Source organism: Oncorhynchus masou, chromosome 31 (assembly GCF_036934945.1).
Source record: "Oncorhynchus masou masou isolate Uvic2021 chromosome 31, UVic_Omas_1.1, whole genome shotgun sequence".
Classification (NCBI taxonomy): domain Eukaryota; kingdom Metazoa; phylum Chordata; class Actinopteri; order Salmoniformes; family Salmonidae; genus Oncorhynchus; species Oncorhynchus masou.
In genome coordinates, this window is record NC_088242.1 from 44169871 (window position 1) to 44241959 (window position 72089).

General features: G+C 43.2%; 1 protein-coding gene across 2 annotated transcripts; it reads right to left on the reverse strand.

Moving 5' to 3' along the window:
- Nucleotides 1–888: 888 nt before the first annotated feature.
- On the reverse strand, nt 889–16285 carry LOC135523987 (uncharacterized). 2 transcript variants are annotated; one of them, XM_064951060.1, is made up of 12 exons: nt 15763–16285; nt 14315–15211; nt 13905–14085; nt 13655–13794; nt 12821–13383; nt 6933–7206; nt 6495–6690; nt 5850–6034; nt 5553–5648; nt 5047–5196; nt 3237–3330; nt 889–2766 (listed from the first exon to the last, which is right to left on the reverse strand). In XM_064951060.1, exons 2-12 carry the CDS (start codon nt 15153–15155, stop codon nt 2703–2705), a joined length of 2784 nt encoding a protein of 927 aa, XP_064807132.1. In that variant the 5' UTR covers nt 15156–15211; nt 15763–16285; the 3' UTR covers nt 889–2702. The 2 variants fall into 2 exon arrangements, with proteins under 2 accessions (XP_064807132.1, XP_064807131.1); XM_064951059.1 differs by having other exon boundaries at nt 12821–13386.
- Between the last annotated feature and the right edge of the window lie 55804 nt (nt 16286–72089).

The following is a 72089-nucleotide window of genomic DNA, read 5'->3' on the forward strand; positions in this document are numbered from 1 at the left end:
GTGTGCCATTCAGAGGGTGAATGGGCATGACAAAAGTTAAGGGAATTGAGTATGGTAGGTTTTATGCTGGGGTTTTTCACACTCAACAGTTTCCCATGTGTATCAAGAATGATCCACCACCCCATGGACATCCAGCAGACTTAACTATAGGAAGCATTGGAGTCACGGAAGGTGTTCCTAATGTGTGGTATACTCAGTGTATGTACAAGTGCCTTCAAAGTATTCACAGCACTTGACTATTCCCATATTTTGTTTTCCAGCTAGAATTTTAAATGGATTCAATTGAGATTTCGTCACTGGCCTACACACAATACCACATAATGTTAAAATTGAACTTTTTTCAACTTTTCATTAATTTAAAATGTAAAATTCTAAAAGAAAATGTAAAGCTGAAATGAATCAATAAGCACCCCTTTATGTCAAGCTTAAATACATTCAGGAGTAAACATTTTCTTGGTCTCTGTGCAATAAGTGTTTAACATGACTTCTGAATGACTACCTCATCTTTGTACCACACACACACACAAAGATAATTGTAAGGTCCTTGATTCGAGCAGTGAATTTCAAACACAGATTCAACCAAAAACCAGGGAGGTTTTCCAATGCCTCTCAAAGGGCACTTAATGGTAGATGGGTAAAAAAAGCTGACATTCAATGCCATTGAGTATGGTGAAGTAATTAATTACACTTTGGATGGTGTATCAAGACACCCAGTCACTACAAAGATACAGGCCTGCTCCCTAACGCAGTTGCCGGAGAGGAAGGACATTGATCAGAGATTTAACCATGAGGCCTATGGTGACATAAACAGGTTGAGTGGTGTTTTCCTATGTCCGCTCACCACTTAACAGGGGGGTTACTATATAGAATTGGAAATACAAAACCATGTTCTGAACAAATATACATTTATTCGAATACAAGTTTAGCTACATGGGATGAAAAAAATATAGCTACCAAAGTGCATTCAATTGACATGTACATTTGTTTTCTGAGCATTAAGACAATTAAGTTGTTTAAGAATAGCAAGCAATAAAAAGGACACATTCTTCAAAATGTTTCTTTACGTAGATTTTTTTTCCGTTTTTATGGTCAAATTAATCTAGATACAATGAGACATTTAAAAGCAGTTTAACAATATTTTTTTTTACAGCAAAGCCACAAACGGTTCTATTACTTTACAAAGAGCTAATCTAGAGCAACAACAAGGCTGTGTTCTGAACAGGGGTTGGAACGAAAATTATTTTCCAATTGTTCCAAAACAGAACCCCAATTTATTTTCATTCCGACCATAAAATAAAGTTCTGAACCAGTTTGAACCACCCCAAAAAGTCACGGTTCATAATGCTCCTTTTTACCAAATAGCTCATTAAAATTTAATTATCCAATTAGCACCGATAGAGAAGCTAGCTACGGAACCCGTAAGCTTGTTGTTTACATGTTTAATTGGTCATTTAAGTGCAGGCGCAAGATCTGACTGAAATTTCACAGGTGGGAAGAGAGCAAGGTGTAGACATTGGAGGTTTGACTTGAAGCGCTAAAATACCTTGACATGTGAACTGTAATGTGTTCAGGACACTACTAGCATTAACTTTACAGAATTATATACAAGACATGAGGAAACATTTTCGAAAAAGAAAAAAAAACATTAACCGGTTCTTAAGATTTGAAAATGAACTTTGATTGTTTTGTGTAGGGCAGTGATTGAAATCATCAAAGACCACTTTGTCTTATTCTATTTCAAGAAGCTGATTAAAGTCAATGCACTTCCATCAGATGGAAAAGAGAACCATATAGAAAAAGGACAGCCTGGTTTTTGCTCAGAATTTCAACACTAACATTTCTGCAAACCTATAATAACTTTCATTGGTGTCTTCACATTAAACATTGTGTTTACTGTTGATTGATTGTTTTCATTGTTGCTTCTGCATACAGGTTCCCCCAGAGAACATTTAACACATTTACACGCAAGGCTTCCACAGACATTGTTATAGTTCCTCTACAAAATCAGATCATGCCTAATTTGACCTCATACAAGTAGAAAGGCACACTAGTGGTTCGCAAGCCAGCTAGCACACAAACCATTATAAAACAGTTTCAAATTGATACTGATCGATCATCTCAATTACAAAAATACTATTCTTATCAAATTATTATTTGTAAACTTTTTTGGGGGTTGGAAATTACCATAAAATAGCTTTGTGCTTATAAAGGACTCCATAGCTAGAGGAGAGAGGCTCCATATGCATATTGTCTTTCACATTTCCTCATCTAATAGAATGTAAACACAAATTCTGACCAACACTCATCACTGGTTAATCACAAGCATTCACATTTTAACTAAATAAAACAGCATTTTTAGTACTGGTAACTCATGATTACTTTTGAAATTGGTAGTCTTGTTACTTTATGCACTTTCAGATCTGTTTAAGAGAGAACATTTTACATTTGAAGGAAAATGCAGGCACTGGACTGTATTACCATGATTACATAGCAATAAATATAGTGCAACATTGACTGAATTATGATGGAGGGAATGTAAAAAGATGGGAATTCATACAGATGAACAAAAATGGTGCTGGTCTCTTATCTAGCAGGATATCCCTATTCCAAATCAGACAGAAGAATACAATGTTTTAAACAAACAGGCAGGAGTTCCCTTCACACACCAGAGCTAAGAAATGGTCCCTCATATGCACACGCACTTAAAGTTCTGAAGGTACCTCTTCAGGTTCATTCAGCTCCATGGAGTGATAGTCCAATGGTCGCCTAAGGATAAAAGCACACACACAACAATCATTACAGTATCATTCTCTAAATTAGTTCATAATAGAACGCCACTGAATAATTCAAATAAATTATTTTGAATGAATATCAAAAGGACACATTTCTCATTGCTGGAGCAGTCTGGATCACCTTGAAGAGCTCACATTTAAGCTTTTCTGAGAACTGCAACAATGGCACCACATGATTATGTGTTAGAAGGGTGAGGTTGAGGCAGGAAAAGTTGAGCTAATCATGTTTCTATCCACTTGGGAGTAAAAGGCCTAACTGTGTGACTCCATTATGTACAGTTGCATAAAGTGAAATGATGCCTCTTCACTTAACCACTGAGCCAAACTGAAAACTTGAGCATTTGTGCATACATATTCTATGCATGTCCGAGTATGCATGCACATTTGGGACATTATGTGTGCGTGCAAATGCATGCATGCATGTGTGTGTGTGTGTGGTCTCACCTCTTTTTGTAGAGGTAGGTAAAGAGGGCTGCTCCCAGTCCCAGTAGCAGTAGAGCTCCCAGCACCAGGCCAATCTGCAGGCCCAGGGCAGACTCTGAGAAGAAACACCATCAGTCAGTTAAGCTTAGCCCTGGACTAAAAAGCACTTCAAAAATGGAGCTTCTCTAGGCTTACAGAGAAGGCTTAATCTGTGTCTTGGAAACCGGCTCATAGGAAATAAATCTGTGCATTGAACTACACTCCCAAAATGAGCATGTTTGACTCAAACGTTATTAGCCAACGTTCACTTTATAAAAACATCAGGAGAGCACCGCGCCTGCGAGGGTTAATGACTCATATATATATATATATATAAAAACACACAAAAGTATGTGGACACCCATTCAAAATTAGTGGATTTGTCTATTTCAGCCACACCAGTTGCTGACTGGTGTATAAAATTGAGCACACAGCCATGCAATCTCCATAGACAAACATTGACAATAGAATGGCCCGTACTGAAGAGCTCAGTGACTTTCAACGTGGCGCCGTCATAGGATGCCACATTTCCAACAAGTTAGTTGGTCAAATTTCTGCCCTGCTAGAGCTGCCCCAGTCAACTATGTGCTGTTATTGTGAAGTGGAAACTTCTAGGAGCAACAACGGCTCAGCCGTGAAGTGGCAGGTCACACAAGCTCACAGAAAGGGACCACCGAGTGCTGATAAAAATAGTCTGTCCTCGGTTGCAACACTCACTACCGAGTTCCATGACAATGCGCCCATGCACAAAGCGAGGTCCATACAGAAATGGTTTGTCGAGATTGGTGTGGAAGAACTTGACTGGCCTGCGCCGAGCCCTGCCCTCAACCCCATCGAACACCTTTGGGTTGAATTGGAACACCAACTGCAAGGCAGGCCTAATTGCCCAACATCAGTGCCTGAACTCACTAATGCTCTTGTGGCTGGATGGAAGCAAGTCCCCGCAGAAATGTTCCAACATCTAGTGGAAAGCAGTCCTAGAAAAGTGACTCCATATTATTGCCCATGATTTTGAAATTAGATGTTTGATGAGCAGGTGTCCACATACACTACATGACCAAAAGTATCTGAGGAGTTTCCATGACTATTGACTGTCTAAATCTGAACAAAGATTGCCACCTTCTGGAGAATACAGAGAAAATGTGTTACAAATACTGTATCAGTCCTACATTGGAAAACTTTGCACAGATTTCCAATGCTGAATAACAGAAATTCTAAATCTTGAGGCAGCTGCAGCAGCTATAGCGAGTCTATCCCACTGGAATAACAGAAGGGTACAGTTGGGTGCTACATTTTTTAGAATTTATTATGCAGGATTCAACTCCATGCCTCCAGGGCTGTTCTGTGGGTTGATTTGTTTTCATTCCAACCAATATCCTTGGCTTTGATTGGCTGGTAGCCCAGTTTAGCAGTTTTTCATTGCTTCATATCTGATAGGGCTCATACTATTCAACACTAGTGGTGTTAAGTGGTGTGTGTCCTGAGTTAAAGCAATGAGATATCCTTCAATCGTGTTGGGGTAATATTCAGCCGTGTTTGCTCACACATATCAAGAGCGCTATGTCCAGGTATTCAATCAAGGTTTAGTGGTAGTGTTGTGTTCAGGCTGCAAGTGTTGGGCTCAGACCAGGGTTGTGTTCGTTAGGACACACTGTAGAAAAACATTTCAAAAAGCTGTGCAGCAGAAAATGAAAACCTACCCATTTCGGACAGTTTTCTTCCGTTTCGTGCCCAGTGAGCACAACCTAGGTTAGTGAATGTTGTTCAGGTGTGAGTGGGGGGGGGGGCTCACCAGTGCTCATGCGTCGGTCAGTAGCCGGGTCGGTACAGGTGTCCCCCTGGGTGAGGGAGGTCTGGAGGATGAGGGCCCTCTGATGGTGCGACAGGGCCTGGATGTTCCCCAGTACACGGAGCCACCCGGCCACACAGGAGAAGTTGGCCACTGAAACACACACACACACACACACACACACACACACACACACACACACACACACACACACACACACACACACACACACACACACACACACACACACACACACACACAAAAGGTGGGTTCTCCAGTTTAAACAGAGATGAAAACACATTGGTAATGTTACAATGTGAAATGACTATGGCAGGAAACATAAAACCAAAACCCATATTCTCAACACTGGATGACAAAAAAAAAACGGAGTATTGCACATTTCAGTATTGTTATGCGCATGAATATCAATGACCAAATATGTTATATGTGTGCTCGTGTTTGCAACTGTGTGTGTGTGTCGTCTCTGTAATGCTAGTGTTGTGTCTCACCCTGCAGGTAGAGGGCAGAGATCCCACAGTGACATCTTTCCTCTAGATAGCCAGCCACATCCATCTCACTGTGACCCTGAGCCAGTCCACTGCAGTCTGGCAGAGAAAGTAAAAGATTGATAGAGAGAAAGAAGGAAAGATATAAAGAGTGTAAGAGTTTGCATGATTAAGGAAGGTACATATAAGCCAGTATAAATACTAATGAGTTGAGACCACTTGATCGAACAGCATTATGTATCACGCACTTAACATCACGAAAAGCCCTATATCCCAAGAAATACGGATGACATGGCTTACTTCCTGGGTGCTCCTGCCAATCACTGGAGAGGGGAGCCAGGCATAGGTTAAGGTCGCTGGAGAAAGCGGGGCTGGGGCAGATGTTGGTCAGGCGTGGGGTGGGGGAGGAGCTGGTCCAGGAGGAGGAGCTTCTCGCCTCGCAACAGGAGCAACGGCTGAGAGACACGGGACCGTCGTCCACTGACCTGTGGTGTACAAACAGAGGCACACACAGACAAAACAATCTTTAGTGACACTAACAAAAGACTGACTAGCTTGACTTAACCTATAACAGGAGTGGCCAAACTTTCTGGCCCGAGGGACAAAATCAGGATTATGAAATTCAACAGAGGGCCGCACAGATTTTTTAGAGACCGATTTCCTCGTAAAAATCAATTTGCAAGCCAGAAAAAGGGCAGTTATTTCAAAATATAAGTCCATTATCATGTTTACATACTTCATAATAATTGTGCAGATAACAGCACCAGAATTGCAATTTTGCTGTATTGTGTGTATCACAATACAATAGCTAATATAATAGCTAATAGCTCTTACTGTTCAAAAGCTAGAAACCGCTCTGTTTTTGGCCAGCCTTGCCTATACCTTGACCAAATAGTTTTATTACCAGTAGTACACAAAGCAAATACAAGTAAATGTAATTCCTACCTGAGTACAGGCATCACCTGCTGCCCTCTGGTGGCAGAGAGTTTAATAAGCAATCTCAGTTCATCACTGAACACTAGTGTGTCACGAAGAGTGCTGTCGGTAAGGGTGGTACCAGCTCTACACACAGTGACTGTGTCAGAACACAGGACTACAGCCCCATTGGCCGGAATTGTGGCCCCCTTGGGAAACACCTGGTCTGTGTGGAAGAGGAGAGAGAGGGAGAAGACAAAAAGTGGTGGTGAGGGAGGGAAAGATACATTTTATTTGTGCCGTTAATCTTTTCAGGGTAGTGTTCATTAGGGCAACAAAAAGTTTACAAACAGAAAAATTAAAATTAGTACTTCTCATTGATTCATTTCAGATAGTAGCCTCCTGTTACACTTTGTTTTGGACCATTGTCTTCTGATTTGTATCTAGGAAACATGACCCTGATCTCACCAGCTCCCGTGATGTTCCCGATGAGGTAGAAGCCGTTATGGTCTGTGATTCCGGTCAGAGGGAGGGCCATAGTTGTACCAGCGCGATACTCTTCAAACACAGTCAGGACCAGGCCCTGTAGAGAAGTCAGGGGCGATCCTAACAGCTCCACAAACCCGCTCTGCTGGCTGTGGTTGGTCCAGTGGGCACCGCCCACCTCACTGATGACCACACCCTCAGGGGGAGGGGGTGGGCGGGGACAAGAGTTCTCCCTCAGAGGTGTGGGTGGGGCCACCTGAAGAACAATATAATGGATTGGATTTCAATTGGCAAGGTCATCAAAATTGTTAAAAGGTTTTTAAAAACAATTCTAAAAAATACAACAGTTGGACAATGGATGAAGATACTCCAATTTTTATAATGCATTAGATATTGACTGAATTATAGCACATAAAACATTTTAATGGCATGGACAGATGAATGATGTTCATGGATTTTGATGGGAATTCAAGTATTCAATTTGTCATCAATTTCAATTTTATTTTCTTAGAACACACTCATATCCACATTTTGTTTTTGTATTAGTTTCATTATGTTAACACAATAAAGACCTAAGTGCCTCATTTGCATAAATACACTGGGTGTATTTGCAATTGCATACAGTTGAGGGTCGGAAGATTACATACACCTAGGTTGGAGTCATTAAAACTTGTTTTTCAACCACTCCCCAAAACTCTGTTTTTGCTTTGTCATTACGGGGTATTGTGTAGATTGAGGAAAAAAACTATTTAAATCAATATTAGAATAAGGCTGTAACGTAACAAAATGTGGAAAAAGGCATAGGTTCTGAATAGTTTCCAAATCCAATGTACAGTTGAAGTCAGGAAGTTTACATTCACTTAGGTTGGAGTCAATTAAACTCGTTTTTCAACCACTCCACAAATTTCTTTTTAACAAACTATGGTTTTGGCAAGTTGGTTAGAACATCTACTTTGTGCATGACACAGATCATTTTTCAAACAATTGTTTACAGACAGATTATTTCACTTACAATTCACTGCATCACAATTCCAGTGGGTCAGAAGTTCACAGACTTCTGTTGACTGTGCCTTTGAACCGCTTGGAAAATTCCAGAAAATCACAGCATGGCTTTAGAAGCTTTGTAGACCTCCACAAGTCTGGTTCATACTTGGGAGCAATTTCAAAATGCCTGAAGGTACCACGTTCATCTGTACAAACAATTGTACGCAAGTATAAACATCATGGGACCACGCAGCAGTCATCCTGCTCAGGAAGGACAGGCGTTCTGTCTCCTAGAGAGGAACGTACTCGCGTGAAAAGTGCAAACCAATCCCAGAACAACAGCAAAGGACCTTGTGAAGATGCTGAGGTAACAGGTACAAAAACATCTATATCTACAGTAAAACAAGTCCTATAATCGACATAACCTGAAAGGCCGCTCAGCAAGGAAGAAGCCACTGCTCCAAAACCGCCATAAAAAAGCCAGACTACAGTTTGTAACTGCACATGGGGACTTAGATTGTACCTTTAGGAGAAATGTCCTCTGGTCTGATGAAACAAAAATAGAACTGTTTGGCCAAAATGACCATCATTATGCTTGGGGGAGAAAGGGGGATGATTGCAAGTCGAAGAACACCATCCCAACCATGAAGCACGGGGGTGGCAGCGTCATGTTCTGGGGGTGCTTTGCTGCAGGAGGGACTGGTGCGCTTCACAAAATAGATGGCATCATGAGGTAGGAAAATGATGTGGATATATTGAAGCAACATCTCAAGACATCAGTCAGGAAGTTAAAGCTTGGTCGCAAATGGGTCTTCCAAGTGGACAATGACCCCAAGCATACTACCAAAGTTGTGGCAAAATGGCTTAAGGACAACAAAGTCAAGGTATTGGAGCGGCCATCACAAAGCCCTGACCTTAACCCTATAGGGCAGAACTGAAAAAGCATGTGTGACGAAGGAGGCCTACAAACCAGATTCAGTTACACCAGCTCTGTCAAGAGGAATGGGACAAAATTCACCCAATTTATTGTGGGAAGCTTGTGGAAGGCTGCCCGAAACATCTGACCCAAGTTAAACAATTTAAAGGCAACGCTACCAAATACTAATCGAGTGCATGTAAACTTCTGACCCACTGGGAATGTGATGAAAGAAAAAAGCTGAAATAAATCACTCTACTATTATTCTGACATTTCACATTCTTAAAATAAAGTGGTGATCCTAACTTGACCTAAGACAGGGAATTTTTACTTGGATTAAATGTCAGGAATTTTGACAAATTGAGTTGAAATGTATTTAGCTAAGGTGTATGTAAACCTCTAACTTCAACTGTATATGAAAACATTAACATAAAGGGGTTGAACAGAGCTACAATGGCCAAACATTTTCTCTGTCCACCCTACCTGTGCTGTTTAGACTGCCTTATTAATTACTTTCGTTGTCACTTTCTCTTGCATAATTCAACAAAGCGTATGATAGTGTTGAGTGTTGATCATGTTATTTTATTGAATAAGCGGTCCTCAATAGGCCTGAGCTTTGACACCTGTTCATGCTTTTATCATCTTAGTTACAGAACCCAAGCCATCGTCATTGAAGGGGTTAAGTCTGAATTTCTTGAGGTAAATAAAGGTGTACCACAGGGGTCGATTTTGGGACTTGTTCTCGTCGCTATTTATATAAAACACCATTGGTCAATCTGTTAAAAATGGTTAACTACATCTATATGCGGATAATACTATTATGTATGCTATTGCCCTGACTGTTGATCTGGCTGTCAGAACTACAGTCAGAATCTATGCAGGAATCCCTTTCTGATTTAAAACCTGTGCTTAATACCGGCAAAACTAAATATGTTATTTTTTAAACTCTTAAGAATGTTTCAGATGAACTAAATGTTCACTCATTAGATGGTTCTCCAATAAAACGTGTTCCCACATATAAATTACTTAGGCATTTGGATTGATATGGATCTGACATATATACATACACATATATACACACACACACACACACACACACACACACACACACACACACACACACACACACACACACACACACACACACACACACACACACACACACACACACACACACACACACACATATAGAAGAGCTGGTTACAAAGTGATGATTTAAAGTTGTCTTTTTCCACAGAAACATATTGTGCCTTTCTCTGAGCAGTAGGAAGCAGACTAGTCAGTCAACCTTTTAATTTGTTGATTATGGTGATATTATTTTTTATCAAAGTACAGCTGCAACTACCAGCTGTGTGGCTCAGATGGTAAAGCATGGTGCTTGTAATTCCAGGGTTGTGTGTTCGATCCCCGCGGGGGACCAGTACAAAACAGTATGCACTCACTACTGTAAGTCGCTCTGAATGAGAGTCTGCTAAATGTACTACTGTTCAACCTTTGGATGCCATCTACCATAGTGCCCTTTGTTAGGTTACAGTTTTGATACTCATCACTTCATCCTGCATCAAAAGGTGGGTTGGACTTCACTAAAGACCCGTAGACCTCTACATTACTCCCAGACTATTTGCATTGCCCCCCCCCCCCCTTCTGGAACACGGCTGCCACTCTCGGTTATTAACTATGCATGGTCACTTTAATAACTCTACCTTTAATAACTCTACCTACATGTACATATACCTCAACACTAGTGCCCCTACACATTGACCGGTATCCCCTGTATACAGCCCTGCTATTGTTATTTACAGCTGTGCTTGAATTATTATTATTTTTTTTAGGTATTTTTCTTAAAACTGCATTGTTGGTTAAGTGCTTGTAAGTAAGTATCTCACTGTAAGGTCTACACATCTTGTATTCGGAGCATGTGACAAATAAATTAGTTAGGGACTCCACCAAACTAGGTAAATCTGCTTTTAGTTTTAATGCAACGTATTTCTGATCAAAATTCAAAATCTATTGTATCTTGATGTTTTGGTGCAGTTCGGGCAATTTAAAGTATTGATTGGTGACTTATTTATGGAGGAATGTAATTGTTTTTCGTGATGCTTTATTTGTGCTTCCGATGACTGTTTTTGTATTTTAACAAGTATATTTTGTGTATAATGCATGTTGTATTATACAGGGTGCATTTGAAAAACAGACCAAGGTCTCAATATGTACTCCCTGTTTATGAAAAGTAAAAACATAGAAAAAGGGTGTCAATAGAAGGACACCCTTGGATGAAAAAAATCAACACGCTTGCCTCTAGATTACACCTATCTAAAACATACTTCACTTTGTTGTGAGATCAGACATAATATCACTATAATCTCAGTTTTCATTTTTGGAAGTTGCTTTCATTTCAGTGCAGCTCATCTGTAAACATTTCAACTGTATTAAATGAGTACTTCTTTGGTGATGTAAGTGTCTTAAATCCCAGACTAAGCTTTCTTATTATATTCAACGAAAAGACAACATGTTCCATTGATCCCATTACCACGGTGTGTTTGACAGGTCATTACAAATCAAATCACATGTCATTTGTCACATACACATGATTAGCAGATGTTAATGCAAGTGTAGCGAAATGCTTGTGCTTCTAGTTCTGACCATGCAGTAATATACAAACATTTCCTCAGTCGTACCGTTAACCCGGAAAAAAAGACAGTGAACAATGATCAATGTCATGTGTTTGTAGAATGTTAAGTCCCCTATTGACCGGGGTGAACGAAGCTACAGCAACAAGGTAATAATGGCTGGAGTCAATTTTGCTTGCTGTTGCTGTTCTCCAAATGGCATTTTAATTGGGCTTAATTTGGCCCAAACATAGACCTGAAAGATTGGTTCAGATTTAGTCCAGTCCAAATCTGATGTTTCAAAAGTGTGGACAGCAGAGTAGTCCTATACAGAAGAGTAGAATAGAGTTCAGTACAGTACAGAAGAGCACATGAGTTGAGCACAGTATAATAATGTACTGAACCGTACTCTACTTTATAGAACTCAACTGTTCTGTACTCTACTGAGCTCTGTGCTGTACTTTGATGTCCCAACTTGTGAAACAGACGTCTATGATTGGTTCAGATTTGGTCTGGACCAACCAAATGTGGTCTTGTTTGGGGCCGAAGATCATTAAAATAATAGCCAGTGTGTAGAATAATACCCAAATATACAAAGGAGAATATTGAATTTTTTACCTTTGTGTACCTAGGTTATAGTTGCCATGAAGTTAATTGCATTTATATCCATAATTATGCATTTCTGTATAGTACAGATCAGGGACCCATGAAGCAATTCCGTTACCGGGTGTAAATCCACTTCACTTACTGTAGTTCATGAACCAAAATATATATTGTCTAATTCAAGTTGTCATATCACAGCTGAAACCCCATTCTTTCTGCAGACTTTGAATCTTAAATTGGAGCAGAGTGTTTAAATGTGGTTATGTAAAAAATTGAAGGAGATTATTGCCAAAATTCTGTTACCGAACTTTGTATCTGCACAGTTCCTCTGGTAAATATATGTTTTTGTAAAAATGTATTTAAATTGTTAAAAGTAGTTTGTGTGCATAGAGTTGTATAGTTTGTTACATTTTGAAATCAATGGTTGGCATACATTTTAAAGTGAAAAATCTTTTTCACTGTTACCATGGAATTGCCCAAACATTGAGCAATAATCTCTTTCTCACATGCATATATTGTGACACATCGTGGTAAAAGTGCAATTTTTTACCAGTGTGGAAATAAATCTGGTTTATATTACACTATTTAAAGTGAGAGTGAAGTACCTTAAGTAGGTGTATTACACTATTCAGGGTGAGCGTGACATACTTTAAGATGTATTACTATTTAAGGTATGAGCAAAGTATATTAAATAGGGCCTCTACTCCAGAGGCTGAGCGTAGTATTATGGGTAGGGAAGAGTATTGAGGGATCCTCACCACAAAAGCAGACAGGTCGGCAGGCAGCAGGCCATTACAGCGGCTCAAGGCCTCGTCTCCGGACTGCACCTCCGGGTCCTCCAGCAGGGGGAGCTGTCCTGGGGTCAACGCATCACTCAGCTCCTGGGCGTCCTTGTCCGAGCCCCTCAGCCGGTACACCACCGCGTCCAGCAACCCCTGGGTCGGGATCCCGTTCTGGAAGGCTGAGGGCGGGCCAAAGGCGCTGCGGTACAGGGCCACTGCGTCCGGCCCGTTCTGGATGGTGTTGGGAGGCAGGCGAACCGAGGGGGCCGGGACCAGCCTATCACTGCCCACCAGGAAGTAGCCTTGGGCAGTGGTGAAGTGGCCTGTGAGGCTGATCTCACGGTAGGGCTTACTGTTATGTCCACTGAACAGGAGGAGCCACACTCCCTGTAGGGAGATGCGGCGGCCCGACGGGTGCCACAGCTCAATGAACTCACCGTCCTCGGCCGAGCCCGGGTTGTCTGCATTTAGCTCGCTGATCAGGAAGTCACCCCGGGCCCAGGGCGGGAGGTGAGGGGGCACCTCCGTACTCCCAGGGACTACTGACGGGGATATAGCAAATATCAAAAGTTCAAAACTCACCACTATTGGGATCGTTTGGTCACTAGTTATATTAAGTTGCTCTTATACCTGTGTTTGTAAAGACATGTTGTTTGATTTGATTACAAGTTGATTACAATTATTCTGTTAGACTAATGTTAAGACTCCATTAGCTGCGATTAATTAGAAGCTAATTGACTCTCACTAGCCTAAGCACCAATGTGTATCACCAATGTAATGGCGTGTGATAGAGAAATATGTAACAATCACCAGTGACGTGAGGACAAATCTTTGGCCAGGGGCACTGGTTGGGCTGTCCGGGAGTTTGTGGCGCTTCCCAGAATACACCGGGGTCTCTTGTCCAACTGGCCACACCACAGCGACTGAGGTAGAGGCATCCCTCCCCAAATCTGAGAATGACCAGCAAGGTTAGTACTTCAGCCTAAGATAGAAAGATAAATAGATGGAAAGATGGCTGGATGAGTAGATGGATAAATAGATTCAAAGAAGGTGTGATTACCTGGCGCTGAGCTGGTAGGGCTGTCTGCCTGGTATGAGAATGTCTGTGAGGTTGGCACTGGGTTGGTCCCCTGGTCCAATGTACACGAAGGCATCTAAGGGCTGTGTCTGGCTCAGAGGGCTGCCCACAGGGAAGTCGGAGGCCTTGCCACTATACAGCGCCACCGCCCCAGACTCCTCTCCTGATGAACAAATCAACACAGCAGAACTTAATCACTCAACAATTCTCACCAACCAACACTTCAGTACAACAGGTTTCTCGTACAGGAAGTGAAACAAGTTGCGTAGATATAATTTCACACATACAAAAATACTACAGGTCCAGCTCCTTGACTAGACATTTCATTTAAAATCTATTCTACCAATGAAAAGCAGCTTTAATAGGAACTCCTCCAGATACAGTTCACTGACCTTTCATGTTGTTCTTGTCAATGGTGATGGAGAGCAGGCCTTCCCTGGAGTTGGACACGTCCACACTCACACTGATCGTTTCCGTCCGCCCGTCCAGTACCAGCAGCACCAGAGGTCCTGCAGCCTGGGACTCACTTAGCTCCACAAACCCGTCCACCTGCCCACCTCCCAGCTTCAGCTCGCTGATACGCGTAGTGGCAGCACTGGAATCAGAGGGTGTGCAGCGGTTGCGTTGGCCAGGTGAAGGTAGGGCCACCTGGAAGCCCCAGTTTTCCCCAGAGACCAGGCACCTTTCGATTGACTCGTCTCCCTCGTGGGCCCCCTCGTCCTCTACAAAGGCCGGCTCCCCAGGGGTCAAAATCTCAGCCAGGACCTCCGCGCCCCCAGACCGCCGCGTCATGTACACGATGGCATCCACCAGCCCCACGGCTGTGGCGTTCATCTTCTCCCCGTAGCGTGTGGCGGACGTGTGGTAAAGAGCAATGGCGTCCGGGCCATTCTGGACGGTGTTGGGCGGGAGGGGGATGGCTGGTTTGGGCTGCATGTCCACCGAGCCAACCAGGAAGAAGCCCCGGTCGTCCGTGGTGTGGCCCTTCAAGTCCAGTACTTTGTAGGCTATATTGCCATTTCCATTGTAGAACACCAGGGTGTAGCCATCCAGTGAAGCCCTCTGACCTCCGGTATGATAGAGCTCAACGAACTCTGTGGTGTCCAGTTTGGGGTTGTCTGCGTTAATCTCACTGATGAGGAGGCAGTGATCTCCCTTGACTGACACAACCAGACACACGGACAGACAAACAGCGTATGCTGTGACTACTTGAAGGGCCAGTCTTCCCATCATGGCTCTCTACTTAACCAAAAATGTCAGTGCTAAAATGCATGGATGGCAGACGGTCTCTGAAAGATTAAGAAAATGAGGAAGACACTTCAGGCATGAAAACAACTATTGCCTAGAAGTCACAGACAATAACATGGAACTGGAGTGAGGATATCAATTCAACTGTCTTCATCACACAGACAAGGGGCAACCTCTGAACTGTTTTCTTCGGGTTTGACAAGTACAGACAGATTGAGGACTATGCTACTGTGGTGCATGTTGCAATCTAGGCTAGTAGAACCTGACATTTGCCCAAAGGGAGTATTGAATGAATGAGTCATCAAAACAAGAATATGATCGGGAATGCATGTCTCTGTCATGAGTCACAGTGAGGATAAATCATGCATGTCTTGAAAAATCACATTCTAGGAAGTGGGTTTCATTCAAAATAATGTATTTATGTAAACATTTGCAAACTGTGCATTTTATTTATTTATTCTCAAAAAAGTGCGAGGGCAGACTTTTTTTCCAATAGTTTCCTAAACCATGAATTAACCAAACGTAGCTGTAATCTTCGGTATGTACTGTTAAAATAAAAATGCGTGTTATTCAATTTTTGATCGTTTCTTACCAAAAGCGTTTCCAGGGAAGCACACCGACGGTGAATATTTTGGCTCGACTACGGTACTCGGTAGTGCAAGGAAAACGAAGAAAGTTGCCTGCTAAAAAAATAAATATTAAAATACCTAACTAGGCTACTCTAGGTGATTTGTATCCCTATAGTGTAAATATTGGAACTGTATTGAATATATTCAGTTAAAATCCTATTCAAGACCACAACTTGTTGCATAGAAGACGCTATTCAAGTCACGGTAAGCTATTGCTTCATCTCAGCGACGAAACGGTTGTCATTCGAGATCATCAGTGCCACACAGGGTTACAAAGTAGCGACGTGATTTACTGTATTTCAGTGTCCCGTCCGCGACGACGGGATTATCGAAACAATGTTACAATCCAACAGAGGACGAATCCGTTTCTGTATTCCGAGAGAGAGATTCGGAAACTTTGTTTCAATCCCTGCCGCTCCCAGCGTTGTGTCCTCATTGACAAAGCACTTTCTCCCCCTGCTCGTGCGTGGGCGGTCGGAGGGGGATGATGCTTGGGTGTCGTTCTTGTTGTGCGTAACATTCCAGGCCATCCAAGTTCAGCCTTGATTTATATGGCCACTTGACCCCTGACTATTCGCAAGGAATGTGCAACACCTTGGCCACACTAGCAAGTTGGCTATTCCTAGCTGAAATTAAATAGGGCCGCTTGACCTTTTAATGAGCATGAAAAAAATAGTTAATATATTGTTAACGTTCATAATTGGCATTTGTCTCTGAATGTAGGGCCAAGTCTACCACTGACTTTCCACATGTTTTTTTTTTTCATTATTCTTTGGACATTAGAAGTGAGAAAAAAAAATTCCACACAGAATAATTGTCTCTTGTATACTATTTTTAATCATACAGTCAATGATATTTGGGAAACAGTCCTGCAAAAGAAGTCGGCTGAGATAAATTGTTGATCTGAACTTTTCCTGTTGATGAGGTGGTGTTGAAAACTGCTCACTTAAAAAGAATCCAGTGACCAGAGAAATGAGGAACCTGTGGTCAAAGTGCGCTTCTTTTGGCTTTTAATTTACTTGCCTTTTAGTACACGTTAAACCTCAATATTTCAGTCACATTTCCTTCTAATTCTTAAAAGTTACCATTCCCCCAATAAGAACTAGGATATTTGGTTGCAAGATATACATTTACAAAGGGTATTTAAATTTGTAAGTGCTTGTGGTTCCCTACAAGGCTGGGTCTCTGCATCCGGGGTCTTGCTCTCAGTCTGGGTCATGGTTAATGATCTTGGACTGGACTGTGGTGTAGCCCAATTCTCAAATTAACATATCTCCATATGTGTTTGCAGATGTGAATGTGGGTTTGATGTCCCGGGTCAGCCATGCTGAGACAGAACCTCTAACACAACCAGAAGAATTTGCCGGCCTCTCATTGTACCAGGATGTGTAAAGATATGTACACCTTCATGTTAAATTCACTTGATGTAAATGTATGTTATAGTTATCTTGTATAGTCTACAATGTAGACCTATAGAATTCAGGAAATTAACCTGCTGTGGTTAAAGGTTTTTAGAAAAGGCCTAGAAAATGACATTTAGTGAAATATATGTGGTGTGCTTGCTAGTCTTGAAGCATTTATGGTTATGAAATAGAAATAGTAGTGGAAGTGGTAGTAAATATATTTTCATAGGCTGTGTGTTAGTTATAGTGACCTATTTTGGTGTGGTTTGCAGGTGTGGAGTTATTAGTGGGCTAGTATAGTAGGCTAGAGTGAGTACTATGTCATCCTATGCCATATGTGTTTTTAAGCTCTCAGAATGTTTTAATTTGAACATTCTGAAAGCTTTGTTGCAGTGATTTCAGTTTAGAATGCTGAATCCTGCATTCAACCATTTAAATGAATGGGGATTCAACAAGCTTTATAGTTTATGAAGTAGGAATGATAGCAAACAGCTGTGTTTAAGCCATCTAAGTTGAGTCAGTCTGCACATGTCAATGTTGGGGTGGTGTTTGTAGCTGTGGTCAGTAGTTGTTTGGTTGTGTTGCAGGTTATTTGGGCACTACAGTATGGATGTGGTCAGTAGTTGTGTGGCTCAGTAGTTCTGTGGTCAGTAGTTGTGTGGTGGTGGTCAGTATACAAGCACAGTTTGAATGGTACTTCTAGCTTAGATGGTTGAAGGCTAGTAGCGGACAGAATTTTCCCATTCAAGTCTATGGCACCTGAATGCATTAGGATTTAGTTGTGTGGTTGTTAGTTGTGGTCAGTTGTTGTAGTTTTGTGGTCAGTAGTACAGTGGCTTGCGAAAGTATTCACCCCCTTGGCATTTTAATTATTTTGTTGCCTTACAACCTGGAATACGTTTTTTTTTTTTTTGGGGGGGGGGTTATATCATTTGATTTACACAACATGCCTACCACCTTTAAGATGCAAAATATTTTTTATTGTGAAACAACAAGAAATAAGACAAACTAATTTGAGTGTGCATAACTATTCACCCCCAAAGTCAATAATGTGTAGAGCCACCTTTTGCAGCAATTACAGTTGCAAGTCTCTTGGGGTATGTCTCTAGAATCTTGGCACATCTAGCCAATGGGATTTTTGCCCATTCTTCGAGGTAAAACTGCTCTAGCGTCTTCAAGTTGGATGGGTTCCGCTGGTGTACATCAATCTTTAAGTCATAACACAGATTCTCAATTGGATCTGGGTCTGGGTTTTGACTAGACCATTCCAAGACATTTAAATGTTTCCCCTTAAACCACTCGAGTGTTGCTTAAGCAGTATGCTTACAGTCATTGTCCTGCTGGAAGGTGAACCTCTGAGACTGGGACAAATCTCTGGATGACTGAAACAGGTTTCCCTCAAGAATTCCCCTGTATTTAGCGCCATCCATCATTTCTTCAATTCTGACCAGTTTCCAAGTTCCTGAAGATGAAAAAGGGTGATGAGAGGTGTTGGGTTTAGGCCAGACATAGTGTTTTCTTTGATGGTCAAAAAGCTAAATTTGAGTCTCATCTGACCAGAGTACCTTTTTCCATATGTTTGGGGAGTCTCCCACAATCCTTTTGGCAAGCACCAAACATGTTTACTTATTTTCTTCTGGCCACTCTTCCATAAAGCACAGCTCTGTGGAGTGTATGGCTTAAAGTGGTCCTATGGACAGATACTCCAATCTCCGCTGTGGAGCTTTGCAGCTCCTTCAGGGTTATCTTTGGTCTCTTTGTTGCCTCTGATTAACGCCCTCTTTGCCTGGTCTGTGAGTTTTGGTGGGCGGCCCTCTCTTGGCAGGTTTATGGAGTGCAATGGTGCTCCATGGGATGTTCAAAGTTTCAGATATTTTTCTATAATCCAACCCTGATCTGTACTTCTCCACAACTTTATCTCTAACATGTTTGGAGCGCTCCTTGGTCTGCATAGTGCTGCTTGGTGGTGCCCCTTGCTTAGTGGTGTTGCAGACTCTGGGGCCTTTCAGAACAGGTGTAAATATACTGAGATCATGTGACAGATCATGTGACACTTAGATTGCACACAGGTGGACTTTATTTAACAAATTATGTAACTTCTGAAGGTAATTGGTTGCACCACATCTTATTTAGGGGCTTCATAGCAAAGGGAAACAGGTAATTTTTTTAATTTTCCCTCACCAATTTGGACTATTTTGTCTATGTCCATGACATGAACTTCAAATAAAAATTAATTTAAATTACAGGTTGTAATCAAACAAAATAGGAAAAATGGCAAGAGAGCTGAATACATTTGCAAGGCACTTTAGTCTCATCTGGTGGTCGGCAGTTGTGTGGTTCATTATTTGTTGTCAGTAGTTGTGTGGTTCAGTAATGTTGTGGTCAGTATCCAAGCACACTATTCCAGACCGGGAGCGACCAGACTTTTCCTATTCAAATTTATGGCACCTGAAATACATTTGGTTTAAGAAAATGTGGTTGTAGTGCCCAAAGTCTAAGAAGTTGACTTCACCAGTGCCAATCAACAGTTTTAAAGTTGTTTTGGTGTTGGTAGCTTTTTTTGGTATCAAAAAGCTGTATACAAGGAACCTATTCCAGACCGGTCTGCACATTTTAAAGTTTGAATGGCATTTCAAAACGGTTGAAGACTAGTTACATGGCAAATACTTCCTATTCAAGTCTATGGCCATTGCAATCAAATCACATTGTATTTGTCACATGCGCCGAATACAACAGGTGTAGTAGACCTTACAGTGAAATGCTTACTTACAAGCCCTTAACCAACAATAGAGTTGAGAAAAATACAAAAAGAATAGAGATAAGAATAACAAATAGTTAAAGAGAAGCAGTAAATAACAATAGCTGCGCTATATACAGTGGGTACTGGTACAGAGTCAGTGTGTCAATGTGTGGGGACACTGGTGTTGAGGTAATTATGTACAATTATGTAGGTTGAGTTATTACAGTGACTATGCCCTCTTTCCACTTGGATTCTCTGCCTCTAACCCTATTACAGGGGCTGAGTCACTGGCTTACTAGGGCTCTTTCATACCGTCCCTAGGAGAGGTGCATCACTTGAGTGGGTTGAGTCACTGATGTGATCTTCCTGTCTGGGTTGGCGACCCTCCTTGGGTTGTGCCGTGGCGGAGATCTTTGTGTGCTATACTCGGCCTTGTCTCAGGATGGTAAGTTGGTGGTTGAAGATATCGCTCTAGTGGTGTGGGGGCTGTGCTTTGGCAAAGTGGGTGGGGTTATATCCTTCCTGTTTGGCCCTGTCTGGGGGTGTCATCGGATGGGGCCACGGTGTCTCTTGACCCCTCCTGTCTCAGCCTCCAGTATTTATGCTGCACTAGTTTATGTGTTGGGGGGCTAGGGTCAGTTTGTTATATCTGGAGTAATTCTCCTGTCCTATCCGGTGTCCTGTGTGAATTTAAGTATGCTTTCTCTAATTCTCTCTTTCTCTCTTTCTTTCTCTCTCTCGGAGGACCTGAGCCCTAGGACCATGCCTCAGGACTACCTGACATGATGACTCCTTGCTGTCCCCAGTCCACCTGGCCGTGCTGCTGCTCCAGTTTCAACTGTTCTGCCTGTGATTATTATTATTTAACCATGCTGGTCATTTATGAACATTGGAACATCTTGGCCATGTTCTGTTTTAATCTCCACCCGGCACAGCCAGAAGAGGACTGGCCATCCCACATAGCCTGGTCCCTCTCTAGGTTTCTTCCTAGGTTTTGGCCTTTCTAGGGAGTTTTTCCTAGCCACCATGCTTCTACACCTGCATTGCTTGCTGTTTGGGGTTTTAGGCTGGGTTTCTGTACAGCACTTTGAGATATCAGCTGATGTACGAAGGGCCATATAAATAAATTTGATTTGATATGCATAGATAATAACAGAGGGTAGCAACAGCGTGGGGGGGGGGGGGGTCAATGCAAATCGTCTGGATAGCCGTTTAATTAGCTGTTAAGCAGTCTTATGGCTTGGGGTAGAAGCTGTTTAAAAGCCTCTTGGACCTAGACTTGGCGCGCCGGTATTGCTTGCAGTGCAGTAGCAAAGAGAACAGTCTATGACTAGGGTGGCTGGAGTCTGACAATTTTTAGGGCTTTCCTCTGACACTGCCTGGAATAAAGATCCTGGATGACAGGAAGCTTGGACCCGGTGATGTACTGGGCGGTAAGCACTACCCTCTATAGGGCCTTGCGGTAGGAGGCAGAGCAGTTGCCATAGCAGGCAGTGATGCAACCCGTCAGGATGTTCTCATTGGTGCAGTTGTAAAACCTTTTGAGGATCTGAGGGCCCACGCCAAATCTGTTCAGTCTCCTGAGGGGGAATAGGTCTTGTCCTGCCCTCTTCACAACTGTCTTGTTGTGCTTGGGCCATGTTAGTTTGTTGGTAATATTGATGCCAAGGAGCTTGAAGCCCTCAACCTGCTCCACTACAGCCCCGTCGATGAGAATGGAGGTGTGCTCGGTTCTCCATTTCCTGTAGTCCACAATCATCTCCTTTGTCTTGATCATGTCGATGGAGAGGTTGTTGTCCTGGCACCACACTGTCAGGTCTCTGACCTCCTCCCTATGTGCTGTCTCATTGTTGTCAGTGATCAGGCCTACCACTGTTGTGTCATCCGCAAACTTAATGGTGTTGGAGTCCTGCCTGGGCGTGCAGTTGAGTGAACAGGGAGTACAGGAGGGGACGTAGCACACACCCCGAGGGGCCCCCATGTTGAGGATCAGCATGGTTGATGTGTTGTTACCTACCCTTACCACCTGGGGGCGGCCCGTGTCACTTCATTACATGGTATTACATTTTAAAACCACAAGATGGCCCTATATGCAAAGTCCTGGTGCAGTAGCACAGAAGACCCTACAGTCTCCATGCATAATTATTTTTAAAGCCTTAGGTTTCAAACATTACAACTGAAAAATGTATTCCTTTATAAGGATTATAATATTTTATAACCAGTCAATTGCTTCTGTTCTCTTTGTGGGTTATTACATGTTATTACATGTGTCTTGTGCGTACATTTAAATACGCTTTCATAGGCATAAATGATCACCCTAACGTGGTTGGTTTTAATAAGATTATCTCCTGTATCCTGATATCAAAGCCCAATTTCAGCACAAGCCTTCCCCTTTTTTCTAAGTCAGTTTCCAGACTGTAGCCTCCCTTGACTCTGCTCATATCGACAAACAGTACACTCACAGTCAATTAAGGTGTTTGACAGACAGGTCCTACAAACAGTATCCTTTTCCTTCCCCCCTGGTGCTATTGTCAGGAAAAGTCAAATGCAGTTTGTCTGCCATTCATTCAAAACACACTCATTACAGTTTCCTGCAAAGGGAAGAATTCAGTAACAAAGATCTGCCCATCCCCCATCACATGACAAGTTTAGTTTAGGGCCCAATATACCAAGTATGGGTAACTGCATGCGTGGAGAGTCAGGTTAGCACCATCTAGGCTAGCACCACCACCAGATAGCTGGCCGGAGAGAGAGGAGGCATATCAACATGACCACGTTGAGCATAGAGAGGGAGAGAGGAAGTATCGGAAACAAAACTGGAAGTGAGCAATTCCACGGTAACGGAATTATGCTAAAACTCAGATGTTTCACTTTAAAATGTATGCCAGACAAAAAACCTTAATTGGAAAGTTTAATAAAACATACAACTCTATGCACAAGGACTACTTGCTAGGGTGGCAGGATAGACCATTGGGCCAGTAACCGAAAGGTTGCTGGTTTGAATACACTAGCCGACAAGGTGCAAAATATGTTGATGTGCCCTTGAGCAAGGCACGTAACCCTAATTTGCTCCAGGAGTGCCGTACTACTTTGGGTGACTTTGTAAAACAACACATTTCACTACACCTATCCGGTGTATGTGACTAAAAAAAAAAAAAAAAAAAAAAAATGTAATTTAAAAAACGTATTACTTTTAACAATTTCCACAGAATTTTACAAAAACACATTTATTTATAGAACTGTGCAAATGCATTTCTTAAGGTTACCTAATATATCCCCGGTTCCATGATATTATGAGTGAGGTCTCACTATGGGTAGTGTCCCCTTTTAGGGTCGGAGTCTAGGAAGATCCAATCACACAACATCTGTCATTGACAGACAGGAGTAACGGCCAATTGTGGGCCACTCCACTTCTCATATAAGGAGCTGTAGTCCGCTCCCATCTTCCTAATTACATATATGTGTTCCTTACACAAAGCGTGAAGGGTAACGCGGTGAAAGACCTCACTCATAATATCATAGAACCGGGGTTACATTAGGTAAACCACAAGTTCTATTTCAATTACTTGTTCGGTCTCACTTTGGGGAAATAGCCAAATCCTGTAGCGCTCACATACTCTCGAAAAGCAAAGTCTAGACAGAATAAACCCTCAGAAGCCCTGACGCCTCAATCATACCAACAGTGTCATTGCGCAAAATGGTACGCAGCATCATCTGGATATGTGTGCAACAAAAGTTCAACATTCACCTTCTGCTACCATTTCTTTTAAGCCGTCTACGCATACAGTTTGATGCATAAGTTCGAATAAATCCAACTTATGCACCACACAGAACACACAGCAACTGCCTCTGCATCGCAATGCTGCAAGGCAAATGCAGCGTTCCATTGGAAATGAATATACTTCTGGGGTATCAAAGTGCATAACACTGGCGGTGTGATCGAGGCGTAACACTAAGCACTGTATGTGCTATGAGGGCACAGTGAAGTAGTCGGTAGAGCCTCATGAAGGTATTGGGGATACCCCAACTCGTTGCATTACAGATCTCTTAAACAGAGATGCCTTTGAACAATGCCCATGTTGTAGCCATATTTCTGGTGGATGGAGCCATCAAGCCATCTGAACGTGTCAAACCCATGCTATAATATGCCATTATCCAATGGGATAAACGCTGGTGAGAATATGGCCTCCCTCCCCACAAAAAAACTGGGTTAGGTTGTAAAGCAAACTTGGATAACCCTGGGGCAAAGTGTAGGCACAACTTGTGCCTAAAATGTATTTATTTAAATAAAGGTTAAATAAATAAAACAAATAAAAAATGAACAGCACTTGCAACTCTCCCACTTGGTATGCGGATGCAATGGCTAATAGTGAAGCAGTTTTAAATGAGAGAAATCTCATTACCTTGTTTTGCAGTGGCTGGAATGGCGGCTGTGAAATGGCCTCAAGCATAATAGAAAAATCTCAGGATGGGACTTGCTGTTTCGATACTGGGCATAAGCGATACGCTCCCTGCATAAACAAAAGATCAGGATCCGTTTCACCACTGTATCGTTGTTGAAACCTATATGGCAGGCATTCCAAACACACAACACTAATTGCCATATAGTGAGCGTGTGACAGGGTTCTGAATAGTCTACACAACAAGATCTGTCACATTAACCTTTATCCTCTCACAGGTCAGGCTCAAAGAACCACCATGCCCAAAGAGCCACCATGCCCAGACAGGGATGGAAAAGCTCTCCGTTTGCTTGGGTCGGTCGACCCCTGTGTAACTGTAGCTGCCAGGTAGGTGCCAGGGTGTAGGCGGAGTATGTCTGCCTATAGCTGAAAACTGCAATACTTGGTAGAGAGACCGACAAGACCCCTTAAACCTGGGAATCTAGGCATGTGGAACACAATTTTTCCCTATGAGCAATTTCACTAAAGGGAGTGTACCCTGGTTGTAGGCTATTGCTCCTGCAACCAAATGAGACAGCTGATGACAACTAGGGGAGCAGAGCGGAAGATCTGAAACAGAGGCATAACTCTGTCAAGCACATATCAGATGTGTTCACGAGGGTCCTATAGCCACCATGCCATAAAAGTAGGACACTAACTATAGTGCCTAGTGGTGGCTATTACTTAACTTTTAGCAGAACAAGTGATTGGTGACTGCTGCATCTAACAGTCTAGGAGTCCGTCTGCTAGATGTAAGGAGCGAACTCACTCTAGCAGTTGCGGGTCATCAGCGCAGTCCAAAAACTCTATAATAGAATAGAGTGGAATTGAAGCTTCAAGAATGTTAACCAAGTGGATGGAGAACTAGTAACCAGCCCGAGAAGGTTAAATGAGCCTAGCGGGTCTAAATAGGATAAGAGCCGGCTAAAACCTCCTAGAATATGCTCCACACCTGACGTATTCCTCTCTTTCCCCCTGTATTCCCCTGTATTCCCCTGTCGTCGTGCTTAAGCAATGTAGTGTAAGTCATGGAAAAAGAGTGCAACATTCCACTAGCCATGATTGGCTGAGATGAGTGGGCTGGACAAGCAGAGAGATTAATTCAGATTGGTCTGCCATGTAGCATGCTTCTTTCTATAACATCAGCTGGTTAGCTCTTCTCTGCATCACGGAGGCGCTCCGCACTGCTAAAGCTAACTCTCTCTCCTCTGCTCTCATCCTTCTAGACCTATCGGCTGCCTTCGATACTGTGAACCATCAGATCCTCCTCTCCACCCTCTCCGAGTTGGGCATCTCCGGCGCGGCCCACGCTTGGATTGCGTCCTACCTGACAGGTCGCTCCTACCAGGTGGCGTGGCGAGAATCTGTCTCCTCGCCACGCGCTCTCACCACTGGTGTCCCCCAGGGCTCTGTTCTAGGCCCTCTCCTATTCTCGCTATACACCAAGTCACTTGGCTCTGTCATAACCTCACATGGTCTCTCCTATCATTGCTATGCAGACGACACACAATTAATCTTCTCCTTTCCCCCTTCTGATGACCAGGTGGCGAATCGCATCTCTGCATGTCTGGCAGACATATCAGTGTGGATGACGGATCACCACCTCAAGCTGAACCTCGGCAAGACGGAGCTGCTCTTCCTCCCGGGGAAGGACTGCCCGTTCCATGATCTCGCCATCACGGTTGACAACTCCATTGTGTCCTCCTCCCAGAGCGCTAAGAACCTTGGCGTGATCCTGGACAACACCCTGTCGTTCTCAACCAACATCATGGCGGTGGCCCGTTCCTGTAGGTTCATGCTCTACAACATCCGCAGAGTACGACCCTGCCTCACACAGGAAGCGGCGCAGGTCCTAATCCAGGCACTTGTCATCTCCCGTCTGGATTACTGCAACTCGCTGTTGGCTGGGCTCCCTGCCTGTGCCATTAAACCCCTACAACTCATCCAGAACGCCGCAGCCCGTCTGGTGTTCAACCTTCCCAAGTTCTCTCACGTCACCCCGCTCCTCCGCTCTCTCCACTGGCTTCCAGTTGAAGCTCGCATCCGCTACAAGACCATGGTGCTTGCCTACGGAGCTGTGAGGGGAACGGCACCGCAGTACCTCCAGGCTCTGATCAGGCCCTACACCCAAGCAAGGGCACTGCGTTCATCCACCTCTGGCCTGCTCGCCTCCCTACCATTGAGGAAGTACAGTTCCCGCTCAGCCCAGTCAAAACTGTTCGCTGCTCTGGCCCCCCAATGGTGGAACAAACTCCCTCACGACGCCAGGACAGCGGAGTCAATCACCACCTTCCGGAGACACCTGAAACCCCACCTCTTCAAGGAATACCTAGGATAGGATAAGTAATCCTTCTCACCACCCCCCCCCCTTAATGATTTAGATGCACTATTGTAAAGTGGCTGTTCCACTGGATGTCAGAAGGTGAATTCACCAATTTGTAAGTCGCTCTGGATAAGAGCGTCTGCTAAATGACTTAAATGTAAATGTAAATGTAGTATGTGTAGGTAATCCTTTCTAACACTACTTTTTTGAAAGATATAATGTAGTAGAACTGAATAAGTGTTCCTCTCCACTTTCTGGAGGACCGAGTTTTGAAACCAGTGGAATTATGAAGTATGATAGCTAAGGAGAATTCTGTCATTTTGATTGAAAATATGCAGACGGAGTCGAAAAGAGAACAGGCTGTTGTATAGAACACCTGTCTCCATATTACATCTTCAAACTAAGGGCAACCATGGCATCCGTGACAGAGAGGGAGAAGAGTCCATTAATGTAGACAGGTAAGATAGTCTAGCTAGCTACGTTTTCAAATATCACACATTTTCACAATATTTCAAATTTTGTCAGAAAGTCGTTTTCATTTCAAGCTAAAGTGTACTGTTAGCTAGCTAGCTAATGTTAGCTGGCTGGCTCGCTAGCTAACATTACGTGTAGCATCTGTGTAGTAATATTATTCATATCTCAGAGCCATTTGCATTGCTAGTTATAGCCTAATGTTAGCTAGCTAACATTGAACCTGGTTGGTTAGCAACCTGCAAATTCATGCAGGGTAGTAATGTTATGAGTTGGGATTATGGTTCATTGTTTAGCTAGCAATTTTCTAAACAAAGGACTCCACCATGCAAATAACCATTTCAAAATAATGTTCATGAAGTCACTGTGACAACTGTCGATAGATGTAGTGTCAGAGAGTAGGCAGGAGGCAGTTGCAGGTTTAGAACTGCTGAATTTATTAAAGCACTATATATATATATATATGAAGCAACCAGGTTCTATATACACTGCTCAAAAAAGTAAAGGGAACACTAAAATAACACATCCTAGATCTGAATGAATGACATATTCTTATTAAACACTTTTGTCTTTATATAGTTGAATGCGCTGACAACAAAATCACACAACATTTATCAATGGAAATCAAATTTATCAACCCATGGAGGTCTGGATTTGGAGTGACACTCAAAATTAAAGTGGAAAACCACACTACAGGCTGAACCAACTTTGATGTAATGTCCTTAAAACAAGTCAAAATGAGAATCAGTTGTGTGTGTGGCCTCCACGTGCCTGTATGACCTCCCTACAACGCCTGGGCATGCTCCCGATGAGGTGGCGGATGGTCTCCTGAGGGATCTCCTCCCAGACCCCGACTAAAGCATCCGCCAACTCCTGGACAGTCTGTGGTGCAACGTGGCGTTGGTGGATGGAGCAAGACATGATTTCCCAGATGTGCTCAATTGGATTCAGGTCTGGGGAACGGGCGGTCCAGTCCATAGCATCAATGCCTTCCTCTTGCAAGAACTGCTGACACACTCCAGCCACATGAGGTCTAGCATTGTCTTGCATTAGGAGGAACCCAGGGCCAACCGCACCAGCATATGGTCTCACAAGGGGTCTGAGGATCTCATCTCGGTACCTAATGGCAGTCAGGCTACCTCTGGCGAGCACATGGAGGGCTGTGCGGCCCCCCAAAGAAATGCCACTCCAGACCATGACTGACCCACCACCAAACCGGTCATGCTGGAGGATGTTGCAGGCAGCAGAACGATCTCCACGGCGTCTCCAGACTCTGTCACGTCTGTCACGTGTTCAGTGTGAACCTACTTTCATCTGTGAAGCACACAGGGCGCCAGTGGCGAATTTGCCAATCTTGGTGTTCTCTGTCAAATGCCAAATGTCCTGCACGGTGTTGGGCTGTAAGCACAACCCCCACCTGTGGACGTCGGGCCCTCATACCACCCTCATGGAATCTGTTTCTGACCGTTTGAGCAGACACATGCACATTTCTGGCAGTGCTCCTCCTGCTCCTCCTTGCACAAAGGCGGAGGTAGCGGTCCTGCTGCTGGGTTGTTGCCCTCCTACGGACTCCTCCACATCTCCTGATGTACTGGCCTGTTTCCTGGTAGTGCCTCCATGCTCTGGACTCTACGCTGACAGACACAGCAAACCTTCTTGCCACAGCTCGCATTGATGTGCCATCCTGGATGAGCTGCACTACCTGAGCCACTTGTGTGGGTTGTAGACTGCGTCTCATGCTACCACTAGAGTGAAAGCACTGCCAGCATTCAAAAGTGACCAAAACATCAGCCAGGAAGCATAGGAACTGACAAGTGGTCTCTGGTCACCACCTGCAGAACCACTCCTTTATTGGGGGTGTCTTGCTAATTGCCTATAATTTCCACCTGTTGTCTATTCCATTTGTACAACAGCATGTGCAATTTATTGTCAATCAGTGTTGCTTCCTAAGTGGACAGTTTGATTTCACAGAAGTGTGATTGACTTGGAGTTACATTGTGTTGTTTAAGTGTTCCCTTTATTTTTTTGAGCAGTGTGTATATACAGTGCCTTGCGAAAGTATTCGGCCCCCTTGAACTTTGCGACCCTTTGCCACATTTCAGGCTTCAAACATAAAGATATAAAACTGTATTGTAGTGGGACACAATTATGAAGTGGAACGACATTTATTGGATATTTCAAACTTTTTTACATAAAAGTACATAAAAGCCCTTTTACCAAATTCAGTTCGGACATTTGGAACAGTTAGCAGCATAAAGTCCAGTGAACGAAGAGAGTACCCATCACATTTCTGAACAATAAAATAAAACAAATAAAAAGGTAGTAAACCCAAAATGACTTTGTAAATAAAAGTATACCAGTAACTGAGACTACGAGTGACTAGAGAAGGCCAGCCAACCTTGAGATGCTTTTTATGGAGCCACTCCTTAGGTGCCCTGGCTGTGTGTTTCGGGTCGTTGTCATGCTGGAAGACCCAGCTACGACCCATCAATGCTCTTACTGAGGGAAGGAGGATGTTGGCAAAGATTTTGCGATACATGTCCCCATCCATCCTCCCCTCAATACGGTGCAGTCGTCCTGTCCCCTTTGCAGAAAAGCATCTCCAAAGAATGATGTTTCCACCTCCGTGCTTCATGGTTGGGATGGTGTTCTTGGGGTTGTACTCATCCTTCTTCATCCTCCAAACACGGCGAGTGGAGTTTAGACCAAAATGCTCTATTTTTCTCTCATCAGACCACATGACCTTCTCCCATTCCTCCTCTGGATCATCCAGATGGTCATTGGCAAACTTCAGACGGGCCTGGACATGTGCTGGCTTGAGCAGGAGGTCCTTGCGTGCGCTGCAGGATTTGAATCCATGACGGCATAGTGTGTTACTAATGGTTTTCTTTGAGACTGTGGTCCCAGCTCTCTTCAGGTCATTGACCAGGTCCTGCCATGTAGTTCTGAGCTGATCCCTCGCCTTCCTCATGATCATTGATGCCCCACGAGGTTGGAGTCTGTTTGATTGAGTGTGTGTACAGGTGTCTTTTGTACAGGTAACGCGTTCAAACAGGTACAGTTAATACAGGTAATGAGTGGAGAACAGGAGGGCTTCTTAAAGAAAAACTAACAGGTCTGTGAGAGCCAGAATTCTTACTGGTTGGTAGGTGATCAAATATTTATGTCATGCAATAAAATGCAAATTAATTACTTAAAAATCATACAATGGGATTTTCTGGATTTTTGATTCCGTCTCTCACAGTTGAAGTGTACCTATGATACAAATTACAGAGCTCTAGTAGGAAAACCTGCAAAATCGTAGGACTAATTAGCTCATAAAGGAGAAAAGGTCAATTTTGAGAACAGAGGAGAACAGCCTGAAAACCCACCAGAGGAAAAATTGGATCAGGATGCTGGAGTAGTGTGTAGTGATTGTGCTGTGAAGTGAAGTGGAAGGGACCCTCTAAGGGTTTGCACCAGAACAGGTAGAGTACCAGTCAAAAGTTTGGACACACCCACTCATTCAAAGGTTTTTCTTCATTTTTACTATTTCCTACATTGTAGAATAATAGTGAATACATCAAAATTATGAAATAACACATATGGAATCATGTAGTAACCAACAAAATGTTTAACACATCAAAATGTATTTTATATTCTTCAAAGTAGCCACTCTTTGCCTTGATGACAGCTTTGCACACTCTTGGCATTCTCTCATCCAGCTTCACCTGGAATGCTTTTCCAACAGGAGTTCCCAACATAAAGTACAGTCGTGGACAAAAGTTTTGAGAATGACACAAATATTATTTTCACAAAGTTTGCTGCTTCAGTGTCTTTAGATATTTTTCTCAGATGTTACTATGAAAAACTGAAATATAATTACAAGCATTTCATAAGTGTCAAAGGCTTTTATTGACAATTACATGAAGTTTATGCAGAGTCAATATTTGCATTGCTGACCCTTCTTTTTCAAGACCTCTGCAATCCGTCCTGGCATGCTGTCAATTAACTTCTGGGCCACATCCAGACTGATGGCAGCCCATTCTTGCATAATCAATGCTTGGAGTTTGTCAGAATTTGTGGGTTTTTGTTTGTCCACCCACCTCCTCAGGATTGACCACAAGTTCTCAATGGGATTAAGGTCTGGGGAGTTTCCTGGCCATGGAACCAAAATATCAATGTTTTCTTCTCTGAGCCACTTAGTTATCACTTTTACCTCATGACAAGGTGCTCCATCATGCTGGAAAAGGCATTGTTCGTCACCAAACTGTTCCTGGAAGGTTGGGAGTAGTTGCTCTCGGAGGATGTGTTGGTACCATTCTTTATTCATGGCTGTGTTCTCAGGCAAAATTGTGAGTGAGCCCACTCCCTTGGCTGAGAAGCAACCCCACAAATTAATGGTCTCAGGATGCTTTACTGTTGGCATGACACAGGGCTGAAGGTAGCGCTCACCTTGTCTTCTCCGGACAAGCTTTTTTTCCAGATGCCCCAAACAATTGGAAAGGGGATTCATCAGAGAAAATGACTTTACCCCAATCATCAGCAGTCCAATCCCTGTACCTTTTGCAGAATATCTGTCTGTCCCTGATGTGTTTCCTGGAGATAAGTGGCTTCTTTGCTGCCCTTCTTGACACCAGGCAATCCTCCAAAAGTCTTCGCCTCACTGTGCGTGCAGATGCACTCACACCTGCCTGCTGCCAATTCCTCAGCAAGCTCTGTACTAGTGGTGCCCCAATCCTGCAGCTGAATCAACTTTAGGAGACTTCTTCACAACAATTGAACTTTAAGTTCTTGATGATCTGATAAATGGTTTATTTAGGTGAAATCTTACCTGCAGCAATATCCTTGCCTATGAAGCCTTTTTTTGTGCAAAGCAATGATGAAGGCGCGTGTTTCCTTGCAGGTAACCATGGTTGACAGAGGAAGAACAATGATTCCAAGCACCACCCTCCCTTTGAAGCTTCCAGTCTGTTATTCAAACTCAATAAGCATGACAGAGTGATCTCCAGCCTTGTCCTCGTCAACACTCACACCTGTGTTAACGAGAGAATCACTGACATGATGTCAGCTGGTCATTTTGTGGCAGGGCTGAAATGCAGTGGAAATGTTTTTGGGGGATTCACTTCATTCTCATGGCAAAGAGGGACTTGCAATTAATTGCAATTCATCTGATCACTCTTCATAACATTCTGGAGTATATCAAATCAAATTTATTTATGTAGCCCTTCTTATATCAGCTGATATCTCAAAGTGCTGTACATAAACCCAGCCTAAAACCCCAAACAGCAAGCAATGCAGGTGTAGAAGCATGGTTGGAGCGAGCGGTCGCATCTACACTTCGGTCCGCAGGTAGTATAACTTTTCATTCATTTTCATTACATTTCATTATAGTACAACGGTTTGATTTGTCTAATCTTAGCAATTTCTTCTTAGCTAGCTACATAGCCGTCTTTGTATCAAAGATAATTGCGTAATTATCGTATTTCGTCGTCCTAACGTAGTCTACACTGCTATCTGCCCAGCAGCTAGCTAACGTCCACCGGCTACTAGCACTGTAGAAACTATTACACTCAACTGAACGACTCAATTAGTGTAGTGTTAGCTAGCTACATAGTTGTCTTTGCTGTCTTCGTATCCAAGATAATTGTGTAGTTTAGGGTGTGTAGACTTAGAGTGATTATCTTAATTTACCGAGGTTAGCTAGCCAGCTATTTGTCGTCCTTAACGTAGGAGATACTGCAAGCTAGCTAGCCAACAGCTAGCCAACGTCTACCGAATTGAACTTCAACTACCCGGTCAACATTCCGCTTCGCTCCACAGGTAGTATCACATTTTCATTTCACTCCATTACAGTACAACGGTTTGATTTGTTTGATCGTAGCTAGCTAGCTACATAGCCGTCTTTGTATCTAAGACAATTGTGTAGTCTAGAGCGATTTTCTAGGTTAGCTAGCCAGCTATTGTCGTTCTTTTAACGTAACGTAACGTAATCAACACTGCTAGCTAGCCAGCTAGCCCCCGAATAGCAGCACTGTAGAAACTATTACACTCAACGGAACGACTTGATTAGTGTAGTGTCAACAACGCAGCCACTGCCAGCTAGCCTACAAAGTCAACAACGCAGCCACTGCCAGCTAGCCTACTCCAGCAGTACTGTATCATTTCAATCATTTTAGTCAATAAGATTCTTGCTACGTAAGCTTAACTTTCTGAACATTCGAGACGTGTAGTCCACTTGTCATTCCAATCTCCTTTGCATTAGCGTAGCCTCTTCTGTAGCCTGTCAACTATGTGTCTATCTATCCCTGTTCTCTCCTCTCTGCACAGACCATACAAACGCTCCACACCGCGTGGCCGTAAATAAAAGGCCACCCTAATCTGGTGGTCCCAGCGCGCACGACCCACGTGGAGTTCCAGGTCTCCGGTAGCCTCTGGAACTGCCGATCTGCGGCCAACAAGGCAGAGTTCATCTCAGCCTATGCCTCCCTCCAGTCCCTCGACTTCTTGGCACTGACGGAAACATGGATCACCACAGATAACACTGCTACTCCTACTGCTCTCTCTTCGTCCGCCCACGTGTTCTCGCACACCCGAGAGCTTCTGGTCAGCGGGGTGGTGGCACCGGGATCCTCATCTCTCCCAAGTGGTCATTCTCTCTTTCTCCCCTTACCCATCTGTCTATCGCCTCCTTTGAATTCCATGCTGTCACAGTTACCAGCCCTTTCAAGCTTAACATCCTTATCATTTATCGCCCTCCAGGTTCCCTCGGAGAGTTCATCAATGAGCTTGATGCCTTGATAAGCTCCTTTCCTGAGGACGGCTCACCTCTCACAGTCCTGGGCGACTTTAACCTCCCCACGTCTACCTTTGACTCATTCCTCTCTGCCTCCTTCTTTCCACTCCTCTCCTCATTTGACCTCACCCTCTCACCTTCCCCCTACTCACAAGGCAGGCAATACGCTCGACCTCATCTTTACTAGATGCTGTTCTTCCACTAACCTCATTGCAACTACCCTCCAAGTCTCCGACCACTACCTTGTATCCTTTTCCCTCTCGCTCTCATCCAACACTTCCCACACTGCCCCTACTCGGATGGTATCGCGCCGTCCCAACCTTCGCTCTCTCTCCCCCGCTACTCTCTCCTCTTCCATCCTATCATCTCTTCCCTCTGCTCATACCTTCTCCAACCTATCTCCTGATTCTGCCTCCTCAACCCTCCTCTCTTCCCTTTCTGCATCCTTTGACTCTCTATGTCCCCTATCCTCCAGGCCGGCTCGGTCCTCCCCTCCCGCTCCGTGGCTCGACGACTCATTGCGAGCTCACAGAACAGAGCTCCGGGCAGCCGAGCGGAAATGGAGGAAAACTCGCCTCCCTGCGGACCTGGCATCCTTTCACTCCCTCCTCTCTACATTTTCCTCCTCTGTCTCTGCTGCTAAAGCCACTTTCTACCACTCTAAATTCCAAGCATCTGCCTCTAACCCTAGGAAGCTCTTTGCCACCTTCTCCTCCCTCCTGAATCCCCCTCCCCCCTCCTCCCTCTCTGCAGATGACTTCGTCAACCATTTTGAAAAGAAGGTCGACGACATCCGATCCTCGTTTGCTAAGTCAAACGACACCGCTGGTTCTGCTCACACTGCCCTACCCTGTGCTCTGACCTCTTTCTCCCCTCTCTCTCCAGATGAAATCTCGCTTCTTGTGACGGCCGGCCGCCCAACAACCTGCCCGCTTGACCCTATCCCCTCCTCTCTTCTCCAGACCATTTCCGGAGACCTTCTCCCTTACCTCACCTCGCTCATCAACTCATCCCTGACCGCTGGCTACGTCCCTTCCGTCTTCAAGAGAGCGAGAGTTGCACCCCTTCTGAAAAAACCTACACTCGATCCCTCCGATGTCAACAACTACAGACCAGTATCCCTTCTTTCTTTTCTCTCCAAAACTCTTGAACGTGCCGTCCTTGGCCAGCTCTCCCGCTATCTCTCTCAGAATGACCTTCTTGATCCAAATCAGTCAGGTTTCAAGACTAGTCATTCAACTGAGACTGCTCTTCTCTGTATCACGGAGGCGCTCCGCACTGCTAAAGCTAACTCTCTCTCCTCTGCTCTCATCCTTCTAGACCTATCGGCTGCCTTCGATACTGTGAACCATCAGATCCTCCTCTCCACCCTCTCCGAGTTGGGCATCTCCGGCGCGGCCCACGCTTGATTGCGTCCTACCTGACAGGTCGCTCCTACCAGGTGGCGTGGCGAGAATCTGTCTCCTCGCCACGCGCTCTCACCACTGGTGTCCCCCAGGGCTCTGTTCTAGGCCCTCTCCTATTCTCGCTATACACCAAGTCACTTGGCTCTGTCATAACCTCACATGGTCTCTCCTATCATTGCTATGCAGACGACACACAATTAATCTTCTCCTTTCCCCTTCTGATGACCAGGTGGAGAATCGCATCTCTGCATGTCTGGCAGACATATCAGTGTGGATGACGGATCACCACCTCAAGCTGAACCTCGGCAAGACGGAGCTGCTCTTCCTCCCGGGGAAGGACTGCCCGTTCCATGACCTCGCCATCACGGTTGACAACTCCATTGTGTCCTCCTCCCAGAGCGCTAAGAACCTTGGCGTGATCCTGGACAACACCCTGTCGTTCTCAACTAACATCAAGGCGGTGGCCCGTTCCTGTAGGTTCATGCTCTACAACATCCGCAGAGTACGACCCTGCCTCACACAGGAAGCGGCGCAGGTCCTAATCCAGGCACTTGTCATCTCCCGTCTGGATTACTGCAACTCGCTGTTGGCTGGGCTCCCTGCCTGTGCCATTAAACCCCTACAACTCATCCAGAACGCCGCAGCCCGTCTGGTGTTCAACCTTCCCAAGTTCTCTCACGTCACCCCGCTCCTCCGCTCTCTCCACTGGCTTCCAGTTGAAGCTCGCATCCGCTACAAGACCATGGTGCTTGCCTACGGAGCTGTGAGGGGAACGGCACCGCAGTACCTCCAGGCTCTGATCAGGCCCTACACCCAAACAAGGGCACTGCGTTCATCCACCTCTGGCCTGCTCGCCTCCCTACCACTGAGGAAGTACAGTTCCCGCTCAGCCCAGTCAAAACTGTTCGCTGCTCTGGCCCCCAATGGTGGAACAAACTCCCTCACGACGCCAGGACAGCGGAGTCAATCACCACCTTCCGGAGACACCTGAAACCCCACCTCTTCAAGGAATACCTAGGATAGGATAAAGTAATCCTTCTCACCCCCCTTAAATGATTTAGATGCACTATTGTAAAGTGGCTGTTCCACTGGATGTCAGAAGGTGAATTCACCAATTTGTAAGTCGCTCTGGATAAGAGCGTCTGCTAAATGACTTAAATGTAAATGTAAATCCTAGGTAGAAACCTAGAGAGGAACCAGGCTATGAGGGGTGACCAGTCCTCGTCTGGCTGTGCCGGGTGGAGATTATAACAGAACATGGCCAAGATATGCAAATTGCCATCATTCAAACTGAGGCAGCAGACTTGAAAATGAATATTTGTGTCATGCTCAACTTCTGGCCACGACTTTATGCTGAGGACTTGTTGGCTGCTTTTCCTTCACTCTGCGGTCCAACTCATCCCAAACCATCTCAATTGTGTTGAGGTCGGGTGATTGTGGAGGCCAGGTCATCTGATGCAGCACTCCATCACTCTCCTTCTTGGTCAAATAGCCCTTACACAGCCTGGAGGTGTGTTGGGTTATTGTCCTGTTGAAAAACAAATGATAGTCCCACTAAGCGCAAACGTGATTGGATGGCGTTTCGCTGCAGAATGCTGTGGTAACCATGCTGGTTAATTGTGCCTTGAATTCAAAATAAATATCAGACAGTGTCACTTGCAAAGCACACCCACACCATCTCACCGCCTCCTCCATGCTTCATGGTAGGAACGACACATGCAGAGATCATCTGTTCATCTACTCTGCATCTCACAAAGATACGGCAGTTGGATCCAAAAATGTAAAAATTGGACTCGTCAGACCAAAGGACAGATTTCCACCGGCCTAATGTCCATTGCTCGTGTTTTATGGCCCAAGCAAGTCTCTTCTTATTATTTGTGTCCTTTAGTAGTGGTTTCTTTGCAGCAATTTGACTGTGAAGGACTGATTCATGCAGTCTCCTCTGAACAGTTGATGTTGAGATGTGTCTGTTACTTGAACTCTGTGAAGCATTTATTCGGACTGCAATCTCTGAGGCTGGTAACTCTAATGAACTTATCATCTGTAGCAGAGGTAACTCTGGGTCTTCCTTTCCTGTTGACGGTCCTCATGAGAGCCAATTTCATCATAGAGCTTGATGGTTTTTGTCACTGCACTTGAAGAAACGTTTAACGTTTTTGAAATGTTCCAGATTGACTGACCTTTATGTCTTAAAGTAATGATGGACTGTTGTTTCTCTTTGCTTATTTGAGCTGTTCTTGCCACAATATGGACTTGGTCTTTTACCGAATAGGGCTATATTCTATATACCACCCCTACCTTGTCACAACACAACTGATTGGCTCAAATGGAAGAAGGAAAGAATTTCCACAAATTAACTTTTAACAAGTAACACCTGTTAATTGAAATGCATTCCAGGTGACTACCTCATGAAGCTGCTTGAGAGAATGCCAAGAGTGCACAATGCTGTCATCAAGGCAAAGGGTGGCTACCTTGAAGAATCTCAAATCTCAAATACATTTTGATTTGTTTAACACTTTTTTGGTAACTCCATGATCCCATATGTGTTATTTCATAGTTTTGATGTCGTCACTTTTATAATACAATGTAGACAATAGTAAAAATAAAGAAAAACACTGGAATGTGTAGGAATGAGTAGGTGTGTCCAAACTTTTGACAGTATTGTATGTGATAGGAGAATACTGTACACAGACAAACTAAAATTGTGTGTGTGTATGTGTGTGTGTGTGTGGCAGTTCATAAGTGCATTTGCATGTGTTTGTAAGTGTGTGTTGTGTGTGTGTGTGGGGGAGGAGCATAGGGATGACGCTGGTGTTTGACATTGATAAATTATGAGCATGATATTGTACTCTCTCTGGGACACACACACAAACCCAGTGTTGTACTTTAACAAGCATACCTCATCATCATCAACATGCATCATTAGCTCATCCATCCAATCACGTGACATTGCCCCTGTGTGTTTGTGTGTGTGTATGTGTGTCCAGGTGTGTGTCTGTGCATACATATGCTTGTGTGAGGAATAGACTGAGGGAGAATCCCTTTGTTTGTCACCTCTGTCTTCCCACAGTCATCGATAGGAAATGTGAAGACAGTCCATGCGTTGAATTCAAGGGATAGATGGCATTTAAGGTCAGTAAGTACATAGAATTGATAGACATACAGTATACAGTATACTGATGGAAGCTGTAATTATTTATTACAAACCAAATAACCTACAGGGAGATGCAACCAGAGACATGATTTTGAATGGATATTGCATTCAGACATGTTTGATACCCAGTTCCCATGGTAACCAGCTTTCGTGGGTCACCTGACCTACATGTGCCATATGTACACAAACACCTGCTAACCATCTGTTAGCGCTGCTCAATATGGGCTTGCGGGGAGTCTGTCTATCGATTGGAAAGCCATCATAGTTTAAAGAGCAAACACACCGCGCGGTTCTTTTGACTTTAGATCTGTGCAGGTTGGTGGAAACCTGCCAATAATAAGAAGCATTGTCAAGAGGACTGCGATCAATTTGAAGACAAACAACAGTCCACATGTATAATGTCAACTTTTTACTGGAGACCAACCATCCCATCAACCGTTTCTTATTTGGAAGGATTTTATGATAATGTGTGTTTAAGACTTAGAGCATGTTTTTCTGATGTTACCAATAATTGATGAATGAGCGTGGAAGCTTTGGATTGATGCTAAGTTCAAAAGTTAGTGTTTATTATGATTTTCTGTTATTGTACTTCTGTCATTGTGATTAAGTGGCAATTCAATTTCATAGCTTTCAACTACAGTACAACAAAACATAAAATACATGAAGCATTCTGATTTGTATTTGAATGAAAGCATCTGTGCTTATTGTGGGTCTCAGAACCACCTGTTTTGAGCCTATCGTGGAAAATGACATAATTAGTCATGCTATCCCATGTTTTACTGTTAAAGAATTAAAGCTTGCTATATGCTAGTGTTTTTCTAACCTGATTCAAACTTGTCTTTGTGGGACTTAGTCAAAAGACTGGGCTTATTGTTAAGGTCCACTTGGGTGCAGCCGCAGCATCTGACATCCTGTGGGTTTATTATCTACAGAAAGTCACATGTATGGAAACTTGCAGAAAGGAGCACATTATAGTGTTTTGCTGTTGTGAATGCCGTTAAACAGCTTTGCACACTCTTGGCCTCTTAAATTTTTGCCTAAAATGACATACCCAAATCTAGCTGCCTGTAGCTCAGGCCCTGATGCAAGGATATGCATATTCTTGGTACCATTTGAAAAGAAACGTTTTGAAGATAAATTGTCCCTCAGCTGCTTGATAAAATATTCCATCACCTCTGTGGCAATACTGCGGCCTGGTCCCTCTACCTGTCGTTTCTTCAGTGTGCTGAAGTGCAGTAGCCTTCCAGATGACATTTCCAAATAGAGCAACTCAAGCATCCTAGTAAATGCCTCAAATTTCTCTTCCCGCTTCCTTGTAACTGCAGATTTAACCCATTTAAGTTACAGGTTATGTCCGCAAAAAAAGTTGTCTGTGCAGCTTGCAGTTAACGATTCAATGTTTCTGCATCGGGCCTCTATATGGGGCGGGAAGGCCACTGAAAGTTCTATGCTTAGATTCATAATTAGTCTGAGATTGAATTATTTGCAAACAGCGATATTTTCATTGCAAATAAGACACACTGGCTTGGCATTAGGAAAAGATGGAGAGATGAACGCATATCTCTCTGTACATTATTCTCTGACACTTCGATTTTCATTATCCACCTTTCTTCTTGGCACTTTTTGAGAGCAACATTTTATCTTGCTATCAAGCAAATTGTTCTGAACAAATGTTGACGTTAAAATAAGTAGTGTAGCCTACAGTAGGCTACATAGACCAGTTTTTCCCAACCAATCAATGTACAGAGAAATAGGCAAAAATAATAATTGAATAGAGACAGTGATTTTATGAGCATAATCAGATACAAATGATCTTATTGTCACTGAATTTATTATGTACTAATCATGTGTTAAAAAATATATTTTGGAGATTATTTTGTTTGCAAAGAACCGAAAGTGAGCGATTGGGTAGCACCATAGAAAGAAGTTGGCTTGATGAAAACTATGTCCATTTCGTCTGTTCTCTTTGGTCGCAATGTCATTATTATTTTTTTAGATTAACAGCTTGTTTTTGAATGGTAACTGTGTTAAGGGTGGACTTTGGAGCGGGGTGAGGATTACTGGAAATGTGTGGCTTTCAGGTTACAATAGGCCATAAGTATACAGCAGATTGCTTATTGTCCTCACTTTGATTATGCTGTAACAACATACTGTAGCACCATGACCAGGGTGTCTATTAATTTAAATGAGCAGATTAGGGCTTTCAGGAGGAATGGAAAATCTACTGGAGACATTTAAAAATACTGTCAGACTTGGGGATTTTGGTCACGGACAGTGCTATTCACAAACATTATCATAATTTGCCTATGCTACGCCGAACGCTAAAGCCCGGGAAAATGAACAGGTACAGTAGGCTACAATACTGTAAGGTAGGCCTAATAATGCTAAAAATAATGCTTAAATAAATCGACTGATAGTATTTACTGTATGCTGCACATTGTTCCATTGTATTCCATTTCCAGCAAGACTATTCAAGCCATTGACTCACTGATGGATGAAGATGATGAGCGCTCAGCAAAGGCCATCTGCAATCTGCTGGCATCACGACGCAACATCTACATCACTCTAATAACAGCTAGAAGACAGTTGAAGAAACGTACGTGGTATTATTGAATGACTCGGAAATACATTTTATAAATATACATACACTACCGTTCAAAAGTTTGGAGTCACTTAGAAATGTCCTTGTTTTTGAAAGAACACATTTTTTGTCCATTAGAATAACATCAAATTGATCAGAAATACAAAGTAGACATTGTCAATGTTGTAAATAACTATTGTAGCTGGAAAAGGCCATTTTTTTATGGAATATCTACATAGGCGTACAGAGGCCCTTAATAGTGAATGGTCTCTGAGCCATTGTCTCAATAAGACGATTTACAGATTTCACTACCCTACCAGCGCGTGTTCTGACCATATATTGCGAATCACATGATTTTTCTATGTCTTGGTCACTATCAAAATCAGCTGGGGAAACTGAGTCAGGAATGCCTGAAGGTTTTGTGTCAGGGACTACAGCTATACTGTCATAGTCAGGAATGCTAATGGAAGTCTCATTATTGAGAGGTAGCTGGGCTTGATGGTCTTGCTCTGGATTGTCCCTACTGCTGTACTCTGACTGTTCTTGCGCCATCTCATCTCTGACTGACTCCTATTCCTCCGAAGATTCCTGACTAGCAGGGTCATCTAGTCCACTGAGTATCCACAAACTGGTCATATCTCCAGAGCTTTCCTCTTCATCAGAGTCTAAAAGGTCCATTCTGACCCTCACACTCTGGATCTACAGCTCCACCTGATTGAGATTCTACCAGCAGAAGCTGATGTCTAGAAGAAGGTTTCGATGTACCACCTTGGTGTTTCCACCAGCTTATATATGTGTGTATGTAGGTTATGTCAATGACAGTGTACAGCTTAGCTTCCCACTTGTCTGCAAGTTTTCTTTTCCCCCTTTCTCCTTTGTTAACGAGAAGCACCCTGTCTCCTTTAGTCAGGTGAGTGAAAAATTGCTGTGTGTTTTTTTGACTTGGCTATGACCTAACATAATCATATGTTGTGCTTTTGCTGTAAAGCCTATTTGAAATCGGACACGATGAGTAGATTAACAAGATGTTTATCTTTAATTTGCTGTATTGGACTTGTTAATGTGTGAAAGTTACATATTTCAAAAATATTTCTTTGAGGCATAGTGCTTCAAGTTGTTTCTGACAGAGGAGCTGTTGGGAGACATTGTAGAGACCAATCGCTACAGGAGAAGCTACAGGAGAAGAGAGAGCCAGGAGTGGGGGACAACCACAATTAGTGAAATGTATACATTCCTGGTGACAGTCCTTCTCATGGGGATAGTAAAGAAGAACTCCCTAAGAGAATACTGGAGCAGAGATCCTATGTTTGCAACTCCCTTCTTTGCCACCCTCTTTTCCCAAGATCGCTTCCTAGTTCTGCTGCGATGACTGCATTTCATCAACAATGCTACTGCCATCCTTAATGACCCGTTATACAAAATAAGAATTGTCAACAGCTGTCAGTAAAGTGGCATGACAAACGAGACATCCATGTCCTCTCCACTGTCCATACAGCAACCATGTCGGCCACAGGGAAGGTGGACCACCTGAGGGGAGAGAGAAAAATCTAATCAGACTGCGTGCTTGACTATAACCTCAAAATGGGGGCAGTGGATAAGGTGGCCATGATAAACAGCTTAGTGGAATGCACTCAGAAAACGACCAAGTGGTACAATAATATATTTTTCCAGTGTAGCTTCAAGTTACAGCAAGCCAATACTTCTGACGCAATTAGCATTGTTTTACAGAGATAATAGAAGAATGTAACTGGGTACATAAGCACGATTGAATAGAACACCATAAAGGTTATGAAATGAGTAACGTTACCTCGCTTGTCCGTGGTTATAAGCAATATACACAAATATATCATGCTCCATACATAGTGAGCTAAAGTAGAAACGGTATAACATGACATAAAGAAACTAATATAACATAATAAGGCACTTTCTTTGATAGAAACACAGTCTGGATTTGAGCCTGGGTGTCTGTAGTGACGCTTCTAGCATTGAGATGCTGTGCCTTAGACAGCTGCGCCACTTGGGAGTCATAAGGCCAGGGTAGTTTCAAAATACAACACATGCTAATACTTCTCTGATGCAATTAGCATTGTTTTCAAGAGCTAATAGAATAATGTAGCTAGCTACCTAAGCATTGAGTATAACACCGTAAAGGTTATGAAATGAGTAACGTTACCTCGCTTGTCTGTGGTTATATGGAATATACACAAAAATATTATGCTACCGTAGACTATTATAATGTAATAAGGCACTTGCTTTGATAGAAACGCACATATTTCCAAAGTTATTATTGGTAACGAAAACAACTATGATGTGATGCAGGTAACAGACGAAAAATGTGAACATGTGTGTGCAGGACGGGAGATGAGCAAAAGTCTGCACTTGAACTGCACACACATGGGGAGTGTTTGAGGAATTTTGTCTGGGTCAGAAATGTCTTTAAAGAAGTAATTGTTCCGCAAAAGTAAAAATGACTACTTTTATGTGAATGAATGAGGCGGAAAACACCTCAATTCAAACTGTTCTTAGAAAATAAAAAACTTGTTAGAAAATAATTTGAAGTTGACAAGTTGAAAATATCCTATAAATAAAAACAAGCTGTGTGCCTTGGTTTAAGGGCAGCGCGGATTAAATGTACTGTTGCGTAACAATCACATTCTGGAATGGAGAGAATTTTTGATCTTTAAATGTGATCTTTATTTAACAAGGCAGGTTAAGAACAATTTCTTATTTTCAATGACAGCATAGGGTAAACTGCCTGTTTAGGGGCAGATTGACAGATTTGTACCTTGTCAGCTCGGGGGTTTCAACTTGCAACATTCCGGTTACTAGTCCAAAGCTCTAACCGTTAGGCTACCCTTCCACCCAAAGCATGTTCAAATATTACCTGCATAAAAAAACTCACACTGGGGCGACCGTTAGAGATATTTGGAACTCTTGCATGAAAGGGTTAAAGAGATGGGTGGGGCTGGCTTAAGAGTGTGTGCACAGTGCTGAATAGGTGTAGACAAAAGAGAGCTCTCCAGTAGGTACCGAAACATTCAAAGGCTATTTTCTCAAAGATGATTTTACAAGTTTATCAACTTTGAAAGCAGAATTACTTTCCCATTGTTCCTCAAAAATGCACTGTATGACATACCATTTTGTTGCTCTGAGTCTCTACTTTTAACCAATGTAAAAAATACTATTTAAAATGTTGTACATAAGACCGGTTTGAGCCGATCAGTCACATTTAATCAATTAGAGAAGGCTGTAACGTAAAAAAATGTGTAAAATGTCAAGGGGTTCTGAATACTTTCTGAATGCACTTAGGTTGGAGTCATTAAGGAGATATGTATACTTTAGCTAAGAAAGTTTATGTTTATGTTGTGTAGTAAGTTGTTAGTAGCCCATGTGCCTCACCCTACTAATTTGGTCCCTTTTCCCCTATAATTTCGCCTACCATTCTGACTTGGTTGTGCACATGTAGCCTATAGCCTGTTTTAGAGAAATGTAATCATTGAATATTGTAAGAGCTTTCATTGTCTGCTTATATGCCCTCTTTATTTATCCTACGGTTCTGACTTGGGGTACAGGGAGAATTCTGTAAGAACGGCCCATGTTCTGAATTCTGTTGCTGTACATTTCAAAAGTGCTGAACAACGTCCGTCCTAGCTCGCTCATTAATGTCTTAATCTAAATTACGGATTGCCTCTAATCCGCTCATCATCCCCTTATGCCATAGTCAGTAGAAACCACATTTGTTTAAGCAAGCCAGCCATATCAGCTATGTTTTTTTAAAGGCAGTAAATTAGGCTGAATTAACTGTTTCTCTGCCAGACAAGGCTCCGCTTACAGCCAGGTGTAGCAGTGGTAAGGTGTTGGGACTGATGTTGGAACTCCGCTGTTGGGGCAGCTTTATGTAAGCCCTAACAGTGTGTGGGCACCGTTATAGTGCAATTCATGTATTGTTTAGTGTTGTGTTGCGTAGTGGCTTTGCTGGCATGCATCTAAAACATTTGGGGGGGAGTTTGCCCCACCAAGATTTACATGCTAAAATCACAACTGCTGTGTAGCCAAAATTAACTCAATGGTTAAGAGAGGCTGTAACCATTTTTACATTTTCTCTCTCCTCCATATTACTTGTCTTTGGTCTTTACCTTTCAGCTCTTTTGCTCGTCTCTCCTGGGGATCCTGCAAAACAAATACCGCTATCTTCTCTTCCTCTTCCCTCTCCTCCTCACTTCCTTGTCTCATCGATTCTGCCAAGACAGGGCAGGGGGCAGTGGACTACCAGGGTGCGTGCCGGGTAATAATTCTAATTCCTGTCTGCATGTGAAGACTCAGGGGAAGAGCCTGGCCCACTATCACTTCGACAAATATAGCCACCAGTTGGTGAAAAGTGGGCCATATACACACAAGTGACCCAGGTACATGACACTATAGTGCTTGCCAAAAAGTGCCAGATTGTCATATCCCAATTAGGACTCTATAAAGAAGTGTAACTTTTCGGGGGCCAGAGTTAGAGTAAGTATACATATTGTTCTTGTCATTTGGCTGACAGAACCTGAGGATTATGCATCCTTGAAGGGTTTGTGAGAAGTTTGCTTCTTGTAAGTTATCAGCTATTAGAGATAGCAGAGTCACTTTCACGGGAAAAGCAGCAGACGTAAAGACGTAAAAAAATATGATCTGCACATTGCTGAAAGGCTTTCAAAAGAGTGATTGGATCTCGTGTCGAATTAACTACTCTTTAGGCCATAGGGTAAGATGACCCGTTTCTTCATAATTATTGTCTCCTATTTGGGGGCCTAATGAAATCATAGTTTTTCCACTTCTTCAAAGCAGATATTGGAATGACTACATAACTGTGGCCTGTCATAATGCTTGACCTAATGTATGTCTGTGAGTCATGACATTATCTTAAGTTTAGAATCCAAACGAGTTTCATAACATGAATGCAAAAAAAAACCCCATGTCAAACGGCACCATACGTGTTGATTTGGGTGAGAGCTTCTGCCAGTTAAAGAAAATATAATTGTTTTGAGCGTTCCTCTTCCTGACCAGTAAGATAATTCATTAGGTGAATTCTATCTGCTCCATCAGTGTGAATGGCCCAGCCTCTGACTAACTTCCTGTTTGAAGTCTGAATGGAACTATCTAATGATGATTCTGCTAGTGCCTAATGCTAACACTGCTGAATTTGACTCCAAGAACAGAAACAGTTTGCTGAAATGTCAAATGCCAAGGATAAACCTAAACGTAATGCATTACATTAACTCAGCGACATCCAAATTGAAATTAGAGTCTGTCATTCAGAAATGTCAGTATGCCTTTCTTGGTGAATGAGGCTGACTCGTCATGCTCCTTTCTGCAATTATTTCAAATGTATTATGAAACACCATTTCCGTAGCTTATTCTGCCAAGTCACATAAACCTCTTCCAGAACATCCGTTGGAGAATTCCACTCGCTCCCGTTTAATTTGCACAAATCATCAGTAAGTGTGAATGAGGAAACCATCAAGTCTCTGGTGACAGAATATGTGAAAATGTAATTTACAGGTCCCAAGCCCAGGATCTATTTATTGCTGCTGGTGTGCTGAAGAAATGGGTCAGGGGAGTATTGGACATGTACAGTCATGTTGCAGATCCTATCTCACGTTCCTGCAGCCTACTGTCAATGAGACCTTTGGGAGACCGGCATCAATTGTTAATGACTATCAAATTAAAATAAAATAGTATTTGTTACCTGCTTCGCAAATAACAGGTGTGGACTAACAGCTTACTTACTTACGGGTCCTTTTTCAACGATGCAGAGTTAAAGATGAAAATAATTAATTGTGACAGTAGGAATAAATTTCACAGTGAATAACAAATAACAATAACGAGTAAAAATGGCATGGCTATATACAGGGAGTACCAGTACCTAGTTGATGTGCAGGGGTACGAGGTAATTGAGGTAGCTTGTCACAGATTGAGTATGGTTACATGCACACAATAAATTATTATTATGGATAGTCAGATTAATATAGTAATTTGTTGAAAACATTTACATGCTTTGCAAGAAGAACAATTTCCCTAATAATCATGTTTACATGGACACATCTGAAATCAGGCGACCATGTTCATTTTGAGAAGCCTACTTGGTTCTGACTTCAGACATAATATATATTGCTTGTATGTGAAAGTTACTTTTAAGATGCATACTTCAGTTTTTCTGAACTCACTTCACTGCATTTTGATACGTTATACATAATAAATCTCTCAACCACATATTCAACATAAATCAAACAAAAGGTTCTCAATTTGGGGTTCTGATTAATCTCCTCCACCCATTTGTTGTCATATTTGTGTTCATAGTTGTTTTTTAATAAAATCTATGTCTCTTAATTTGGTTTTCGTACAGATGTTCACAGTCGGACTGTTGAAAAAGTCAGATATTTCAGTTGCCCAGGCTCCCCCTATTGATAGATCCCATTGAAAAACATTACTAGCTATTCTGGCAGTTGGCATATCCAACTGTCTCACCATACATGCCTTCCATCTCACCTTACAGGGTTCCCAGCCCCTGTGCACAGTTATTGCAAGTATAAGTGCAAACCTGTGGACATCTAAAAAGTAATGTACTACTCTGTTATGGACATGTTCATTTTTGAGATACCTCTTAGCACCCCACACTCCCGCTGAAAAGTCCAGAACAAGACACACATGTCTGATACAGTTTGCAATGTAGCATAACCAATATCTTGTTTTTGTTTTCCTATAACTCGCCCAGGGCAGATGTTCCATATAGAAAGGTAATATGTTCATCAATAAAAAGACCCAAATATTTTTAATTGCTAGTAAACTCAAGAATGTCTTCACCAAAACAAAACTGAAAAACACATCTCTTAGTACTTGGTTTTCTAAAATGCATTATTTGTGTTTTTGTCTGGTTGATCATGATAGGATTTTACACCAATTGACTGCTCACAACTACATCAAATCAAATCAAATGTATTTATATAGCCCTTCGTACATCAGCTAATATATCTAAGTGCTGTACAGAAACCCAGCCTAAAACCCCAAACAGCAAGCAATGCGGGTGTAGAAGCACGGTGGCTAGGAAAAACTCCCTAGAAAGGCCAAAACCTAGGAATAAACCTAAAGAGGAACCAGGCTATGTGGGGTGGCCAGTCCTCTTCTGGCTGTGCCGGGTGGAGATTATAACAGAACATGGCCAAGATGTTCAAATGTTCATAAATGACCAGTATGGTCAAATAATAATAATCACAGGCAGAACAGTTGAAACTGGAGCAGCAGCACGGCCAGGTGGACTGGGGACAGCAAGGAGTCATCATGCCAGGTAGTCCTGAGGCATGGTCCTAGGGCTCAGGTCCTCAGAGAGAGAGAAAATAAGAGAGAAAGAGAGAATTAGAGAGAGTATACTTAAATTCACACAGGACACCGGATAGGACAGGACAAGTACTCCAGATATAACAAACTGACCCTAGCCCCCCGACACATGAACTACTGCAGCATAAATACTGGAGGCTGAGACAGGAAGGGTCAGGAAACACTGTGGCCCCATCCAATGACACCCCCGGACAGGGCCAAACAGGAAGGATATAACCACACCCACTTTGCCAAAGCACAGCCCCCACACCACTAGAGGGATATCTTCAACCATCAACTCACCATCCTGAGACAAGGCCGAGTATAGCCCACAAAGATCTCTGCCACGGCACAACCCAAGGAGTTGCAGGAGTTGTTCAGAGTTTGCCATCAAAATAATATAATCAGCTTATAAAAGGATACTTAGCATTTCATCATCATATCTTACTCCAATATTTAACTGTTTAATTTATAAACATAGCAAACAAAGTCAGTGAAAAGGCGTCTCCTTGTTTCACACACGAGGGTGTGGGAAACCAATCTTTACGATATTCATTAACACACATACAAGCAATTGGGACTTTGTAAAGAGACTGGATTGCATGATAAAATGTCCCATCAACCCGTCTTTAACAAACTATAAGGCTAAAAGATCCCTATTTACAAAATCAAAAGCTTTCTGGAAATAAATTAAACATGCAAAAGTAGGCTTCTCTTCGTGTAATCTATTTCTAATTATTGTGCAGGTCGAGAAGATATGATCTATACAGGCTCTGGATTTACAAAAACCTTTTTGTTCTTCCACCAGAATATTTTGATCATCCAAAAAGGTAATTAGCCTATGAATGTTGTTGTCGCGTGACTATCATTAAATGTAAAGACTGTTGTATTATCAAATCAATTCTCTGTTTGTAATTATTCCTTACGTGCTTAAACTAATCATGTTAACGTTTAATTAACTAGGAATTTAGAGCACCACGGGAAAATGTTTAAAGAGTCTCTATTTACCGAATTAACTCTTCAGATATTTTATTATCTTATCGATTACAGTCTTCTATTAATGTATTTTTACCTCATCAGTCTCATTTCTGAATGTCGCAAAGCCTTGGATATCTGCACGAACCCTAGCATCATACATCATAAAAAAGCAATATACAAATTTACTTAATTATTTACTTACTAACTAACTAATTAATCACAGAATTACATAAACACACACACAATAGTTATACATTGGTTACTGGCATGATACACTGAAAAGTCTCTAGTGGGCTAAGCCGAAATGACGGCTTGGTAGAAAAAGGAAAGGGGTGGGGCAAGCTCAAGACCGGGAAATTCAGAGTGGACCCACGTCGACTACACTACACTCATGGAAATGCTAATACTTTGAACATGAACAACCGCTCATTCAAAAATAAATTGCAATTTACATATTTACGAGTGTATGCCTTTGTTGTCCCTCTTTACGATCGCCGGTCCTTCTGCTGGATAGTCAGTTGACAGAAAGTCTCTGGTTTGTCCACCAAAAGATCAAAGTCTTTCGTGGTTGTAGCTTATAATGCTTATAATGGATCTTTCAGAGTACCATTCGGAAATGTTCTTGAGAATGGATCTTTCAGAGTACCATTGTTCTTAGATTGGATGCGTTTACCAAACTAAAATATTTAAATAGCGGCAGACTGAATAATTAGTCTATAGAGTGGTCGTCATTCCAACGTGGAGACCTCACCCCTGCGTTTTCTTGACTAAATGTACATTTTGTCATGAGTCCATTTATTAACTCTGTGGAAAGAGGCGTTCCATGACGTTTGGGTATAATGTCTGTGTTCACAGGGGCGTGGCCACTGACTGATCATAAAATACTATATTATCTTTTGAAAAGTATTCTTATGTTTACTCTTATGTTTAATAATTTATTTTATACAACATTCAGATGCAAACCCAATAAATGAGAAGTGTATACAAACAAAGCTACACAGTAATGTGTGTCTCCTGTCTTTCATGAGGTCACCAAATGAAACAAATTCGACATGGTCATTCTTTGCTTCCCCACGACCAGTTCCACATTCTCAAAAATCAAAATATTGTTTAATTCTCCAATTTTGGGAATGTAGGAGTTTTGGTGGGAACAGCTTCTCCTTTCTCCCCATACTGCAAGTCCAAAGGGGGAGAGGATCTCTTCAAGGAATATACAACCTATCGTTAAGTCGTTAAATTGCGGAGCGCGAGAGAGGGGGTCATTTGAGCCTCCCCCAAAGGCAGTCATGACAGTCCCTTCCTGGTGGTTGAATCGTGTGACTATCCTGCAAGTTGCCAACCAACATAAAAAATGACCATGTGATGTCCTGGTTGTGGATCATCGTTGCGGTCCCCCTCTGGAAGTTGCCCAGGGAAGGCTTTCTGAAAACTGCAAAGCACCACAAGAATGGCCAGGGGATGTCCGGATTGGTATCGCTGTTCCAGACCCGCCGTCTGGTCGTCCAGGCTGGTGGATCTAGGCAGTAACTTATTCAGATGTTAACAATGCACACACCCTCACAAAATATACAATTACATTTCTTCCCAAATGAGCGGCGGAACTAAGTGATGGTTGCATGAGGAACTTGTCTATGGCTCTCACTTCCTAAGTGTCAAAGGAAATTAAACAAAAAGGAATGAAAGCACACCGTAATCATCTAATTGGAATGTATTCCGTATGCCTCAAAGGTCTTGGCAAAATGTCCCTATCATGGCATTGTCTAATGTCATATCTAGGGCATTCCTAATTTGCGCTGTGTTGCTTAGGGCACTATCCGAAGTTGATAACTACATGATAAGTCTACAGCTGTAAGGCACCAGTTTCAGGCAGTCTACAGGGATGTGGAGAAACTGGTGAGTACTGTAGCTGTAGAGTCAAAGGCCTCAGAGCAAATGTTCTACTTTAATAAGGCTGGTATTTTGTTCGGACCCTTAAGTGATCAGAGCATAAATCCTCATTAAATGTTCCGTTGTACGTGTGTGTTCATGTTTACATAAGCGCACATGTCAAGGAAAGAACCACGTTTCCTGGTAGGTTGGATCCTGTTCAGAATGAGTCTGACATCAGATAATTTTTGGGTCAATACCTGGAGGTTAAGTAAGAATTGATGCCAACTTCACGACCTATGTTAAGGGAACCTGTAGTAGTTTTACTACACATTAATGAGTCTTTACACCAATGTAGTGGTGATAGTTATGAAGGTGTCTATGTCATAGCTATGTTATCCACAGAGGAGCTAACCTCACGACGGAAGTACTCTCTAAGCACTGAACCAGTCGTATGCAGTGTGATCATGGTTCATAACTTCTAATAACTTTCCTCCTGAATGGAGGGTTCTATTTATTAGTGGCATGTGTGTTAACCATCAGACAAGGGTTCTGGAGATTCCCTTACACGTGTTGCAATCTGAGTGACTACTAACTCCTCTATCGCTGTTCTCAATAGCAATTTGACTTGTGAGGTCTCTAACCTTCTTACTGATTGTGGCTGGACTGACTGTGCTGATTTATTCTGAAATGTTATCCTACCAGAACACATGATTAGCTCAGAGCATGTTAATAGTTGCATTGCAGTTGAAACTACACATGGCAAGGCATGATTATTTTTGCCATTTGTTTTGGAGGTAGAACGTCTACTGGACTTCTTTTACGACCAGTGTGGTACACCTCTGTAATATCTTAGATGTGTTCTAAGGTTATCCCCGTCGAGAGACCTGTCCACTCCTCTCTGTTCTCATGGGGAAGTTTACAACTAGATTTGTTTTCTGCTCTGGCGGCCACGAACAGTGTGCACCTAGTCTCAACCCCCGACCGGCCTCGATGAGACTCATCATGGGTCTGGGCTACTGTTCCCCCCTTTCTGTTTCGGGACCACCCCACCAGAGGTTGGTGTTGGTATCCGAGGCACAAATGAAAAGGTCGGACCCTGTGTATGAGTTGTCAGCGGCTTTGTTGTTATGAGAATGACTGTAACATAACCAAATCTCCTGGTGTTTGTGCTGCAAAACGCCTAGTGGCTGTCGAGTCCTGCCAGTCACCACAGCGTCCGCATGTGGCAACCTCTATGAACTGAGACAATGATATCTGTCTGTGATAGTGTTTCACCAGTGGGAGTCATCGGGTCAGTTTTGGGACTGATGCCATGAGTGTCATTGTAAAGGGTCACAGTCCCCCACAAAGTGGAAGATGTACAGTTGATGTCAGAAGTTTACATACACCTTAGCCAAATACATTTAAACTCAGTTGTTCACAATTCCTAACATTTAATCGTAGAAAAATATTCTCCTTCCTAGGTCAGTTAGGATCACCACTTTATTTAGAGAATGTGAATTGTCAGAATAATAGTAGAGAGATGTAACGATCTGGGTGTAGTGGGTGCGAAGTCAGGCAAAGGAAGCAGAAAGTTCAGGGTAGTGCTATTTAATGCACAAACGGCAAACATAAGCCACCCCACGAAAACACAGGGCGCACACAATACAAAAGCCCCAAACACGGGACTAAAACAGTCCATCAAAAACCCACGAACAGGAAAACACGTTAACCTCAAACGTGCACACCAGTCACACAAACAATCCTGCACAAAGAGCTGGCTGGCTACTATAGCCCAACTAATCACCAAATAAATAACAGGTGTAGCTAGTAACAACAGGTGTAGCTCAGTGGCAGCTAGTAGGCCGGTGACGACGACCGCCGAGCGCCACCCAAACGGGAAGGGTAGCCACCTTCGGTAAGAGTCGTGACAGCAGCCCCCCGACGCGCGGCTCCCGCTGCGCACCGACACCAGCCTTGAGGTTGACCCGGAGGGCGAGGCGCAGGGCGATCCGGACGGAAGCGATGGAAATCCCTCAACATCAACGGATCTAAAATGTCCCCCACTGGTACCCAGCACCTCTCCTCCGGACCGTACCCCTCCCAATCCATGAGGTACTGCAGGCCCCTCACCTGGCATTTTGAGTTCAGAATGGCCCGTATCGTGTAAGCCGGGGACCCCTCGATGTCCAGAGGGGGAGGAGGGACCTCCGGCACCTCACCGTCCTGCAGGGGACCAGCTACCACCGGCCTGAGGAGAGACACATGAAACGAGGGGTTAATACGATAATAGGAAGGTAGTTGTAATCAATAACACACCTCGTTTATTCTCCTCAGGACTTTGAAGGGCCCACACACTGCGGCCCCAGCTTCCAGCAGGGCAAGCGGAGGGGTAGGTTTCGGGTCGAGAGCCCGATCAGAGACGATGTCCTCTGGTACCCCGTAGTGCGGGAAGACGTGGGTGAATAATGCCTCCGCAGTCTGTAGGGCTGTAGGGAGACCGGGCAACGGGAGGAGACGGCAGGACTTAGAGAACCGATTCACAATCACCAAAACCGTAGTGTTCCCCTGAGACGGGGCGAGATCCGTCAGGAAATCTACGGATAGGTGAGACCATGGCCGTTGTGGAACGGGGAGGGATTGTAACTTACCTATTGGAAGGTGCTTAGGAGCCTTACTCTGAGCTCATACCGAACAGGAAGAAACATAAACCCTAACATCCCTAGCCAAGATGGGCCACCAATACCTCTCCCGGAGGCCCGCCGCTGTCCTTGCCACCCGAGGAGGGTAGGATGTGAGCCCACCGAATTAGTTGGTCCCGGACACCAAGCGGCACGTACTTCCGCCCAGCCGGACAGTAAGGAGGCGCGGGCTCCGCCCGTAACGCCCGCCTGCTCGATGTCCGAGTCCACCTTCCATACCACTGGTGCCATCAGCCTCGAGGAGGGAAGGATGGGAGTAGGCTCAGTGGACCGATCCTCTGTGTCGTAAAGGCGGGACAGTGCGTTAGCCTTTATGTTCTGGGAGCCCGGTCTATATGACAACGTAAAACATGGCCCACCTTGCCTGACGTGGTTTCAGTCTCCTTGCTGCCTGAATATACTCCAGATTCTGGTGGTCAGTCCAGATGAGAAAGGGGTGCTTAGCCTCCTCAAGCCAGTGTCTCCACACCTTCAGAGCCCTGACCACCTTTAACAAATCCTTGTCCCCCACATCATAGTTACGCTCCGCAGGACTGAGCTTCCTCGAAAAGAAAGCGCAGGGGTGGAGTTTTGGTTGCGTACCCGAGCGCTGTGATAGCACGGCACCCACCCCAGCCTCGGACGGGTCCACCTCCACTATGAATGCTAGAGAGGGGCCCGGGTGCGCCAACACGGGTGCATCCGTGAACAGCGCCTTCAACCTGTTGAAAGCTCTGTCCGCCTCTGCTGACCATCGCAAACGCACCGGGACCCCCTTCAGCAGTGAGGTAATGGGAGCCGCTACCTGGCCAAAACCCCGGATAAACCTCCGGTAGTAGTTGGCAAAACCCAAAAACCGCTGCACCTCCTTTACTGTTGTCGGAGTCGGCCAATTACACACGGCCTTAACCCAGGTAGGTGACGGCTCGTTTGGAGAATACACACTTCTCAGCCTTGACGTATAGGTCATGCTCCAGCAGTCTACCAAACACCTTGCGTACCAGAGACACATGCGCGGCGCGGGTGGCTGAGTTGATCAGATTGTCATCGATATAAACAACCACGCCCTGCCCGTGCAGGTCCCTGATAATCTCGTCTACAAAGGATTGAAAGACGGCTGGAGCATTCTTTAACCCATACGGCATGACGAGGTACTCATAGTGACCCGATGTGGTACTAAACGCGGTTTTCCACTCATCTCCATCCCGATTACGCACCAAACTATACGCGCTCCTGAGATCCAGTTTTGTGAAGAACTGTGCTCCGTGAAATTTTTCCCCCACTGTAGCGATGAGAGGTAGTGGGTACCTAAACCCCACTGTGATTGTATCTCAACCTCTATATTCAATACACAGAAGCAAACCTCCCTCCTTTTTCTTCACAAAAAAGAAACTCGAGGAGAAGGGTGAGATGGAGGGCCGAATGTACCCCTGTCCCAGAGACTCCGTGACATATATTTCCATAGCCAACGTCTCCTCCTGGGACAATGGGTACATGTGACTCTTGGGAAGCGCAGCGTTTACCTGGAGATCTATCGCACAATCCCCTCCCTGTCGATGAGGTGGTAATTTAGTTGCTTTCTTGTTACTGAAAGCGATTGCCAAATCGCACCGTGGAACCCTGGTCTGGACTCTCCACTGACGTGACACCGATGTAAACACCCAGACACCATCCAAAACACTCCTCTGACCACCCCTGGAGAACCCCCTGTGTCCTCGAAATCTTAGGATTGTGCCGAGCCAGCCAGGGAATCCCCAGCACCACTGGAAACGCAGGCGGATCAATAATAAAGAGACTTATACGCTCCCTATGATTCCTCTGCGTCACCATGTTCAGTGGAACCGTGGCCTTCCTGACCAACCCTGACCCAAATGGCCAGCTATCTAGGGAGTGCACGGGAAAGGGAGAATCTATCAGCACAAGTGGAACACCCAACTAGATGGCGAGTCCACGATCCATAAAGTTCCCAGCTGCACCTGAATAGACTAGCGCCCTATGCTGGAAAGAGGGGAAAAAAATCAAGGAAAAAAATCAAGACAAAGATGTGACCAACAGGGGGTTCTGAGTGAGTTTGGTGCTGACTCACCTGGGATGACCGAGAAGCGATCCGCCTGTCATCTCGAATCCCAGACGGACCCCCCCAGCACCGATCGGCCATGTCTCCTCTCCGACCACAGCTGGTGCAGGGGGAGCCTCCTTCTCCGGTACCCCTCTGCACGGCCCCTCCCAACTCCATCGGAATGGGAGTGGGGGTACTGGGTGGTGGAACGCACAGGACCCTCTCCGAGCGCCCACGGGCAGCCAGCAGATTGTCCAGCCGGATGGACATGTCAATTAGTTCATCTAGGGAGAGAGCGGTGTCCCGACACGCTAGCTCCCTGCGGACTACACCAGTAGTGGTCGATAAGGGCCCTGTCGTTCCACCCAGATCCAGCAGCCAAGGTCCGGAACTCCAACGCATAATCCTGGGCGCTCCTCCTCTCCTGCCTAAGATGAAACAGTCGCTCTCCCGCAGCTCGGCCCTCTGGAGGGTGGTCAAACACGGCACGAAAGCGGCGGGTGTACTCTGGGTAGTGCTCCTTCGCTGAGTCTGGACCATTCCAGCCCGCGTTTGCCCACTCCAGAGCATGACCCGTCAGGCAGGAGACGAGGACACTCACCCTCTCCGCTCCAGAGGGAGTGGGTCTCACGGTCGCCAGGTACAGTTCCAGTTAGAGTAAGAACCCCCTGACACCCCGCTGCCGCTCCATCATAATCCCTCCGGCACAAGACGGAGAGCACTGGAGCCAGGGGATGGGGAGAGAGGAGAAAGGGGGTCTTGAGCTGGGGAAGCCGAAGGTAGAGAGAGAAGACCACTCCTCTCCCATCGGTCCATTCTCTCCATCATTTGGTCCATGGTGGATCCAATCCGATGGAGGATGGTGGTGTGGTGGAGAACACGTTCCTCCATCGATGGCAGAGGGTTGGCCGCTGCTTCTGCTGACTCCATTATAAGGTGCGGGATTCTGTAACGATCTGGGTGTAGTGGTGCGAAGTCAGGCGCAGGAGAGTTCTGGGTAGTGCTATTTAATGCACAAACGGCGAACATAAGCCACCCCACGAAAACACAGGGCGCACACAAAACAAATGCCCCAAACACGGGGACTAAAACAGTCCAGCAAAATCCCACGAACAGGAAAACACGTTAACCTCAAACGTGCACACCAGTCACACAAACAATCCCGCACAAAGTGCAGCGGGCCGGCTGGCTAATAAAGCCCAACTAATCACCAAATAAACAACAGGTGTAACCAATAAACAGACAAGGAGAGAGAGAAAACAAAAAGATAATTACTTGACACATTGGAAAGAATTAACAAAAAAACAGAGCAAACTAGAATGCTATTTGGCCCTACACAGAGAGTACACAGCGGCAGAATACCTGATCACTGTGACTGACCCAAAATTAAGGAAAGTTTTGACTATGTACAGACTCAGCGAGCATAGCCTTGCTTTTGAAAAAGGCCGCCGTAGGCAGACATGGCTCTTAAGAGAAGACAGGCTATGTGCTCACTGCACACAAAATGAGGTGGAAACTGAGCTGCACTTCCTAACTTCCTGCCCAATGTATGACCATATTAGAGAGACATATTTCCCTCAGATTACACAGATCCACAAAGAATTCGAAAACAAATCCAATTTTGAAAAACTCCCATATCTACTGGGTGAAATTCCACAGTGTGCCATCAGAGCAGCAAGATTTGTGACCTGTTGCCACGAGAAAAGGGCAACCAGTTAGGAACAAACACCATTGTAAATACAACCCATATCTATGCTTATTTATTTTATCTTGTGTCCTTTCAAATTTGTACCTTGTAAAAACACTGTATATATATATATATAATATGACATTTTCAATGTCTTTATTGTTTTGAAACTTCTGTATGTGTGATGTCTACTGTTAATTTTTATTGTTTACCTTACTTGCTTTGGCAATGTTAACACATGTTTCCCATGCCAATAAAGCCCCTTGAATTGAATTGAATTGAAAGAATCAGTGGCAGCTAGTAGGCCGGTGACGACGACCGCCGAGCGCCACCCGAACGGGAAGGGGAGCCACCTTCGGCAGGAGTCGTGACAAGAGAATGATGTTATTCAGTTTTTATTTCTTTCATCACATTCCCAGTAGGTCAGAAGTTTGCATACGGGTCTCCCGGGTGGCGCAGTGGTTAAGGGCGCTGTACCGCAGCGCCAGCTGTGCCACCAGGGACCCTGGGTTCGCGCCCAGGCTCTGTCGTAACCGGCTGTGACCGGGAGGTCCGTGGGACGACGCACAATTGGTCTGGCGTCGTCCAGGTTAGGGAGGGCTTGGCCAGTAGGGATATCCTTGTCTCATCGCGCACCAGTGACTCCTGTGGTGGCGCAGTGCGCACTAACCAAGGTTGCCAGGTGCACAGTGTTTCCTCCGACACATTGGTGCGGCTGGCTTCTGGGTTGGATGCACGCTGTGCCTCTTAAACAATAGGCCTACTTTTTTCAACATTCTGTTAAATATCGCGCAACATTTCAACATCCTGCTAGTCATGCCAGGAATATAGTATATGCATATGATTAGTATGTGTGGATAGAAAACACTCTGAAGTTTCTAAAACTGGTTAAACCATGGCTGTGACTATAACAGAACGTGTGTTGCGGGAAAAACCCCAAGGAAAACTGATCACCCCCCCCTAAAAAAATATCAATGCGCCAGTTGCCTGTATTGTCTATGGCAAGGGAAAATAGATAGCTCCCAGTTGACAATTCCTACAGCTTCCACACGATGTCGCCAGTCTTGGCAATTGGTGTGACGTTATTCCTTGGTTCAATGAAAAAAAGGCACTTCCTGTCATCAGTGCATCACAAAGGAAGTTTTGGTAGAGAGAATATCGACCATCATTTCAAGACCTGCTGCTATTGAATACAGATCGCCCCGTGATGAATTCGATCGCTTATTAACATTTACTAATACCTAAAGTTGGATTACAAAAGTAGTTTGAAGTGTTTTTTCAAAGTTTATAGGCAACTTTTTTAATTTAAAAAAATGACGTTGCGTTTAGAAACGGTGTTTTTTCCTGGATCACACAGTCTTCATAAATGGACATTTTGGGTATACATGGACCGATTTAATCGAAAAAAAGACCCAATTGTGATGTTTATGGGACATATAGGAGTGCCAACAAAGAAGCTCGTCAAAGGTAATGAATGTTTTATATTTTATTTCTGCGTTTTGTGTAGCGCCGGCTACGCTAATTCTTTTGTTTGCGTCCCCTTCTGGTATTTCGGGGTGTTGCATGCTATCAGATAATAGCTTCTCATGCTTTCGCCGAAAAGCATTTTAAAAATCTGACTTGTTTGCTAGATTCACAACAAATGTAGCTTTAATTGAATACCCTGCATGTGTGTTTTAATGAACGTTTGAGTTTTAACGAGTGCTATTATCATTTGACGTAGCGCATTTGCATTTATTGTTGGCAAGGTGAGACGCTAGCGTGTCGGGTGGCACTAAGAGGCAGTGCGGCTTGGTTGGGTTGTGTATTGGAGGACGCATGACTTTCAACCTTTGTCTCTCCCGAGCCTGCACGGGAGATGTAGCGATGAGACAAGATAGTAGCTAGTAAAAACAATTGGATACCGGCACGGGGTAAAATTTAAAAAAATATATATAAAAAAGAAGTTTGCATACACTCAATTAGTATTTGGTAGCGTTGCCTTTAAATTGTTTAACTTTGGTCAAACGTTTCGGGTAGCCTTCCACAAGCTTCCCACAATAAGTTGGGTGGATTTTGGCCCATTCCTCCAGACAGAGTTGGTGTAACTGAGTCAGGTTTGTAGGCATCCCTGCTCGCACAGACTTTTTCAGTTCTGCCCACAACTTTTCTATTGGATTGAGGTCATGGCTTTGTGATGGCCACTTGACTTTGTTGTCCTTAACTCTTGAAACTCTGGGGCAGTATTTCATTTTTGGATAAAAAACGTTCCCGTTTTAAACGGGATATTTTGTCACGACAAGATGCTCGACTAAGCATATAATTGACAGCTTTGGATAGAAAACACTTGTTTCCAAAACTGCAAAGATATTGTCTGTGAGTGCAACAGAACTGATGTTACAGGTGAAACCCAGATAAAAATCCAATCAGGAAGTGCCCCATATTTTGAAAGCGCTGCATGCCAATGACTCCTTATATGGCTCTGAATGAGCTTACGTTTTCCACACATTCCCCAAGGTGTCTACCGCATTGTGATGTCTTTTTACGCATTTCCATTGAAGAATGGCTGTAAGGGACCGTATATAGCATGTGGCCACATGGTGTCTCCCGCAGAAAATCTTGCGTAAAATACTGAGGTAGCCATTTTTACAATCGCTTCTTATGAGAAACCAATTGCCTCGACAGGTATATTATCGAATATATTTGTTAAATGGATCCTAAACAACATTTGTCGTGTTTCTGTCAATATTATGTAGCTAATTTTGAAAAAAGTTTGGGGTTGTAGTAGTAGCATTTTTCGGTCGATTTCTCAGCCAAGCATGATGAAGAAACGTGAGCTTTTTAGCCTACAAAAATAATATTTTTGGAAAAAAGGAACATTTGACATCTAACTGGGAGTCTCCTGAGTGAAAGCATCTGAAGTTCAAATTATTTAATTTGGTTGCTTTTCTTATTTTCGTGAAAATGTTGCCTGCTGCCAGCAGAGCCTAGCATATTATTATGCCATGATAAACTTACAAATGCTTGTCTAGCGTTGGCTGTAACACATATTTTGAAAATCTGAGATGACAGTGTTGTTAACAAAAGGCTAAGCTTGTGTTTGAATATATTTTATTAATTTAATTTGCGATTTTCATGAATAGGAAAAGTGTCTAGTGGTATTTATGTTCGCTGCGTTATGCTAATGCATTTGAGGCTATGATTACACTCCCGGATACGGGTTTGCTAGTCGCAAAAGGTTAATAATAACTTTACCTTTACCTTTTGTGTTTGTGTTTGTGTGTGTGTGTGGGCATGTTACAAATATGACTACAAATCCTCTCAATGCCACCTATGAATCAAAATATACTTCCAAGGGACTTGGCATATCTCCTCAACTGTCAAAACATATTAGGTTGGAAACAAAGAGGAACAGCAATAAAGCATTGTGACTAGGCAGGGGGGAAAAACATTTGGAAAGCAAGACATTGTGATGTGGTTGATCTGGGTATAGAGTCAACCAGCTGCAAAACTCTAATTGCTTCCATTGTAGCCCACAAAGTCGGTTTCTTGTCTTATCCTCTTTTTTTGGTGAACCCCTCACTACTTAGGAAGACAAAAATAGCTTGCTTCTGCTGCAAATGGGGGGAGTGAGAGCGAGCGAGAGCGATAAAGGCAGTTTGTGGAAGAGAAGTTTCCAGGCTAATTGTAGTGTCCTCATGCATACTATAGTGTATCAGTACACAGCTCTGTATCTGTAGATTTGTCTGCCTGCGGAGAGCATCTCCCTTGGGCAGCATAGGGGAAATTATGTGTGGCAACCAGAACTTAAAAGCATTTGATGTTTTTCTGTCCTACTATTTCAAGCGACATGAAAATGGCTTCCAATGTTTTCACTACTCTTACGCTTTCCCAGTGAGGTGGTTAATATAGGACAATAGCATTACTTACTTAGCAAAGGGAAGAAATTGTTTTCAGCCATTTGACACGTCAGAGTACAGCGGTCTATCAGAAGCACCCGGTTGTAAACAATATTTCAAGCCTGATGTTATTATTAGTATATAATTCATTATGCTCGAAAGAACAGTTTACATCATTTCTCCCAATCCCAACTCTGAGAATGTTTCAAAAAAGATATGAACCCCAAGAAATGGTCGCAGTCCAGTCACCGGATCTTTTTTTAATTAATCTGAGCCGCTCAAGCAAGAAGGATTCACATGGGAAGTAATCCAGCTGAATTGCATTAAGTATAAGTATTAACCGATTCTGGAAGAAGTCACGGGATGCGCTAGGTTGGACAACATTACTCAAGTTGTTTAGCAATCGTACTGTAGCTTACTTTCAGTCACTCAGTATGTGAACCCTGAAGTAAAAGTTTAAAAAGTGAGGGTTTTCAAGTGAAAACAACCAAATTCATCTGGCTCATCTGGTTGTAAGAATATGGGTGGTAGATTATGTGTAAGTTTATTTTTGTGCGCATGTCCTTAAATATGTCTGCAGTAATTGGGAGTGAATTTCCCCTAGAAACAAATGCTACAATATAAGACACATTGAAAAAAACGTGATTTTTAATTGGTGGACAGTTTGACATCACGCTTTCATGCATACCTGTCATTCTGCATAAACACAAACCTGTCTCATTTGTACTCATCTGTTAACTGCCACACCCAGCAACAGCACCTCAACCCATGAGCTTGGATATTGGGTGGGTTTTTCCCCTTTCTCACCCCATATCCTTCGCATAATTTAAGCCATGTTTAAAGTGGGTTAGGCCTCTGTGGACAAAAAGAGGAATCTGAAGAAGGAACATAGAGAGTGGACCCTCACTAAATATCTTTGAGCTTGTGCGCCTGTTGTGCTACAATGTTTACAAAACATGTCTGGTGGATTTAGCTCCTTTGTTTTGGGCAATTTGTGTATCATTAAACCTAACGATATCAATTCGATATTAAACTAAATATAGGCTAGTGGCAAATCCCCCAATTTATTTTAGATACCCCTACCCAAGGTATTATTTTTCCATATCTCTAATGTCATGTGAAATGGGGGGGATATCAACTATGAATATTTATGATAAATGCTAAATTCACTTTTTGGTAGCTGTTCAATAGACAACTTTCCAAGGAAAATTTGCTCTCATTCAGTATGGTCATGCCTGGAAAAAAATGCATACGGTTACACGTTGTTTTCATGTTGTGCTCTAAGGAAAGTGGGCTCCGACATCGAAGTGACATTTTTGGAGTCCAAGGCTCTTTAAAGGAGTTTCTATATTTAGCCCCTAGTCTTGCAATTAAGTCACGCAGCCATCACAAAAAAATACAATATGGCTGCCACAACTTTTGATGGAGGTTAATGTAAATCACCTGTATACAGTGGGGCAAAAAAGTATTTAGTCAGCCACCAATTGTGCAAGTTCTCCTACTTAAAAAGATGAGCGAGGCCTGTAATTTTCATCATAGGTACACTTCAACTATGACAGACAAAATGAGAAGAAAAAAAATCCCGAAAATCACATTGTAGGATTTTTTATGAATTTATTTACAAATTATGGTGGAAAATATGTATTTGGCCACCTACAAACAAACAAGATTTCTGGCTCTCACAGACCTGTAACTTCTTCTTTAAGAGGCTCCTCTGTCCTGAGAGAGAGCGAGAGCGAGAGAGAGAGAGAGAGAGCTCTCAAATACACATGTTAATGTGAGTGTAGCGATATGCTTCTAGTTCCGACCGGAAATAATCAGAGGGAAATAAAGAGACAATAAGAAGATGGAGGAAGAGAGATGGAGAGAGAATGAATGAATGTCTTTGCATGATCTGGCAAACACCAATTTAGACAAACACCAATTTAGCACGCAGGGGAGTCACACTTACACACAAAGCTCCCTCTTGTTGAACTTTTTTTTGAATCCTCAAGCTCAGTTTAGAATTTGCTGTACAAATAAACTATTTTTTTTAAAGTATTATTACCGTTACCTATGGGGACAACTCTCAGTGTGTAAAGAGTCCACTAGTAAGGACTGCAGGGTGTTTTCTGAGAGCAGAGTCACTTGAATAACTTGTGTACAGGCGCTGAATAACAATCTCGTCCTCGCTTGATTCTTTTGAGGTCAGTGGAGAGCAAATCAACTGTTATTGTCACGTGCTTTGTAAACAACAGCTGCAGACTAAAGGTGAAATGCTTACTTACAAGCCCTTAACCATAGCATGACTACAGTGCCTTCAGAAAGTAGTGACACCATGACCTTTTCCACATTTTGTTGTGTTACAGCCTGAATTTAAAATGGATTCAATTGTCATTTTTTTCACACAAGACGCCATAATGTCAAAGTGGAAATATGTTTTTATTTATTTGAACAAATTAATAATAAAAATGTACAGCTGAAATGCCTTGAGTCAATAAGTATTCAACCCTTTTTTTATGGCAAGCTTAAATAAGTTCAGGAGTAAAAATGTGCTTTTATCAAGTCACATAATAAACTCAGCAAAAGAACTAACCCTTCCAGGACCCTGTCTTTCAAAGATTATTCGTAAAAATCCAAATAACTTCACAGATCTTCATTGTGAAGGGTTTAAACACTGTTTTCCATGCTTGTTCAATGAACCATAAACAATTAATGAACATGCACCTGTGGAACGGTCGTTAAGACACTAACAGCTAACAGACGGTAGGCAATTAAGCTGACAGTATGAAATCTTAGGACACTAAGGAGGCCTTTCTACTGACTGAAAAACACCAAAAGAAAGATGCCCAGTGTCCCTGCTCATCTGTGTGAACGTGCCTTAGGCATGCTGCAAGAAGGCATGAGGACTGCAGATGTGGCCAGGGCAATAAATTGCAATGTCCGTACTGTGAGATGCCTAAGACAGCGCTACAGGGAGACAGGACGAACAGCTGATCGTCCTCGCAGTGGCAGCCACGTGTAACAACACCTGCACAGGATCGGTACATCCGAATATTACGCCTGTGGGCACAAACCCACCGTTGCTGGACCAAACAGAACTGGCAAAAATTCATTCATACAGATAATTAAAAGGCCTATCAATCCAGCAGTGAATTTTAAACACAGATTCAACCACAAAGACCAGGAAGGTTTTCCAATGACTCACAAAGAAAGACACTAATCGGTAGATGGGTAAAAAAAAAGCAGACATTGAATATCCCTTTGAGCATGGTGAAGTTATTAATTACACTTTGGATGGCGGAGAAATATACCCAGTCGCCACAAAATTACAAGTGTCGTACCTAACTCAGTTGCCAGAGCGTAAGGAAACCGCTCAGGGATTTCACCATGAGCCCAAAGGTGCCTGTTACGGCTAGACGTTCTGCTAGCGGAATCCCTCGACAACATCCGGTGAAATGGCAGAGCGCCAAATTCAAATTAAATTACTATAAATATTAAAACTTTCATGAAATCACACATGCAATACACCAAATTAAAGCTACACTTGGTGTTAATCCAGCCAATGTGTCAGATTTCAAAAAGGCTTTACGGCGAAAGCAAACAATGCGATTATCTGAGGTTAGCACCCCATCAAACAAACACAGACAATCATTTTTCAACCCACCAGGCGCGACACGAAACTCAGAAAAAATATATATAATTCATGCCTTACCTTTGACCAGCTTCTTCTGTTGGCACTCCAATATGTCCCATAAACATCACAAATGGTCCTTTTGTTCAATTAATTCTGTCATTACATATCCAAAATGTCCATTTATTTCGCACGTTTGATCCAGAAAAACACTGGTTCCAATTCGTGCAACATGACTACAAGATATTTCATAAATTACCTGTAATCTTTGTCCAAACATTTCAAATAACTTTCCGAATACATCTTTAGGTATTTTTTTACGTAAATAATTGATCAAATTTAACACGGGATAAACCGTGTTCAATACCGGAGGAAAACAAAGTGGAGTGTGCTCTCAGGTCATGCGCATCTAACAAACAGTACACTTCACTCGACCCTCGTTCTGAACAGGGCTACTTCTTCATTACACAAAGGAACAACATCAACCAATTTCTAAAGACTGTTAACATATAGTGGAAGCGATAGGAACTGCAAGCAACTGCCTTAAAGTTCTAGATTCCCATTGAAAAGAGAGTGACCTAAAAAAAACATATTCCTGGATGGTTGGCCTCGGGGTTTCGCCTGCCAAATAAGTTCTGTTCTTTCACAGACATCATTCAAACAGTTTTAGAAATTCTGAGTGTTTTCTATCCAAATCTACTAATAATATGCATATCCTAGCTTCTGGGCCTGAGTTGCAGGCAGTTTACTTTGGGAACGCTTTTCATCCGGATGTGAAAATACTGCCCTGTAGTCCAAAGAGGTTAAACAGTTACAGAGTTGAATGGCTGAACTAGGAGGACACCGAGGATGGATCAACAACATTGTAATTACTCCACAATACTGAGCTAATTGACAGAGTGAAAAGAAATAAGTCTTTACAGAATAAAATATTCTAAAAACATGCATCCTGTTTGCAACAAGGCACTAAAGTAATACTGCAAAAAATGTGGCAAAGCAATTAACCTTTTGACCTGAATACAAAGTGTTATGTTTGAGGCAAGTCCAACACAACACATTACTGAGTACCACTCTCGGTATTTTCAAGCATAGTGGTGGCTGCATCATGTTATGTGTATGCTCGTAATCATTAAGGACTGGGGATATTGAATGGTCCCAGGCCTTTTTATTTTAATTTTAATTTTAAATAAACTAAACTGAGCTAAGCACAGGAAATATCCTAGAGGAAAACCTGGTTCAGTCTGCTTTCCACCAGACATGTGGTGATGAATTCACCTTTCTGCAGGACAATAACCTAAAACTCAAGGCCATTTCTACACTGGAGTTGCTTATTAAAAAGGCAGTGAATGTTCCTGAGTGGCCGAGTTACAGTTTAAAATTTAAATGTGTTTGAAAATCTGTCAACACTTAAATGGTTGTCTAGTAATGATCAACAACCAATTTGACAGAGCTTGAATAATTTTGAATAGAACAATGGGCAAATATTGTTTAATCCAGGTGTGTAAAGTTCTTAGAGACTTTGAAAGAGTCACAGCTGTAATCACTGCCAAAAGGTGATTCTAACGCTCCAGGGGTGTGCGAATATTTCTGTATTTCATTTTCAATAAATTTGCAAACATTTCTAAATGTTTTTGCTTTGTCATTATGGGTTATTGTGTGTAGATGTATTGTGTGTAGATGGATGAGATAAAAGAAAAAATCTATTTAATCCATTTTGAATTCAGGCTGTAACACAGCAACATTTGGAATACGTCAAGGGGTATGAGTACTTTCTGAAGGCACTGTAACTGCTTATCCAGTCCACACACAGAGAATGCTGTCCTTCAGAATAACACAGAATAAGACAGTGAAATAAAAGGATTAGACGACAAAAGAGACAATAGAATCTTCACAGTGAAACACAGCAGAAAAGCAGGTAATAAAAACACAGAGGGTCAGAACAGAGAATGCTCATGCAGATAATAGCAAGTTTATTAGACTGTAAGTGTTGTTGTAGTACTACCCCTATGGGAAGTAGTATTTTGCTGCTGGGTAAAAATCTAGCTCTTTGGCCGTGCACACCGGTGGTGGATTTGTCATCGAAATGAGCATGCACGAGCAAAAACTTACTTTGTACTTACTGTAAAATATGGTGGTGGATGTTTGATGTTATGGGGCTATTTTGCTTCCACTGGTAATGGGACATCATGAACTTTTCCCAGTACCAGGATATTTCAACCAAAACCCTGGTTGCCTCTGTCAGAAGGCTGAAACTTGGCCACAAGTGGATCTTCCAGAAAGACAAAACCCCAAGCACACATCAAAATCCACAAAGAAATTTTTAATTGGCCACAAAATCCATATTTTGCATTGGCCATCTCAGTCTCAGGATTTGAAACCCATTGAAACTCTGGGGTTTGAATTGAAGAGGGCAGTCCGAATGCAGACGAAAGATAACAAGGAAGGAAGGATTCGGTATGGAGGAATGTGTTCTCCAACTTATAAAACATTTGTTTTAAAGGCTCTGTTCCATTATCCTCGCAAGGTGAGGTATTAAACGTTATTGGAAACAGGGGTGTCAAAAAATGTGACCCTACCTTTTTGAGAAAAACAAGTATTAGTTGTTAAACAACATCTCTTTCTCTGAGCAATTGTATTAGTATGAAAAGTAACAAAAATTGCAAACAATATAGCTCAGATTTTCAATTATTTATTTAGTACAGTGATTTTTGTTCATCTTTATCAAGGGTGTCAATAATTTTTGTATCCAACTGTACATGAATGTGTGCGAGTGTGTACATTTACATTATTAGGCAGACGCTATTATCCAGAGCGACTTACAGCAGCATTTAGGGTTAAGTGCCTTGCTTTATATTAGTGACCTTTCAGGTACTGGCCCACCGCCCTCCTCTCTTATCCGCTAGGCTACCTGCGACCCTACAGTATCTACAGTAGGTGTACAGCAAGTTTACAGTAGGTGTGTGTATTCAAGCGTATAGGTGTGTATCTGCATTCTCTTCAATAGTGTTTGCCATGTACTGAACAAAATAGATAGTAGCAGCCGATAAATAAAATTGTTGCGTGTGCTCCCTCTCCGGCCTCTAGGTCATTAGGCTGCTCGTAATGGCGCACACCTGCCACCATCGTTTGGCGCACTTGCACGTCCTCAGACTCACCTGGATTCCATCACGTCCCTGATTACCTTCCCTATATCTGTCACTCCCCTTGGTTCTTTCCTCAGGTGTCATTGACTCAGTTTCATGCCGGTGCGTTGTTTGTGTTACGTGTTTAATATATTTATTAAAACACTCACTTCCTGAACTTGCATCCCGACTCTCAGCGCACTCGTTACAAATATGTTAGGTCTCATACAATTCAGCAAAACGACCCTATTGTAACACGTGCAGTATTCACTAATCAATCATTAATTGATCATGATTAATTAGGTTATCATAAATTATAGTCCATGATATTTGACAAATTCACTCCTTATTCACATATTGCAGAACATTACAGCTACTGGAAAAAAATTGCATAGGATAACATATTGCAGACTGAAACAGAGATTATTAAAGCCTGTTACAAATGTGGAAATGACTTCCACCCTCCACCACCACTTGGCACTGACAGGAACAGCATAAATGCAATTAGAATGTGCGAACCGTTTATCCTCAGAGTGGAGCATTCATGTGCAAACATACATATAGTCATTACTGACACTAAAGTTGAATTGTGTGCACTGTGCACGCTCAACATTCATACAGTAATCTCTACATACTTTACTTATGCAGAGCCTATTCTTCACTTGGGAGAGATAACAGGAATGAAAGACCGTCACTAGTAGGAAGGAATGAAGGAAGGAAAAACGAAAGAATATGCAAGAAAATGCAGGTATAGCAGGACCCGGGGTGATGAAGAGGAGACAAGATAGGAAGGTGCTTCTCAGGTACTCATCCCTGTAATTAGGAATGTATTAGAGATGAGCATTGAGGGTGTCATTTGAGACCAAAGAGGTACACACCGCCTACTCACATTGTCGAAGGATGGCTGGGTCCGAAATCTGGCTTGCCGGCTACTTACTTAGACTGCATATTGTAAACTAATCGTACTACATACTTTAGAAAGCTTTGTTTAGTAAAAAACGAAGGCAGTATGCACAAATATCAACATACTAGGCTCATCCATAGCCTACTACGAAGGCATCTAATGCTCAATTGCGTTGAATCCCGCCATTCATTCATTTTGCTAGAGCACGTCCCCTTATCTGATTATCAGCTTTTGTTAAAAACATGTAGGTCGCAAAAGACGATTCTCTTCCTAAATAGTAATGCAGTGAATTCTACTATAGATGAAAAGCTGAAATTAGAATGACATCCGGGCTTTTAAAGCAAATTCAATTTCCACGTTATATTTTCACATAGCCAAAATGACTACTATTTAGAAAGCTAGTATGGGTATTTGGCAGAGTGTCCGTATCCGAAAACCCATACTAGCTTTCAATATAGTAGGCATTTTGGGTGTGCAAAAATATTACATTTTATAGTATGTTGTATGCTTTACATGCCAGAACGTCACATGAGATTACTTAGTAATTAATGCACAGTGAGAGAGAGAGAGAGATTGATTAATGTGAGTGTAGCGATATGCTTCTAGTTCTGACCGGAAATAATCAGAGTGAACACATCAGTTAAAAACACCACTCCAATTCCTCCTCCACAGTAACTAAACACAACAGCCTCTGAATACCCAATATACTCAAAAACAGATCAATATTGCTGACAAGTTTATGATAGGCAAACTCAACCCGTAGCCTCGCTGCCAACATTCCCACCGCATCCACAGACCCCTGTCCCCGAATACTGTTCTTTTGGGTCTTCCATATCGCTAATTTTGCTGCCCCTAACACAAAATTAAGCAACACAACTACACCCTTTTGACTGAACCTGTACTTTGCCCCAAATATATACAATTGGGAAGACAAAACCTCTCCCAACGTTGAGAACCAATCAGTGATCAGTTCAATCATCCCGACCAACCTGGGACGCAGTAAAAACAGATGTGCCAGAGATTCAGACTCGGCACAGAATGGACACCCCTCCCCAACAGTAGGGTCCAGGTGTACCAGATGCATGTTGGTGGCTATAGCTCCATGTATTATCCTCCATTGGAAGTCAGCTGCCCTCTTATCAATAGGCAGTTTGTATAATGATCGCCAACAGCCTTTTGGAGAGGCAACTGGACCAAGCACACCCACCCACCTCGTCGATTTTACCCCTTCCAGGGAAGAGGCATGGGACACCTTTACACATATTCTGTACATGGCCTTCTTTCCCACCTCCTTGAACTCCCCCAGCTCCGGGGTATCGAAGGAAAGCAGCATCCCCACGCCCTCCTCAAATCCCCCATCGCAGCACTAACAATCAGTGCAGGGAACACATAACCCAGACCCTCCTTCCACCGATCAGAATTGGAAGTGTCAGGCACATACTGCAGATGAAGTACTGGCAAGGAGTCGCAGACCTCAGCGATGACCTTCCTCAGTAGGCGAGATGATCGGATCCCCACTCTTTCTCCCAGCTCCTCCAACGATCTGCTCCTGCTCCGCATCAGATGACCCAACTTGGTACACCCCACGCCTAACAGGCATGAACGTAGCCTAGCTGAACTCAGAACACGGGACTGGATGGCAGTGTTGTGAAAAAGAGGCTCTTCAAAAAGCCACATCCCTGGTGGCGTGCAGGCCTTAAGGGACTTGACAAGGACTCTCCAAGCCTGCATAACAGACTCATAAAATGGAGTCAGGCCAAGCATATCACCCCCCTCCAGCTTTAAGAGGAAAAGGTGCTTGTCTAAGCCCAAACAGCCCACTCTCCTCATCAATATGTAGGCTGTTTCGACCCAGCTAGAACCGTCTCTGTACAACAATCTCTGGGCTGCTTGGAGCCGGAAAGCCATGCTTCTAGAGGAAATGTCCACCAGGCCTTGCCCACCCTCATGCAGTGGCAGGTACAGGGCTGCAGCTTTAATCCAGTGTTGTCCAAACCAGAAGAAATTGACAAGAGTCCTCTGAAGCTACTGTATCAGACCCTTTGGTGGCTGCAAAATCATTAGTCTGTGCCACAGGGTAGAGGAAGCAAGATTGTTACCCCACTGAAGCCCCCCTGGTAACCGTGGAGTGGACCCCGTCTTAAGCTGACCTGCCCACAGCACTTCACTCTTTCCCCAATTGACTCTAGCTGAGGAGGCCCCCTCATACACCTTTAACGCGTTTGAGAGAACCTTAACATCCTCACCCCCTGTAATAAAAACTATCACGTCATCTGCATACGCAGACAGTGCTATCGTGGGACCCTTCATTACACCTGGCACAGAGAAACCAGTAAGCTTCGCTCTTAAAAAAACAAAGCATTGGTTGAATCGCCAGACTATATAACTGCCCTTAAATTTGGTATCCCTGCCTGATGCCCCTTTGGACAGGGATGGAGTAACTCAAACCACCACCCACCTTCACCATCCCCAAACCCAAAGGCTTTGTTTTAAACAAGTACTGGTGGTCCACACGATCAAAAGCCTTCTCCTGATCCAACGAAAGTAAACCCACATTTACATCAGACAGTTTACAAATGTCTAAAACATGTCATCAGAAACAAGTTGTCAACAATAGAGCGATCAGGTACACAGTAGGACTGGTCCTTGTGGATCAACAATCCCAGATACTCTTTCAACCTGTTTGAGAGACGTTTAGAAACAATTTTGTATTCAGCGCACAGCAAAGCAACAGATCTCTAATTTTTTATGAGAGCCAAATCCCCCTTTTTAGGCAACAGTGAAAGCACCGTACGTTGACAGGATACAGGAAGAGAACCCTCATGAAAAGATTCATACACCACTTCATAAAAACCCTCCCCAATAGTCCCCCAAAAGT

Bases quoted from the DNA above. Each gene is read 5' to 3' on its own strand.
- LOC135523987 (XM_064951059.1), bottom strand. From the start codon at position 15,155: ATGATGGGAAGACTGGCCCTTCAAGTAGTCACAGCATACGCTGTTTGT. The intron at 14,086-14,314 runs GTCAGTGAACTG...TTTGTTCATCAG, and splicing joins TGACAAGAACAACATGAAAG to GAGAGGAGTCTGGGGCGGTG. The intron at 13,795-13,904 runs GTAATCACACCT...GGTCATTCTCAG, and splicing joins CCCTACCAGCTCAGCGCCAG to ATTTGGGGAGGGATGCCTCT.